Source organism: Dipodomys spectabilis, unplaced genomic scaffold (genome assembly GCF_019054845.1).
Source record: "Dipodomys spectabilis isolate Male_0828 unplaced genomic scaffold, ASM1905484v1 ptg000054l, whole genome shotgun sequence".
Lineage (NCBI taxonomy): Eukaryota > Metazoa > Chordata > Mammalia > Rodentia > Heteromyidae > Dipodomys > Dipodomys spectabilis.
The window spans coordinates 9,331,704-9,403,792 of NW_024870731.1; the positions used below are offsets into that span (position 1 = coordinate 9,331,704).

At 41.0% G+C, this 72,089-nt stretch overlaps 1 long non-coding RNA gene across 4 annotated transcripts; it reads right to left on the reverse strand.

Annotated features, from left to right (window-relative positions):
- Positions 1–10,246: 10,246 nt before the first annotated feature.
- On the reverse strand, positions 10,247–53,796 carry LOC122108155. Of its 4 annotated transcripts, none has more exons than XR_006147486.1 (5): positions 53,670–53,796; positions 47,316–47,607; positions 25,036–25,088; positions 22,912–23,039; positions 10,247–10,737 (listed from the first exon to the last, which is right to left on the reverse strand). It is a non-coding gene; the product is annotated as an uncharacterized LOC122108155 (long non-coding RNA). The 4 variants fall into 4 exon arrangements; XR_006147487.1 differs by lacking the exon at positions 10,247–10,737 and adding an exon at positions 13,724–13,797; XR_006147484.1 differs by lacking the exon at positions 10,247–10,737 and adding an exon at positions 19,230–19,305.
- Positions 53,797–72,089: the final 18,293 nt, after the last annotated feature.

The following is a 72,089-nucleotide window of genomic DNA, read 5'->3' on the forward strand; positions in this document are numbered from 1 at the left end:
TTGGTTCAACAAAACAATTTCTCATGTAATTATGTACATAAAATTTATTGAATGTTCTGTCTTGTATCAAAATTTTCCCTTTCCTTCTGTCTGCCAACATCCCTGTCCCACTTAACTCCAAGATCCTTAATAGAAACACTCGAGTTAGGACACGACTGGAAATGAAATTAAAACATCTCCTTGGCCAATTCAGTGTTCTAGCAGGGGATTCAGAAATGCTGTCTGACAAACATTCATCCCTTTAAATCAAACTCTCATCCCTGACATTGTTTCTCTAATAACCCTGGAGAAACTTGAAAAGCACTGTTTCACCATTGCCGGAAAGCAAAGCATTTTCCACTTGTGAGAATAATTTAACAATGGGGGAAGAAAGTTTGTGTGGTTTTTAGATTCCACACAGAAGGAACAGAACATCAAGTGCTATTTAGACCGACAGACAAGAACCTGAAATCTCTCCTCGGTGAATAAACTTATTTGGAGAATCATTTATTTATTTAAAATGTGCATGTTGCTAAGATACAAATTTGCAACAGGCGCATAACTTCGCTTAAGTTTCTGCTCCCTGCAAAAGAGTCCTGTGTATTGTGATCAAATGATGCCCTACACTGCCCAGACATAGCTCTCACGACCTCTCTGAGGAAGAGTGACAATTGGATCTGGATGCCTCATTATCTGGTGATAAGTAAGGGTCTTATCATATAGTCACTTAAGAACTTCCTAGGTTCAGTATCTTTCTGTTTGATAATTATCATTCTTTTTCATCGTAAATTAACAGCTTTGATCTCTAAGTAGATCTGTATTTATTAAAAATTTTAAAATACTATGTCAGATGCATTCATTTTGATTTTGATTACTTATTATTATTATAAATTATATAATACAGCAAGTTTCTTTATGGCACTTTTATTCCTTAAGATAACCTCTCACACTTTTGTAATATCTGTGTGTGTGTTCACATGATTGCTCATTCGTGTGTACGTGTGCCGGTCCTGGAGCTGTAATTCAAGGCCTAGCCAGTATCCTTGAGCTGTTCTGCTCAAGACTAGTAATCTACCACATGAGAGATCATCATAGTTCATTGGAGATAAGGGTCTCACAGGCTTTCCTGTTCTGGCTGGTTTTGAACTACAATCTTCAGATCTCAACTTCCTAAGTAGCTAGGATTAGAGGTATAAACCACTGGCACTTGATACACCTTTTTTATTTTAAAATCCAATTCCATATATGAGAGAAAACATTCAAGATCTGTTCATTTTTCTGCAGAAAACATAGTTTTGTTCTATTTTAGGGCTGAATAAAACTACATTATATAGACTGTCTTTTCTTTATCCATTCATTTGTTGATAGGCATACGGACTGACTCGATAACTTGGTTATTATAAATAATTAGTTAAACAGAAGAGAGGCATAGAGTGAAGAGTTTTAAAATCTGTTTTTTTTTTTTTTGCTTGGGGTAACATATATTTGCCTTGTATATTTTTCTCACATACTTTAATAAATTTCTTATGGTGCAAACAGGGAAGGAAGACATTGGGGTCGGTACAGAAAAGTATTCATGTAAAGTATTAAACGCAATGGAAATAAAGACAATCCTTATGGTTAGGGAAATGTGTAAACCAATAATAAAAAGTTCAAGGGCTTGAAGTTTCCTAGGCAGTCTGGCATAAAACAGAACCATGTTTTCTAACTATTTCTCTTGTTCACAAACTAGAATCTAGCTCTAAGATCTGCCAGCCCTGGCTTTGGATACACAGTGGCTATATATAAGAAGCTAGCTCAGAAGTACCTTCCTCATTTCCCTAGAAAAATATATGCGCCTCGTATTTCATCTTTGTAAAATTACAACTCCAGTTGCGCAAACCTATTGAAATTACTGAGGAATAGGTTAAGTAACGTACGTAAAATTCTTAGCAGATTGACTAGCATACAATAATAAAATCGATAATAATTTAATTAACACTTGTGGGATGCCATCTATGAGCAGCCTGAGTCCCAAAAGATGAATGTATGTTTTCTCATCTGTTTATCACTACCTTATATTACGAGTGATATTGTATTATAACTCTTTCAATCATCCTATGTATATATCCCTTGTCCATACCTCCAGTAGGAGAACTCTGGTCTTGGGCATAAGGAAATCTAAACTTATATTAACTTGACCCTAATGTTCTTGAACAGTACACCCAACTGGTGTCTCATGAAGTGCAAATTAGGTTCCATTCTTTGCTAGCAAACCAATGAGTTGTGTGATTTGTCCACACCTTCCATAAAGACCAGAAAACTAGCTTGGTATTTATATGGATTAACAGGCTACTGAATTTCTTTAGCACACATCCAAAGAGATCGTATACAATCTATACATGAGGAGAGCCTTCACTTGCAGTGGATGCTCCCCTACTTCCCAGCAGGGAAATCTTCCCAATGTTGAAAGATACTGGTGTCTCCTGCAGTTACCCTGTGAGATCCCCAGCTCCCAAAGCTGTGCCAAGGACAGGTTGGGTGAAAAACAACTCCCAGACTGATCAAACTCCCAGGGATCATGTAAGGTGGTGGGGGGCAAAAAGCCCACAGGAAGTCCACGACACCGTTGAATTCCTCCACCTACACGAAATGCATTTAGTGTGCAAGACTCAAGTCCAAGAGAGAGGGGCATGAAGCTGTGCTGACAGTTGGTGCCCTGGAGCCTGATGTGAGGAGATGATGCCTGTGGACCAGTGCTTGTGCTCACCATAGATAAGAAATGTGGAAGAGGGTCCTGGATGGACTATGGAAATAGACAGTAACTCAGATACTAGGATTGCAAGAAGGTGGATGAATGGAGAGCTTCTCCCATTCATGCTGGGTCCAGGGGCTGCCTGGGCCACTAGCATCTGCGTGACCATCAGAAGAATGTGGGGTTCAAACGGGACTTGGAGCCTGCCGCGCGGCCTCCGCGTGCGGCGCACTTGGTCTGTGGAATGCGCAGGTGATGTCACAGAGGCCAGGCTGGGCAGTGCGTCCTCAGCGACCCGAGGAGAAGGATCGCTGCCGCCCCTTCTCCCTCTCATAGCTGATAATTCGCACATATTTGCCCGTCATGGCAAACGTTCTCAGTAAATTGTATGATGAGCTGCGCGGCCTCACCTTCCCGAGGTGGGGTCGCAGCGCAGGACCCGAGCCTGCACGCTGTCCCATCTGTAGGAAGGTCAGGACGGGTCCCAGGCCGGCGCTGCCACCAGCCGGTCCACCCAGGGCCCCCAAGAGGAGGTGCCCTGAGCCGGAGGCCTCGGACACCACCCCGGGGCAGGGCCCTCCGGCGTCTCCAGAGCGATCGCCAAAAAGACCTGCGCCTCCGCTGCCAGCTGGAGACTCGGGGTTGGAAACCCCCAGCAGCCCAAGCACCCCTTCGGGTCAGCTCGAGTCCACAGCCCGAATTGCAACACCCAGACCGCGCAATCATCTTGTGGTGCCCAGGATGCCGTGGGACGTCCCTCTTCCCGACTCCAACAGCGACGAGTTCGAAGGCCAAGAGGGTGAGTTCAAACTTCAGGGAGACCATCAGGGACAGGCCAGTGGGAGGGGATGACCTAGCAACGGAGCAACGGCACCATGCCGTCCTGTGACCGTCAGGAGAGACTTACTCTCAATGGATGCTGCCTTACTCCCCAGCCCGGGACTCTTCCCAGTGTAGAAAGGAACAAAAAGGTGCTTGTGTCTCCTCTAGGTACCCAATCTCATGGCCGTGACATTCCCAGCTCGCAAAACACCACCGCGGACAATCTGGGTGAAAACCAACCGCCGAACGGCTCACGTTCCCAGGAGTCAGGTAAGGTGGTGGAGGGCAAAAAGCCCACCGCAAGTCCACCACCAGACTCCCAGCAGTCAGCGAAGGGGGTAGACAGTGAAAAGCCCAAAGCTCGTCCACCACCAGACTCCCAGGAGTCAGCGAAGGGGGTAGTGGGTAAAAAGCTCAAAGCTTATCCAACACAAGACTCCCAAGCGTCAGCGAAGATGGTGGACAGTGAAAAGCCCAGAGCTCATCTACCAGACTCTCAGGAGTCAGCCAAGGGGGCAGTGAGTGTAAAGCCCAAAGCTCGTCCACCACAGGACTCCCTGGAGTCAGTGAAGGGGGTGGCAGTTGAAACACCCACAGCTAGACCACCAGCAAGCCCTGCTACCCCAAATCTGGCAGCTCACAGAGCATCCAAAAGGAAAGCAGCATTGCCATCAGCTCTGCCTTTGCCAGAGATTGTGCCAGTGCCCGTACAGTGGGGTCGCAGTGAGCTTCCCCCTCCTCCTAAACTTCCATGCATGGACATGCAGAAAGACGTGGACATTTGTAACACCACTCAGTCTACTCATAGTAAAATCTGTAAGACAAAATGCTCAGGGAGAACAGAAGTGACAGATGGCAGTGACATCAACACTGCCTCTTCTGTTCCTCCACCTGTTGTAGAGACTTATGTCTTTGTGACCCTGCCTGCCTGCACTTTAAACATCCCAGCTCTTCTCAGCACCGCTAATGTGGAAGAGCAGGCTGCTGGGGCCAACATTGTGCCAGCATCCTCATCAAACTCTAACGAGGGTCTGGCACCTAAAATCCTCATTTCCTCTTTGGCTCCTCCTGCAGACTCTCTTCCTTTTGGTACCCCAGCCTCTCAACTGGGGGTTCTAAATGATACAAATGGAAACCATGCCCCTTTAATGAGAGCTGCAACCCCTACCACTTCTCTCCCCTCCAAACTTCCTCTTCCTGATCATTCCATTCTCCCCTGCACAAAGGAATCTAACACTGCTACTTCTCCTGATTCCCGTCCTCTTCCCTTCCCCACCCTCCCTGTAGTCCCACTTCCCATGAACACTACCACCACTGATATGGCTGCAGCCGCCCCCAGCCTATCCTGTCATGTGAGCCTGCAGCCGGCCACAGATGACGATATTGTTCAGATGGATACCACACCACCATCTGCAGCCGTCATTTACTCATCTCCCCAAGTCTCCACCACTGACTCCTGTGCATTGCCGCAGGCTCCCAATAGCCTGCAACAGGGAAACTTTATGAATGGGCCCGTACCCAGCGGCCCACCTATACCTCCCCCACAACCAATACCTCAGGCCCCCTGTGGCCTGCAACCAGGACACTTGCCGAATGGGCCAGTGCCCACCAGCCCACCAGTACCCCAGGCGCTCTGCAGTCCGCCTCAGGGCCATGTCACCGTGGGCCCAGACCCCACTGCCCCTGCAACACCCTATACCTATCCAGTTCCCCAAATACCCTGCAGTCTGTACCAGGGGCAACTTGGGATGGGGCCAGCCCCCACCAACCTACCTCCTACCAGGGGGTCCTGTTCTTCCCAAACCTTGGTCCCTCAAAATGATCACTATTCCACCAATGCCATCTCTGTTGTGCAACCACAGCACACAATGTCACACAGTGACTCTATTTCCAGCAAGCAAGACCCCCACAATCGGTTTATACAGTCTCAGCACATGCAGGGACCCAGCCCAAATACTGGCCATGCATCTAGTGCTAGTGCCCTTCCACACCCCACACTTGGGGTTTTCAGTGGACTACCTGATAATAATTACTCTCTCAGCCAACCAGTCCCCTTACAAACACCAGTTATTGACCTAACCACGCCTACAATGCCACCACCTAATGACTCCGTCAATGTGATCCCCCTTGTGCAGCAGATGCACAATCCTTCTCTTCCGCTATCTTTTGCTCCTCCGGTCCTTCCCAACATGGACCAAGCAGTTGTCCTTACTCACGGAAGTGGCTCTTCCCCACCAATGAAATTATCCATGGACGACGATAACATGATGGATACAACACCTCCTTCAGAGGCATTTATGTTTCCATCTCCTCCGATCTTGACAAACAACCTCTCTGTAGTGAACCAGGCCCATCCTGCTCCTGCCCATGTGCCACACAGTGACATTATTTCTAACCAACAAAACTCCTACAATCAGTTTATAGAATCCCAGCACATGCCGGGGCCAAGGCCACACACTGGCCATGCATCTAGTGCTGGTGCCCTTCCATACCCCACCACTGGGGTCTTCAATGGACAATCTGACAGTTTGTCTCAGAGCCAACTAGTACCATTGCAAACACCAATTATTGACTTATCTGTGCCTACAATGCAACCACCTAATGACACCAACATACAAACAGGACATATGGCCATGTCCATGCCTGTGCCTGCAGTGAATGCTGATAATACACCCCAGCACACCTCTTGTAGTGATTCTTACGGTGTTTGCAACACTGCCAGACAGAAAACTCCTGGCAAGAAAATCTCCAGACGCACAGGCTCTCATGACACTAATTCATCCCTGAACCAGGCCACTCCTGCAACAAATACTGGCTATCCACCTAGTGCTAGTGCCCTTCCAGACCCCACACTTGGAGTTTTCAGTGGGCAATCCGACAATTTCTCTCGGAGCCAACCAGTGCCCTTACAAACACCAGTTATTGACCTAACCGTGCCTACAATGCAACCACCTAATGACTCTGTCAATGTGATCCCTCTTGTGCATCAAGTGCACAATCCTTCTCTTCCAATATCTTCTGCTCCTCTGGTCCATCCCAACATGGACCAAGCAGCTGTCCTTATGCATGGAAATGTCTCTTCCCCACCAATGAAATTATCCATGGACAATCATCATATGAAGGATATAACACATCCTTCAGAGGCTTCGATCTTTCCATCTCCTCCCATCTTGACACACCACCTCTCTGCTGTGAACCAGGCCCATCCCGCTTCTGCCTATGTGCCACACAGTGACGTTATTTCTAGCATGCAGAACTACCACTATCAGTTTATACCGTCTCAGCACATGCCGGGGCCAAGCCCACACACTGGCCATGCATCTAGTGCTGGGGCCCTTCCACACCCCACCGTCGGGGTCTTCAATGGACAACCTGACAGTTTGTCTCTTAGCCAACCAGTACCTTTGCAAGCACCAATTATTGACCTAACTGTGACTAGTGACACCAACCTGCAAGCAGGACATATGGCCACGCCAATGCCTGTGCCCGCAGTGAACGTTGATATCACTCCCCAGCACACCTCTTGTAGTGACTCTTCTGGGGTTTGCAACACTGCCAGACAGAAAACTCCTGGCAAGAAAATCTCCAGACGCACAGGCACTCGTGACACTAATTCATTCCTGAACCAGGCCACTCCTGCAACAAATACTGGCTATCCACCTAGTGCTAGTGCCCTTCCAGACCCCACACTAGGGGTTTTCAGTGGGCAATCCGACAATTTCTCTCTGAGCCAGCCAGTCCCCTTACAAGCACCAGTTGTTGACCTAACTGTGCCTACAATGCAACCACCTAATGACTCTGTCAATGTGATCCCTGTTGTACATCAAATGTACAATCCCTCTATTCCGATATCTTCTGCTCCTCCAGTCCTTCCCAACATGGACCAAGCAGTTGTCATTGTTCACAGAAGTGGCGCTTCCCCACCACTAAAACCATCCATGGACGATGACGATAACATGATGGATATAACGCATCAATCAGAGGCTTCGATCTTTCCATCTCCTCCCATCTTGACAAACAACCTCTCTGTAGTGAACCAGGCCCATCCTGCTCCTGCCCATGTGCTACAGAGTGACACTATTTCTAGCAATCAGGACTCCTACAATCAGTTTATGCAATCCCAGCACATGCAGGGGCCAAGTCCAAATACTGGCCATGCATCTAGTGCTGGTGCCCTTCCACACCCCACTCTTGGGGTTTTCAGTGGGCAACCTGACAATAATTTCTCTCTGAGCCAACCAGTCCCCTTACAAGCACCAGTTGTTGACCTAACTGTGCCTACAATGCAACCACCTAATGACTCTGTCAATGTGATCCCTGTTGTACATCAAATGTACAATCCCTCTATTCCGATATCTTCTGCTCCTCCGGTCCTTCCCAACATGGACCAAGCAGTTGTCATTGTTCACAGAAGTGGCTCTTCCCCACCACTAAAACCGTCCATGGACGATGACGATAACATGATGGATATAACGCATCCGTCAGAGGCTTCGATCTTTCCATCTCCAACCGTCTTGACAAACCTCTCTGTAGTGAACCAGTACCATTCTGCTCCTGCCCATGTGCCACACGGTGGCATTATTTCCAGCATCCAAGACTCCCACAGTCAATTTATACAATCCCAGCACATGCTGGGGCCAGGCCCACACACTGGCTATCCATCTAGTGCTGGTGCCCTTCCAAACCCGACAGTCGGGGTCTTCAATGGACAACCTGACAGTTTGTCTCTGAGCCAACTAGTACCTTTGCAAGCACCAATTATTGACCTAAGTGTGCCTACAATGCAACCACCTAATGACACCAACATGCAAACAGGACATATGGCCATGTCCATGCCTGTGCCTGCAGTGAACCCTGCCATTACTCCCCAGCACACCTCTGGTAACGACTCACACAGTGTTCTTAATACTACCAGACGGAAGAAAATTGGCAAGAAAATCTCCAGACAAACCGGCTCTCGTGACCCTAATTCATCCCTGAACCAAGCCATTCCTGCAACCTCTGCCACAATGGCAAACGGTGACTCATCAAATACAGGACACTTGAGATTTAAAAAATCCACCAAACGCTCACTTTCCAACTCTGAAGCACCTACAGGCTGCCAAAGGCAGAAATTTTAAATGTAGAAGATCAAACTCTGTAACAGGACTCAAGAGACAGGTCCAGCTTTCTAATAAGACTGAAAGTTTATTTTACTTTCTCTTAACACAAGTCTTCTCTACCTACAGCTTGATTGCTTTAGTAGGATGTTCCAGTGGAGACTCATTAGTCACCTTCTCTTGGTTGAAAACTAGCTTGACTCAGCAAAGAGCTGGACCATGTTTCAGAAGTCCTAGATCCTGAAAGATGAAAAGCTGTTTCCTCACAAGTGGTACTTATTGCATTATTCATTGCACTACCACTATCTTTCCTTATTTCAAATAAAGCCCCCATCTTTATTAATAAATACAATTTAAAATGAATTCATCAAAATTAAATGATTTGTCCATCTTTTCTTTTGTTGATGGGTTCCATAGGTTTGGGTGTGAATCAGAAGTATAATAAAGGGTCTATTTAAATAAACAGTTTGCAGAGAATGCAAATAGCCATAGAAAGAGCTTTAGATTAAATGTAAAAGTCAACATTCAACCGAAGTATGAGGATTCCTGACTCCCCTTAAATCCAATTTTTTAGGAGGTGCAAGGGAATTGGTTCCCCAGAGCTATGATATCCATGAATATCACTGGATATGCCCCAAACCTGTTTGGTTGTCTGTCTTGCCTCATTTGGTGGCACTATGATGTCCTCGTGACAACATCATGCAGTCAGGACGTGGCCACAACATCACCTGTGCCTGCAGTGAACCCTGCCATTACTCCCCAGCAGGCCTGCTGTAGTGACTCACATAGTGTTTTCACACTGCCACACTTGTGAAAACTGGCACAAAAACTCCAGCCTAGCAGGCTCTGGTGGTCCTAATTCCTCACTGAACCACGTTATGCTTGCAGTATCACCCACAATGGGAGACGAAGTAACTTGAAGTAAGTACAAAGGTTTGAATTCAGGGGTCTTCATCCTTGCTTGATTGATTGGCCGGTGGTCTACCACTTGAGCCATGTCTCCAGTCCAGCTTTTTGATGTTTAATTGCAGTTAGAATGTCTTAGCTTATCTGTCTGGGTGGGCCTTGAAGTATGATCTTCTGCATCTTCCTTTGTGGAACAGGTAAGATTACCACCAGGAGCCTCCTGTACAGCATTTGTAGGAATTCCTCATAGTGCTCCCCATTCTGTCTTCACATTTTTTATTTAGTTTTATTTAGTTTTGGTTGTTGTGGGGCCTGAACTCTGGGCCTGGCACTGTCCCTTAGCTCTTTAGCTCAAGGCTAGCTCTCTGCTACTTGAGCCAGAGCTCCACTTCTGGCTTTTTCAGCTTATGTGGTGCTGAGGAATAAAACCCAGGGCCTCAGGTGTGCAAGGCAAGCACTCTACCACTGAGCCACCTTCCCAGCCCTGTTTTCACAATTTTAAATGACATTAGTTTCAGAACTTAAAAACATTTGCATTTCCCAATACCAGTACATGCATAAAAAAATTGAATGCAAGTTATACCTTCTCAAATCTGCATTTCTTGAATCAAACCAGAGGATAGACTAATATTTAGAAAGGAAATATTTGTGAATGATAAAGTATTCCATCCTCTCAATTGCTGTGTAGTATGATTTTTACCAGGTATAATAATATAAAACAAAAATGATACAATTTTAAATAATTCCAACAAAATAATGCAGGTTTTACAAGGGAAGTTAGTGAATAAGGAAACATGGATGCAATAGGAGAGAGCTATTGAGGTTTGAACATCAGCTTTGGGCTGGGAGTATAAGTATGTAGATATCTTCGTTTGTAAGTAAACAAACGTTTCTTGTCATTCAAACAAAAAAAAAATGAGTCAACATAAAGATAGAGGTGTTTACCAAACATTTTGGGATTTTGGACCCCCAAGGAGAAAGCTGTTACTGGCTCTGAGTTTTCTGCTTGCTTTTGTGGAGTCAGGGAGTTGAAAAAATCGTGGGATCCTGAGTAGGTCTAGTTCCTTTCCTCCGAGTTCCATAAAGTACTACTTTATGGGTGGAATCCAGTAAGCCTTCCTGATGGCAGGGATTTGTGAGCATCTGAAATACCTCAGGCTCTCAGTCCCTGTGTCTTGAGGCATCAGGCTCAGTTCCCTGTAGAAGACATCATTAAGTGACAATGTAAAGAGCTACACAGAATCCAGGACTCTCCAGTGTCTAGTAACGGGTACTGAATGCTAAATCCATTGAAGACCCTGAGTTCTGTACTTTAAAATTAGTAACTATACAAAATTAAAGGTGCAAGTAGGCTTTAAAATTCAGTCAGGGATCCATAAAGTATAATACTAGCCACTTGGGAAACAGATATTAAGGGACTGTAATTCAAAGCCAGCCTGAGCATAGAAATACATAATACTCCCATCTCAACAATGAATGGGTGAGGTGGTGTAAGCCTGTTATCCCAAACTACGGAGAAAGCACTCGGGCTGGGCACAATGGCACTTGCTTTTCAGCCTAGTGACAAAAGGAAATACAGGAGAATAACAATCCAGGCTGGTCATAAAATCAGACACTCCCAAAATTAATCCAAACCAACAAACTGTTTATCAAAATAACTACCAGGAGGTTCAGTGGTGTTAGGGTGAGAGGTAATTAAGGAATAAAGGGAGAAAGTGAAAATTTACACACACATGCGTGCGTACACTCACACACACACACACACACACCCAAGCCAAGAATGTGCTAGAGGCATTGTTCAAATGGTACTTGCCTAGGAAATGTGAGACTTGAGCTGAATCGCAATACTAGAATGGTGAGGGAGAGAGAGAGAGAGAGAGAGAGAGAGAGAGAGAATTCGTTAACTATAGAAACAAGAAGAAGAAAAGAAAAATGAGAAGAACAAGAAGCAGCAGCAAAAAGGAATAAAAGAAATAAAGAATGGGCTTAGGATAGACTATACTTAAAGATCTTTGGAAGGGAATCATTAAAAAATGCCCTGTTCCATAATAATTTTCTCCCAGATCCTCAATGTGTCCCTTCTGTTCTTCATTTTTTCTCATATTGACACACAGATAATGACAACAGTGAATCTTTAAAATGATTTCAAAGAATACTTTTGGACAATGTTCATGAGGCCTAGTTCAATATCACGATTCCACACCCTGTTCTCTGTATTACCTGTTGGGCTGGAGGTAAAACCACAAAATCTAACTTAATGCACCTGCCTATGTCAGTTACTCAGTCAACACAAACCCAGAGTACTTCTTCCAGGAGCTCCAGGAGAAGGATCAGGGAGACTACACAGAAGGCAGATAGGCAGATAGAGGGAGGGATATCAAGGCAAGTGACTATTTTGCTTTTCTTTCCTACTGGTTTTGTCTAGTAATTGTGAATATTCAAAATTAATTAGCACAGAAAAGGTGACTCTGTGCTGTTCCTCTGCATGATATGATAGCATTCTGGGAGTAGGAGAAGGGAGCAAGAGGAGAAAAAGGGGGAACAGGACAAGAATGTTCAGCCAAAGGGAAAGGAGGAGGAGAAAATGGAGGAATGGAGGAAGGAAGGAAGAAAGGAAGGAAGGAAGAATGGAAGGAAAGAAGGAAGGAAGGAAGGAGACAACGGTTCTTTTTAAGAGCTATAAGATGCCAGGAGCCAGTGGGTCATGCTTTGAATACTAGCAGGATCACTGTTCAAAACGAACCCAGGCAGGAAATTCCCTAAGACTTTTAACTCCAGTTAGCCACACAAATCTGGAAGTGGAGCTGTCACTCAAGTGGTAGATCACTAGCCTTGAGGAGAAAAGCTCAAGGACAGAGCCACACTCAACAAATACAGGGGGAAAAAAAGCTGTAAGTGATTATGTAGCTTCAGACTTCATTGAAGAGAACACCATGAGACAAGTTTAAAACACTTAGACCTGTTATGGTGAACATGGTTTAATATAATAACAACACTAGCCAGTTCTGCTGCAATCACCAAAGTTCTCTTTAAGATTAGCACAATGATTTAGCTCAGCTAGTGTTTTGCATTCCATGGAAAGAAATTTGAAAATGAGCTTATTCTGTTTAAACACAATGGGCATAAACTCAGGCAAGCAAACAATAGTAGATTTCCTTTGACTTTCTGAGAGACCAAAGACATTCCAAAGGCTGAAAATGTTCTCAGAAAGAAGTCATTTTTCCACTGTGTCACAATTGAAGCATTGTAAGTAGTACATTATCCTGTGTGCTACAGACTGTGTTGAATAAGACAAAAGGATTCTCATATAATCTACTTTGATGGTTTAGCTTAAGGGCTAAGAAGTGCTTCTCTGTACTTCATCCTCTGGGAGTTTTTGAGAATCGGAATATTTCACCTAACAGGTTAATTAACAGAGAACTATTTCCACCTTAAGTACACACAGTTGCCAATTTGCTTGAAGAGAAATGAGCTGTTTATTTGCTCTCATGATTTTTTAGTGAGAATATCAGAGCTGCGTTAGGAGATTTTGATGGATAGAATTTTATAGTACCAGTAGTCCATGGGTTTGAACTTGTCAAACCAACTAGTGGTTAAGAAAATCCAGAAAGGAAAAGTCAGAACCTAGGAGAATTGGGGCAAGGGTATTCTGTGCGTTATATGCATATGTCAGGCAAGCTAAAATGTACCTTCATCTTTTTCAAATTAGAAAGCAACAACATGCATCCCACATTGTCTTTAAATTTTACAGAGTTGATAGACGGTTCTCACTTTTTATTAGAAAGAATCAAATAGCATACGGCACTGGTGTGTCTCGTCTTTTGTCAGTTTCTAGTCACCCCATTGATTTGAAATGTGATGGTGAACTTTCTCAAACTCTGCTCTATGTATGGTTCCATGATGTCTGAGGGATAGAAATAGCCATGGAGAAACTGGTACCACAAGCAGATTTTGCATCCATCTTGTGATGCCACGGTTTCAACTAACACTCTCTCAGCTCCTGGCTGGCTCTCTACTACTTGAACCATTCCCCAAGTCTCGCTTTTAGATGGTGAATTGGAAGTAGACACTTGTAGACTTGTCTGTGTAGGCTAGCTTTGAACTGTAATGTTCCTGAGCAGCTAGGATGAAAGGCAAGATCCACTGCCACCTGGCTTGTCCCACACTTTCCTTCCCTCCATAGTCAACCCTGCAGAGCGCTTGTGTCTGATGGAAGAGTTTTCAGGCTTTGATTCTGGTTGTTGGCTGATCTGTGACCTGAGAACAAGTAATTCCTCTAAGTGCTAGCAGAACCACATTTTCCCCCTTTCCCAAAAAGATGAAACATATAAACCATTTTGAGTACATGTCATCCTTAATTTGACCTCCATTTTAAGATATACTTATGTGTCACCAATTTATGTCATTCCTTTTGATACTAATACTTCAGAGTCTTAGACAAATGTATTTGTAGCTTAAGAATAATGCATCAGAAATAATACTTTAGAGTTTTGGGCAAGTTTCTAACTTTATATTGGGTCTCTTTAGTCGATTTTCTGCCTGACATTTCCACAGAATGGTGGGGATAATGGTGGCAGAAAACACCCACTGTCACTCTTCAGAATCCTCTAGAACAATACTAGTGAGAATTCTCGAACCCAGTAGCTACCTATTCTGAGGCTACCTAAATTGGTTACTTAAGCTTGATTGTTTTTAATAGGTAGAAGTCTCAGAATATGGCCTTAATTCCTGAAATCTTATAATATGTGTGTTGAAGGGTTTTTAGGTAAAGCATTATGCTTGAAAATGCCAAAAAAAAATCCAGAGAAAGTAGAAAAGAACTAGATGATGGATTTCCTTTCCAAATTATGCACTGAAGTTATACTCTGAAAGAGATATTTGCCTAAGTGCCTTAATATCCTGCAGCGAGGAAAGTGGAGGTACAGTGTTTTCATTGATCTAACAAGACTTGAATTTTAGCAACGTTAATTTCAACATGAGGCATTCATAGCTAGTATTCTTCATCTTCTCACTTTCTTAATACACCTGTTTGGTGCAGTACTTTGAAGGGAATGGATGATTGTTTTAGAACCAGCATTAAACCTCTAGAGCACAAAACAATTCTTAACTTACATCTTTCTCTTCAAGTCTTCTTACCCATCCTGTTTAGATATCTTCAATTCCAAATGACTAATTCTTTGTGTATTTAAGTAGCCATACTACACTACTATAAAGAAATTAATACTTCAAACTGTTGTAAATTAATCAAACTTCTCTGACTACAATGTCATTAAAAGAGGAAATAAGTGTGCTATGGAGCATGCTTGTAATCAGAAGTGCCTAGAGGCAGAAATGAGAGAATTTTTGTTTGAAGTTAATCTGTGCAAAAACAGCAGAATACTATCTTAATGAACCAGTCTGTCAGGATTATTCTTGTCTCTAATCCTAGCTATCTGGGAGGTGAAGGTGGAAGTATGGTGTTTCAGGGCTGACTCAGGAAGAAAGTATGAGCCTATATCTAAAAAATAATTGAACAGGTCTGAGAGCATAGCTCAAGTGGTTGAGCACCTGCCTAGCAAACACAAAGCTAGTTCCAACCCCAGGACAGAGGGAGAGAGAGAGAGACAGAGAGACAGAGACATAGAGAGAGAGAGAGAGACAGATAGACAGACACAGACACAGAGAGGAGATATGAGCATCTGTAGAAGAAGCAAACATGAACCAAATTCTATTCTTTTATTCTTTTTGTGACATATTTTCACACATCATCTATCATTATAGCTGAAAAAGGTACTTCACTCTTAGAACCCTGCCTCCTCTCAAATTTCCTTTGAATTAAAAGATTTGATAAAGGGGTAGATGCAATGTCCTTATAGCCTCCTCCTCAGAAAAGCAAAATCATTGTGTACAAGGTATGTGCAGTGCAGCTAGGGACAGCCAGCGTGGATTTAAACTTAGGGCAGATTATGGAAGAGCTCAGAGTGACATTTACCTGAGTGAAACCACAGTGCTTCCCTGAAGCAACTTTCTACATTAATGGGACAAAGATCTTCCTCATTTTATTTAGTGGAACTACATAAGGGAATAAGAAGCCAGGTGCTGGAGGCTCACATCCACAGCCCTAGCTATTCCAAAAGCTGAGATCTGAGTATCAAGATTCAAAGCTAGCCCAGCAGAAAAGTTTGTGAGACTCTTCAGTTAGCCAGCAAAAAAAAAACAAAATTAGAACAGCAAAAATCAAGAACTCTAACAACAACAGATGCTGGAGGGGATGTGGACAGAAAGGAACCTTACTTCATTGTTGGTGGGAATGTAAACTTGTTCAACCACTTTGGAAAGCAGTATGGAGGTTCCTCAAAAGACTCCACATAGAGCTCCCCAATGACCCAGCAATCCCACTTTTGGGCATTTACCCAAATGATCACACACAAGGCCACACTAAAGCTACCAGCACAACTATGTTTATTGCAGCATTATTTACCATAGCTAAGACATGGAAACAACCCAGATGCCCCTCAGTAGATGAATGGATCAAGAAGATGTGGTATATATACACAATGGAATTCTATGCCTCCATCAGAAAGAATGACATTTCCCCATTTGTTAGGAAATGGAAAGGCTTGGAAAAAATTATATTAAGTGAAGTAAGCCAGGCCCAAAGAAACATAGGTCCCATGGTTTCCCTTATTTGCAATATCTAGTATAGGTATAAGTCAAGCGGAAAAAGTCAGATAATGTGATGTTAGGAAAACGAAACCTCAAATATGTATTTTAATGTTTTTGTTTCTTTCATGCATGTGTTTCTAACGCATTTATAAGATTATTTCTTGGTTGCTTTGTATGTCCCTCCCCCACAGTGTAACCCCCGCTTTCACTATATTTGATGTCAGTATAACATGTGGAGGAGATGGGGACAAACAAGTCGTTTAAGGATTCAGGTGGACCTGTTGCAACAATGAGAAGTACAAAATGTCATGTCAAAACCAGCTTTACAATGTCGGTGGGGAGGGGTGGTGGGGGGGTATGATTGGGTGGGAGGGAGGGGGGAGGCTGGGAAGGGAGGTGAAGGGTAAACAAAGGAGGAGGTTGCAATGCTTGGTAAGAAATGTATGCATTATCCTGCCCATGTAATTGTAACCCCTCTGTACAGTATGTTCTCAAATAAAATAAAATTAAATTAAAAAAAAAAAAAAAGTAAGCCAACCAACAAACACAAAACATGCTTAAAAGTGTGACACAAGTGGTAGAGCAAGAGCTTTAAGGGGAAAAAAGCCAAGAGAGAGTATTAGAACCTTCGTTCAAGTCCTAGTATTAGCACAAATACAATATAGCTACAGCAAAGTGGGTATATGGCGGACTAGGCAAGATGGAAGAAACAAGCAATAGTAGAGGGTATATATAAGCCAGATGAAGGTCTTTTTGTTTGTTTCCCAAACTGTTGAGCAAACGAATACATTAAAGGTAGATATTAATAATGCATTTTTATATTAGGATGGATCAGAGTGATCCACAGAAGGGTGTAAAGATACGACTTACAGGGTTGTTGCGATTGAGGGGAAAAATAAGACTCTAAACTCTGCTATTAGAAATGAAAGTAAAATCTTGGCTAGCTGAGATCAATCTCTGCAGGAGAAGACCATCCTTTTGTAGTGGTCACAGCAGCCCTCTGTATTCTGGTGAGTGATGGAGAATGAATCAGGGGCAGCTTAAGAGACTGCCATCAGCCTGCAGGCAAGGCTTAAAAATATTGAGGGATTTGTGGCTGTTCCCAGACCCAGATCTCACTGACATCTCTGAGAAGAAAATGGGTGGTAAAGCAATTAATGACAACAATGCTGCAATACTCATACAGGTGTATTTCTCACAGGAAAGAAATAGTTTGCACTGAAAAGCATATAGCTATGAGTTAGGAGTACCTACAAAAATGAAGAACAAATCCCTTCTTGGAAGAATTGTTTGAAAATTTGGGCTTTTGTCCTAGTGATAATTGGAGGTTAGACTTCTGATTAACACATTTTTTCCTGGGCATTTCCTGGACTATAAATGTTTGCCTTGTGATATCTACTCTGGCTAGGTGACGAGAGGCGGTGGTCTTCTTGGAGATAGAGAGGCAGGAATAGAGGTGGAGAACTTGTAAAAATATGAGAAAGAAAGTTCCCTTCAATCTAAGCTCTGAAGAAAACATTCCAACACATTATTCACCAAGTTGGGGAAGAAATGTACTTCAAATTGACTATATTTTATATGCCTTATTAGAAACTAGAACTATCTCTAAAAACTGGCATGTGTGGCCTTGGACGTTTAGCAGAATGCATAAGAATGTAACCAAAAAGCAAGAACATACAAACCAAACACTGGGAGATGAGTTGTAATTGCCTCTCTGTAAATTAAAATTTAGGTTTTACAGGTGGTTAAATATTGGACAGAAAATGTGTTCTGAGGACTCTAGAGAGATAGCTCTGGTTAACTTTTAAACACAAGGTTTAGAGGACTTGTCTATTAAATCTCTCTGTGAAGATGTCTAAGTATTTAATGAGGAAGAAATTTATAGCTTCTTATTTTGGACCAGACTGCTTGGCGGGTAAGAAGGTCACATGACTGCTTCATGAACTTACTTGTATTTCTCTGTCTCATCCCACTGTGAAGCCAGAGAGTAGGCCGTGTAATGTGTGGTAAACATGGGCACTGGTTCATTTTCTCATGCACTGCATTTCTATGACAAATTTTAATATGCTATATACATCTGTTGGGGTTGTCTTACTATTAAAGAGAAATTGTTGTGTGTGTGTGTGTGTGTGTGTGTGTGTGTGTGTGTGTGTGTGTTTCATTTACCAGAAGCTGTAAATAACTATGTGAGTCTTATACAAAGGGATTTTAGAGACTATGATTTGAAAATGAAATATAAATTTATTAAGCTTGGGATGCAGCTTCTAGCAGCTAGTTTAAAAAGTACAAATGTAGACCTACTCTGTTTGGAAAAGGGTTGACTATACTTTTTCTGAAGCTAATATTAATGTTCCAGAGGATAAAACACACTTAATTGGGAGTTTGAGGTACTGTGTGTGTGTGTGTGTGTGTGTGTGTGTGTGTGTGTGTGTGTGTGTGTGTGTGTGATAGAGAGAGAGAGAGAGAGAGAGAGAATGTCCCTGTACCTATGTGTATGCGAAAGTCAGTCAGAAAGAGAAGCAGATAAGATAGGAAAATTCCTTTGTTTGATTTTTAATATAAAAATTCCATGCCTTAGTAGTAATATTTATAGTTTGTTTATAATATAAAAAGTCCATGTATTTGCAGTAAGATTTATTTGTTTCCAGTTAGTGGACCCATTCTCAGATATTGAAAAGGCGGCTTTTTTCCCCCCATTTTGGAATATAAGATTACACAGCTCACCAAAAATGTGCATGTAAGTTTACATTAAGGTTCCAGATAGTGATTATGAATTACTATAAAATCTCTGGCAATTACTTTCACAAATGTCTGCTTTTCTATGGATGGAGCAATGTTTTATCAAATACCCTGAGAATACTGCAATCAGCAAAGTATTTGCTTAGGGGAGAGATTTAAACGAGTTGAAGGCTTACTTTAATCTTAGTTGCCTTTCGTTAAGCCAAATAGTGTGTAGCGTTTACCTCAGCTGAACTTACTTGGATTAACTGCTTTGTTTGATTTGCATGTATATAGCATCCTCTAATATCTATGAAAATATAAGACATCCACTTTTATTCCGTTGTAAAGAAATAGAGGCACAGAGGATATTCTGAGAAGATAGTGCTGGGTGGGGACAATCTGGGAAGGAAAAAAAAAGAAGCTGTCCAAAAAACAATTGACACTACCTCTATATTAAATTCTATTTAGTAACTTTTGTCATTGAAAATAAGAGGCATTAATTCTGCCTGGCTTCTCTTTACTTCCTGAGATTTGGGCTGTAAGGAGGCCATGAATTTGGGCATCTGTTCACATCTTAGGGTGGGTGGGCACCAAGAGAAGGCTCACCAGCTTGAGGGGGCCTGGGTGAGTGGAAGAGCTAACAGTACCTCCACCAGCTGAACTTCCAGGTGAAGTAGAAAGAGGCTCCTTGTATGGCTGGGGTGGGAGCCTAATGCATAAACACTCCTGTCTGCTTCCTCCTCCTCATTCTAAGTAAGTGGGATGTTTGCTAGTCATGTAAACAATGCCTTATAACACGAAAAGAACACACCGACCTCAGATTTCATTCCAGATTCCCTTAAGCAATGCATGGGCTATTTTCATTTTAAGAAAATGTTGGCCCATAATGCATGTAATAGTGTTTTTGTTTATGAATATTTCTACTTTCTGTTTTATTTTTAATTTTAATTATCACTAAGGTGATGTACAGAGGAATTACCATTTCATAAGCCAGGTAATGAGGACATTTCTTCCTGAGCAATGTCAGACCTTCCTTTACTCTTTCCCAGCAACCCTCTTATATAAGTCATGTATGTTTACTAGTTTTACTGACCTTAGCTAATAAAATTATATGTGGTACAATTCATTATCTTTTAACTTCACTTGCATTCTTCAAACTCTCAGGTCTGAATTTTAAATTAACTACTATTTTATAAAATACCCTTTTCTTTCAGAGACCTCTAGATTTTCAGTATGTTTGTTTAGTGCATTGTGTTATAGTCATATGTAATGTGAACTTCATAGCTTCTCGATTGAAATTTCTTTTTAATGTATGACTTACTTCATCATGTATTTGCATTATGATTATATCCTCAGCCTCCTAAGACTTGATTTTACTTCTTGCATTATGCTAAGCATTTTGTAATGTGAATATTACTCATAAAACAGTGCCTAGTGCCTTACCTGCCTACCTATCTAGCTATCTTTTCTTACAAATTTAATTTATTCTATTTGTTTTATTGCAGCCAGATACCAATCTGGCTTCACAAAAGTACGTCCACGGAAACTGAAAACACCAGGGAATTCTGGTATATGTAACAACATAGTTTTATCATAGTTTTTTAGAGTGAGAGTGATCTTGCTCTATAGGTTTTTGAGTAGAGCTTATATTGTCACTGATAAATGCCCATATCTCAGTGGTTAACCTTTTTTTTTTTTCATGATTTCAGCATGTGTATGGAGAGGTGGCTTGCCTCCTCTCTGACAGTACACAGGATTGCCATCTGATTATGATGCTTTTCTCTGAAAATGGCTCAACCAGCAATATGACAGACAAACAGAATAGACGATCATATAGAGACTCTTCAAGCCCAGGTCTGGAGAGTACTTGTATTCAATTGGCTAGCCACTCTGAACACACAGCTTCTACGCCTCAAATCATCTCTCCTTCTGATTTCTTCTCATGTTTCAGGTTTTCCAAGCTTTTCTTTCCATCAAACACATCCCACTCCATGCTTGGCAATGTAGGGACACTGCTTTCCAAAGGCTCACCCTTAAGCATTTTTTTTAATATTCCAAATCACAGATGACATCCTGGAGTACATTTTAGCCCAAACAACAAGACTAAAACGAAACCTGATTAACTGGCCAAGTAACTTGTTTTCCTAATTATGCACTTATTTGCATGAAAAATTTAGAAATAAACATTTAACTATACAATTAAATCATCATTAGTAATCATAATTACTTTCATTTTTCACATCATGCAGAATTGTAGACAGATTTTACAGCTACAATCTCTAAAACGAATAGAAAAAATAGACATTACTTAATGACTTTATATGAAAATAAAAAGCCCTTTAACTTATTTTTCCCTAGTACTTGGGCCTTGAACTCAGGCCCTTAGCCTTTAACTTGTACACTGTTATCATCCAACTCTTTGTCTACTGTGTAGTGACAATTACATGTATCGGCCACCTGTATTGGGCAAAACTCTTAAAATGTGAACAAATTGCTCTATATGAATAAAGTGTCAATACTAAGAGGCTAGAGGGTTCACAGATCTTTCTTATATTTTACTCTAGTAGGATCAAGTTTCAGTCTGGTAGATATCCAATTGTCCTAGCACATTTATTTAGTAGCCTGTCTTTTCTCCAGCCTATGTTTTTGCAACTTTTGTCAGGAATCATGTGTGTCTGCCTGGTTTGCAATGGTTTGTTTCTGTATTTTCTATGATTTTTCACTGGTATATGTGTCTGTTTTTGTTCTTGTACCATGCTGTTTTGCTGGGAGACTATGTAGTATAAAGTCAGGTGTTGCAATATCACTAGTGTTTTTCTTTTAGCTTACATCGGCTTGTACCTCTTTGAATTCTAAGATTATTTTATCTAGTTCTGCGAAAACATCACTAAAATTTTGAGGAGGATTACCTTGAACCTGTAGATTGCTTTCTGTAATATATCCATTTTTCAAAATATTAATTTTGACAACCCACAAATATGGTAGGCAGTTTCATCTTCTAGTAACTTCTTATAATTTTCATTGTAGAAATGTTTCATTTCCCTTTCCCCATTCAGGTTTGTCCCTGGGTATTTCATTTTAATTTTGAGTCTTTTATAAATGCAATTCCTTTATGGCAAGTTTGTTATTAGTATACAGGAAGTTGCTGATTTTTTGTATTAATATTTCTTATGCTGCTATTGTCTAGTAGAGACTTTAATGTCTTTTAAGTAGATGATATCATGGGCAATTAGCAGAACTACAAGTCTTTAATTAGGCCAGCTACCTTGAAATTGCCACACATTTAAATTACTTAGAGAATATATAGAGTTTACACAATAAAAACTGTATTTGGGGGCTGGGAAGTTGGCTTAGTGGTAGAATGCTTGTCTCATGTGCATGAGGCACTGAGTTCGATTCCTCAGCAACACATAAGCAGAAAAGGATGCAAGTGGTGCTGTGGCTCAAGTGGTAGGGTGCTAGCCTTGAGCTGAAGAGCTGATAGCTTTGAGCTGAAGAGCTGTGGGACAGCGCCTAGGCCCAGAGTTCAGGCCCCACGACCACCACCACCAACAACAAAAAACCCTATATTTTCATTGGAAAAACATTCATGTAATAGAATACATACATATACCTATATAATCACATACATATATGCATATGTATGTGTATATATGTGTGTATACACATTTGTGTTGTTCCTGGAGTATGAATTCAGGGTCTGGGCACTCTCTTTGAGCTTTATTGGTCAAAGTTAGCATCCACCCTCTTAGCTATAGTTCTACCTCTGGCTTTTGGTGGTTAATTGAAGATCAGAGTCTGATGGATTTTCCTGTCTGGGCTGGCTTTGAACCAAGATCCTCAGATCTCAGCCTCCTGAAGAGCTAGAATTACTAACCTATAAAATATATTTTATGTTGTACTCAAAATGAATACTAAACTTATTTATAATGAACAAAATCCATAAAAGATCCAGTAATTTAACAAGTACATTATTTCCTTGTCTACCTAACTGCACATACTTACTTGGTGAAGAGATGTGGAATGTTGGTTCACCTTCTTGCACTGCTTGATGTATCCATGATTCTGAGGACAATGAATAACTTCAACAGTCTCAAGGGGTCACTACTCACTCTCCTATTCTTATTTGGGTACTAAAATAAAAAAAAAAGTATGACTATTTGATACACTGGTAGGTTCAAAGCAAGTTCCAAGCCTTTCTTACAGCCCCTTTGTAACAATTGACCAATATAACTGAAAAAGAAATAGAGATAGAGTAAGACACATTTAATTGTTAGTATGTCTAGTCAACTCCCTAACTTTTAATAACAAATGTAGAGAAACCTTTAACAATATTGATAAAATGTAAGAGGAACATAAATTAATAGCATTAAATGAAGCAGTATCATGGTAGACTATATAAAAAGAATATAAAAATATTATGAACCTGACACTCATAAATTTGAAAAAAATGAACAGATTTATCAATAAACAAACTCTATTAAAACTCATACAATATCAACTAGATAATGTACAGCATCCTAGAGCGCTTCAGGAAATTAAATTTGCTATAAGTTTCAGGAGCCTCCAAATTTAAATAGTTTCATTGGAGATTTCTACCTGATGGTAAAACAAAAAAAAAGGTCTCACAGTCTCATCTGGTAAGTTGAAGGAAAGGAATGCTTTCTAATTATTTTGGGGTAGTAATATAATATATAATATATGTATATATTTATATATATGTATATATAGACACAGAGTCTGATTATTCATGCAAAAATATTCAATGGAATGTTAACAAGCAGAATCCAACAATATTTCAAAAAGACCTTAAATCATGATCAAATAAAAATCAGAAAGAAGAAGAAAATAACAACAATAAGACAATAAGAAGATAATGAAGTTATTGGAAATAGAAAAATGTAATATATAAACACAGCCACATGCATTCCAAGCTTATATCACATGACACAACTTAACTATTTTCTGGTGGATTTTTTTGGGGGGTCCAGTTGTGGGGTCTGAACTCTGGGCCTGGGTGCTGTCCCTCAGCTCTTCAGCTCAAGGCTAGCACTCTACCAGTTGAGCCACAGCGCCACTTTCGGTTTTTTTCTTTTTGCTTATGTGGTGCTGAGGAATCGAACCCAGGACCTCATGCATGCAAGGCAAGCGCTCTACCACTGCGCCACCTTCCCAGCCCCAAGGATTTTTTTTGTTTTTAAAGTACTGTCTCTATATTGTGAAAGGTGGCTTCCATCTTGCTCTGTAACCCAGGCTGTTCTCAAACTCATAAATTTCCTACGTTTTCCAAGTGCTGAGATTCCAAGCATTTATCCCATGGTGAGTTTGAAACTCAGTCTTGTGCACTGTCTATGAGAGTCTCATGAAAATTTGATTCAACAAATTTAATATACAAAAAAGGATGTTCCAAGTTATTATAGGAAAATGCAAACAAAAGGAAAGGAATTAGAATATTAGATAGAGCTTGAGGTCAAAGTAGATAAAGACACATACCAAGGAGTTCATATTGAAGACGTTATGGCCAGAAACATTTAATCATCTTACAACCAAATAAACACAAGTGGGCTGGGAAGGTGGCTCAGTGGTAGAGCGCTTACCAAATAAACACAAGTCTTAGAAATATAGCAAAAAATTGAAAGAAATAAGAACCTACAGGCCACAACCTTTATTAATCAGAAGATGAAGAGGACTGTCCTACAAGACTCATGGATATAGATGAAGGCTACTTCATATATCATTGGAGTAAAATCTAAACTGTTGAAATCAAAACAGATGTGTTGGCAAATGTCTAGCAATTGTATTCACCATCTTTTTTCAATGGTTTGACTATGAGTGAGACCACCTCATCCACACCATCTCTTGCTCCATTCCATCACTTCCTTCCCTTACTGCTTGGCTCAGTCCTACTGTGCTACCTTTGCCCTACTGCCTCTCATTTGGGGAAAGGAAGGGGATTGACAAAATGGTGAGACAAAGTACAAAGGGTGAACCCACACAACAGTGATACTTGCAAGACACTATGTTAGAAATGAACCTTACAGCTTGTACGGGGAGGGGAGTTAGGAGGAGGGAAAGTGGGAGTAAACGAGGGAGGGAGTAACACTGTTTAACAAGAAATGTACTCATTACCTTATGTTTGTAACTGTAACCCCTCTGCACATCACCTTGACAATACAATTCAACTGTAAAAAAAAAAGAGAATATCAAATTATCAAAGACATGTTGGTGTCGATCAGAATCACCCAGGTAGTTCACAAGAAGGTCACAGAGGCCTGACATTGCCTAACAATTCTAGTAAATACATTCCATAAGCCTGTATTTGCCTTCTAAGAGCCAAGTAAACTGTATCTAATAGTTGGGACTGGACATAGAATGTTCTGATTGGCACATCAACTCTAGGGCTAGAAAAGGATACTTTTTTCTAGTAATGGGGCTTGAATTCAGTGTCTTACACTCTCTTTGTTTTTTCCCCTCATGGCTGACACAGTACCACTTGAGCCATACCTCCAGTTCTAGCCTCTTGCCTGTTAATAATTGAAGGTAACTGTCTTACAGATTTGCCTGTCTAGGCTGGCTTTGATCTGAGATTCCTGAGTAGCTAAGACTATAGACATGAGCAATTGGTCTCTGGCTAGGGTCATTCTTATCAAACCACATACCAAGGAGACTTCAACAGGAGAGCTAAGATACAACTTTCCAATGAGTAAAAAGAAATTTGGTTAAAAGAACCAACATGTCTACATATAGGATCGGAATAGTATAAAAATTTTGATTAATTGCATAGTTTTAGACACTTAAATGTGCCCAAGTTTAAGCCTCTTCTTAGTCCCATAGGATCATATGATTATAAATACGATATTTGTGGTTCCCATCTTCACAACAATCTATCTTCTACCCTGTGCTGGCTATAACCTAAGTAACTTAAGTTTTCTTCCTTGTAGTTTTCCTTTACTTATATTTTTATTGTAAAAATAGTGTACAGAGGGGTTACAGTTACATGAGGAAGGGAATAAGTACATTTCCTGTTGAGCATTGTTACCTCCTCCTTTGTTTTTCCTCTACTATCCCTTCTATGGAATGGTCTCATGTGTTCTGATGGGTCATTTTAAAGCAACTGTAATGCTTCTGCCTATTTATAGAGAGGACTTCTTTTACCATCAGGTTGGGTGATACCGTAAACTCTGAACCTCACCCCTGATGAGGCTTCTGGTCTACACCAGCATGTCTTTGATAATTTGATCATATTCTCTTTAAAAAACTATATATTCTATTTTATTGTAAAGATGAGGTACAGAGGGTTTAGTTATGTAAGTAAGAAAATGAGTACATTTCTTGTCAGTGTTAACCCCTGCCTCATTTTCTCCCATTTTCCCTCCCTGGCTCCCCTACCCTCCAATAGTAAAGTTCATTTCCAACCTAGTGTCTTATGAGTATGGCTGTTGCATTGGTTCACCTTTGTCCTTGGTCTCACCATTTTGTTATTCCCCCTTCTTTCCCCAAATCAGATAAACATATATATAAGACACAGGGACAAAATAAAAACCAGTGACAACAGGGAATAAACCAAAGGAAAAAATGAAAGAAAAAAAGAAGTAACTTCACAGAGTACAATTTAAAACAAACCTCTTGTTTCCATATTTTGTAGTTCATTTTGATTAGCATCATTTTATCTGTTCATATGCATACCGCTATTGAGCTATGGTGAACCTCTGCTGGAACTATCCTAGACATATACTAATTATTACAAATGGGGGACATTATGGAACCTATGTTTCTTTGGGGTCTGTCTTACTTCACTTAATATGATTTTTTAATGTCCCTCTTTCTGATAGATTCATAGAATTACATCTTGGAGGCTCAGAAGTAGCAAATGATTTCTGATTTGCATCCTGACACATTACTGGCATGTGAAATATACAAATTCTCCTTCATAAGAATTTTCCAAACATGAGTATAGTCCCTTCTTTCTATTCCCTGAAGAAGTGAAAAAGGGTAATCGTTTTGTCTGTTTGGTGTCAAAGATGACGTTCAAGTCCTTGTGAATTTTAAGCGTGTCTTTTGCCACTGAGCTATCCACCAGTTTCCTAAAGTGAAAATTATTTATTGTATATTTTAAAATTGTATTATACAAATGAGTGATTTTAATTTTGGAATATATTTGTAGACATGCATGATGTCTTTGTCTTTAATTATAGAGTGTATCACAGAGAACTTCCTCTGGTAGTGGTAGACATCTTTAGAACCTTCCTTAGTAGGAAATTTGCCCTGGATCACAAGTTGACTTTAGAATCCAAACTAAAACAATAATAAGACTATGAAGCTACTAGAAGGCTACAATCTGAAATGTATGTGTTCATTTCAGTATATAAGTTATTTGCTTATCAGGCCTTTTATATAAATTCATAGTGTAGAGTATTGAGATCTAAAATATCCAACATTTTTAATCTTTTAGACCCAAATTGAATTTCATCTGTTTGAGAAAGTAAGTTTAATATACAGATATAATTTAAACTTTTTGTGAAATCAAAGAAATAAATTAGTTTTAGTAAAGGTGTGTGAACAGAACATTTTTCTTGCCTTAAGTTCTGAAATATTTAATAATAGGTAAATATTTTAACATCTTTCCTAGGACAGACATCAATGAGAGTCATAATATAGGAACATGAAATTCTCTCTTACATTTTAATATATTTGAAAGTATCATTACGTGACTTGAAATGCTTTGAGGAAATCAATAAGTGATACATATTCATTGCAAAATTTTCAATATTGAAGGAAGCAAGTAACATTTCTTTTTAAGCAAGATTATACATAAGTTTACAGAGCATGTGACAGGTAAGATCTTTTCATTTCCTTTGGTCAGTAGCAATTCATAGACTTGAGCATGCTAAAATTTACAGTTAGCCTCTTGATGGAATATAAAATTGATAAGCAGTCTAGATAGCATTTGGAAAATATATGAACGAAATGTGTTTTGCATTTAATGAGTTTCACTGATAATCTTCATAAAAATCAAGAAAATGATTTCAAAGACTATTTTTCAAATCAAAGTATTTAAGAGCTAAGGATATCTGTTTTGTTTAGGTTTAGTGTTTTAACCATTGTTTAACTTCATTGTTTTATAAATTGAGTGAGCATAGTCTTTGGTAAAATCTCTCAGAATCTATATATCTATCAATAAACACTATATGGAAACCAACAAATATATTTCTAAAATTCTTCTTTAGTTTTCACCATCAAGACATATTATCCATAACATCTAGTTCCAGAAATGTATCTTGACTTCATTGTATGCAGGAATTAGGAGAATAATACAATAATGTGTGCTCAATTATGAGGAATGCCCAAGGTGCAGAAGTTACCATATTTTTTTATATCAAAGTTCACTATTTGATAAAAAAAAAATTCTTCGGCCAGGTGCCTTTGACAAAGGCTTGTCATCCTAGCAACTTAGGAGGTTGAGTTTTGAGGAAAATAGCCAGAAGTCAATCTTTGGCTTACATGGTAGAGTACTAGCCTTGAGAAAAACTGCTCAGAGACAGTGTCCAAGCCCTTAGTTCAAGCCCCAGGTTAGCACAAATGAAAATCTTAACTGATTCAAAATTGCTCTTAATAGTTACCAGAAGATTTTAAGATTCATTCTTTGTATTTACTTACTATTTATTTACTTACTATCTTTAAGGAGTTTCAATTCGACATGTCAATCATGAGGACAACACGTCTCACTCAATGGATTCAGTTTGCATGTGTGTTTTTAATCCCTGTTCATTGTCAAGAACATTCCTGTATTATGTATACTATGATCAGTTTTGTCATTTACCTCTCTGGTCTAGTTGTATGTATACTTTTGCCATACTCATATCATATTTATTTAATCTCACTTTTGAAAATGTCTTGGTCATGCTAGCAGTAGTTTTCTAATCAATTTCATTAAAAATATCTAAGTGATTTAGAAATATGACATAATATTTACCAAATTACATATTAAATTTGCACTACATTAATGCAACATACAGAAATTAGTCCATAGGTGAAATAAAGACAGGTTGATTAAACTCATATTTACAAAACACTTGTTTCCTTATTGCATGTTATCATTGTTTAGACCTCAAAGTCAAAAAGACTCCAAGATCTGCATTCTATTGCTGCTGCTTTATGCTTCCATGAATAAATTATTCAGTTAGGTGAGTTCATAATTCCTATAAACTCTTTGGGCAAAATTTTTTCCAAATCTTCTTGTAAAATCCAAACAGCTTGTACCTTTTAATGTGATTCTTTCAACTTCTATCATTTCTATGAGTGTTTTCAATTTTTAGTCAGCATTGAGACCCCATATTTTTCTTTAGATTCTACCATCCATAGTTTGCTAGCTGGAAATTCTATAGGTATTAAACCATCAGATAATGTAGCTGTAACTAAACTGATCACACATTCATTTAAAATCAATAGAAGCAGCTGGACACATGTGGCTCACACCTATAATCCTATCTACTCAAGAGGCTGACATCTAGGGATCTCTGTTCAAAGCCAGCCAGGACAGGAAAGTCTGTGAGACTCTTATCTCCAATTAACCACCAGAAAACCAGACATAATATTATGGTAGGACACTTGCCTTGAGCTGAAGAGCTTAAGGACAGCACCCAGGCCCAGAGTTCAGGCCTCACGACCAACAAAAAAAGAAAGAAAGAAAGAAAGAAAGAAAGAAGGGGAGGGGGAACGGGGAGGATTGGGTGGTGGGGCAGGGGGAGGATGGGAAGGGATGGGAAGGGGAAACAAAGGAGGAGGCTACAATGCTTGATAAGAAATGTACTCATTATCTTGCCCATGTAATTGTAACCCCTCTGTACAGTATTTTCACAATAAAAAAAGAATGTATAGCATTGATTAACAATAACCAGTTGGGAAAAATCAAGTAAATATGAAGCAGCATGATAAGATCCAATTAAACAAAGTAATCTAGACTCACACATTGGTTACTAGAAAGAAAGAACATTGGAATCATCCTTATAATATATGTGTTTAAAGCTGGAGGGAATATGCTTTAGAGAGCCACCTGATGGAGGCTTGGCCCAATGTGTGTACATACAACTAGATTTTCTTTTTTTTTGTTTTGTTTTTGGGTCCGGTTGTAGGGCCTGAACTCTGGGCCTGGGTGCTGTCCCTCAGCTCTTCAGCTCAAGGCTAGAGCTCTACCACTTGAGCCACAGCGCCACTTCCGGCTTTTTTCTTTTTGCTTATGTGGTGCTGAGGAATTGAACCCAGGGTCTCAGGCATGCAAGACAAGCGCTCTACCACTGAGCCATCTTCCCAGCCCCTACAACTAGATTTTCAACAGGTATGTTATTCTTTTTTTTTAAAACAAAGACAAAAACCTCTTGTTTACATTTCCTGGAGTTCACTTCAATAAATATTATTTTATATATAAAAAAAGAAAGAAAGAAAGAAAGAAAGACCACTAGAAGCAAAACAAAACAGGCCATAGGATATAACAGTATTAATGAAATACAGCAATTTGTGGGACAATTTAGTCTGAATCAACCAGATGTTAGAAAGGAGAAGAGAGACATTATGGTTAGGTTCAGATTCAATAATTAAAATGTACAGGATCTCAGACAACTCTCTCAGAGTTTGTTTGAACAGGAACAAGTTTATAATTTCCCCCCATGGAATAGTAATGAGAATTTCAAAAGCTCCCCGTGGCTAAATGGATTTTGCATAAATACATAATGCAAGAGCTGAAGTCTAAGACAAGTATACACTAACAATACTCAAAAGACAAAGTAGGTGGCATTTGAAAATCTAGAGTAGAAAGGGTTAAGGGTATATAGAATAAGCAGTAGTGTGCTTGCCAGGCTCTGAGTTCAAATCCTATATGATCAAAAGGAAAGAGAGATGGGGAGAAATACATAAAGTATAGTCATTCAAAAGAGGTAAAAACAAGGGACAAAGGCATAGAAGAGGGAAAAAAGCAATTATCACAATGCTGATAAGCCAACCAAGACAAATTTAAACTAAAGAAAGTCGGGAGGGGTTGCAGGTACATGCTTAGACCAGTTATCAGGAGGTGAATACCATGGCTTGTGGCAAGCCTCCCTGCCCCGAAAAAAGTTTTCATTTCCATAGATGGGTTTGGATTTCCCTACTTGTCAGATGGTATGCCATGCTTCTTGCCTGGACCAACTTCAAACTACATCCTCCTACCTATAGCTCTCACATAGCTGATATTACAGGTATGTGCTATTAGAATGCCCAGCCTGTTCTATTTTTAAAAAATTATCATAAAGATGATGGAAAAGGGGTTATAGTTATATAAGTCAGGTGCTGAGTACCTATCTTTTTGAACAGTGTCATCTTGTCTTTCATTTTCCTCAGTTTTTTTTCCCTCCCAATTTGCTACCCACAAGTTGTATAGTTCATTTTCAAGGTAGTGTCTAGGGAGTGTCACTGTAAAATTAATTCATCCTTTGGGCCACCATTTCTGTGTTTCCTGTTATATTCCTCAAATCAAATAAAATTACATACAAGACAGAAAGCACAGAAGTCAAAAGAAGTGACAAAAGGGGAAAAACAGAAAAAGAAAAACAAAACACAAAAGTAAAATAAACAATCTCATTTTCATTTCTTGAAGTTAGTTCCTATACACATCATTTTATACGATCATATGCTCATAGCTATTGAGTCTTTCTGATTCTCTTTTAAGTGTTTCCTCCTTTAACCTCTCTATGTGAATGTTTTTGAGACCTGTTTTTTTGTTTCTTGTCAGTTGTAGGGCTTGAATTCTGGGCCTGGCCACTATTCCTAAGCTCTTCAGCTCAAGGCCAGCATTCACTTGAGCCACAGCACCACTTTCGGTTGGTTTTCTGGTTGTTTATCGGAGATAAGAGTCTCCTGGACTTTCCTGTTTGGGCTGGCTTTGAAATGCAATCCCCAGATCTCAGGCCCTTGAATGTTTAGGATTACAGGCATGAGCCACCAGTGCCTGGCTAGTCCTGTTTAATCTGTCATGTCCAAGTGTACTTTAAGAAAAAAGCTTTGCTATTTATTTATTTATTTTTGGCCTGGGCTGGACTGAAACCATGATTCTCTTGATTCTCTTATTTCTGCTTTCCAAGTAGCTGGGATGACAGAAGTGACCCTCTTATGAATACATAGAAGCAGATGTTTCTTTATAAGCCAATTTAAAAATGTCTGTCTTTCAACTGCAAATAATATATTCTATCAACACGTATGACTGATACATGTTTGGTCTGAGCTGTGTATTATTTCATAACGTCTATTTGTATTACATCATACTTAGTGTTTCTGTATTGTTATGTCTTCTTTGCTTGGAATACTTCGGTTATTGATGAAAATTTGATGTTTGCTATAGATTGATTTTATGTTTATATCTGCTCATGTGATTTTAATAACCTATTCTCTTCTTCCTTACTGACTTATATGTGATTGGCCATTTTTAACTGTTTCAATCGTTTATGGTTTATTTTGCTTTCCTTAGCTCATTTATAGTTGCATTCTTTTTATTTCAGAACAATGTATAATGTATACACATTGTTCTTCTATCTTTTGATTTAATTTTATATTGAAACCATATCTGAATGGTAACTTTAATAAGTGTTCCCCAAAGACTGATTTGTTCAAGGTGTGGTCTCCAGCCTGTGGCATTGTTTGGAGGCCAGGAAACCTTTAAGAGCTTCAGCCTAGTGGAAAGTTCTTAGGTTCCTGGAGATACAGATTTGGGATCATTGCTTCTTCACTTTGTATCCTAGCCACCATAAGGTCAGTAGCTTCTTCCACAATGCACTCTCAATATGCTATGTCTTGACTAGCCACAGGCTCCAAAGCAAAAGGGTTAATTAACCTGATTGAAAACACAAGCCCAAATAAACATTTCCTTTTTAAACTTTATTTTATTGTAAAGATGCTGTACAGAGGGGTTACAGTTACGTGAGTAAGGCAATGAGTGCATTTCTTGTCCAGCATTGTTACCCCTTCCCTTATTGTTTTCCACTATCCCTTCCCTCACCTCCCTCACTACCCCTCCCCCACCACTGCATGAAGTTGTAAAGTTCATTTCCAATATACTGTCTTGTGGGTATCCTTGTTGCAATGGGTCATCCTGAGACCTTGTTTCAGTATTTTGTTATTCCTCTTCTACTCCCCAAATTAGACAAATGTATATACAAGATATAGAGTACCAAAAATCAAGTACAATGACAAGGGATATACCATAGGGGGAAGAACATACAAAGGAAACAAAAAAAATCACATAGAACATTTCCTCTTATTACTCTGCCTTATCTCAGGTATTTCCTTACAGCAACAAGGGCTGACTAATGCAATCTGTTTGTCAAAGCTTCCCTCGCTATCGCTTGGTTAAAGCTTACCCTCTAGTAGATTGCTCCAGGAAGATAAATGTGGATGGTGTTCTTTGAGTGCCTGCCTACTCCTTCAAAATTGTCTTGTTTTCAGTAGCTTTGTGTGTGTGTGTGTGTGTGTGTGTGTGTGTGTGTGTGTGTGTGTGTGTGTGTGTTTGTGTTAGTACCAAGAACTCAGGGCCTCACATTTTTTTGAGTGTGTGTGTCATTCTTGAGACTTGAACTCAGGGACTGGACACTGTCCCTGAATTTCTTCTACTCAAGACTAGCACTCTACCACTTGAGTCACAACTCCTCTTCCAGTTTTTTTGAGTAGTTTAGTGAATATAAGAGTTTCAAGTATTTTTCTGCCTGGGCTGGCTTTGAACTGCAATAATCTGATCTCTGTTTCCTGAGTAGCTAGGATTATAGGTGTGACCACCATGGACCTCTACCACTTGAGTCTTACTTCCAGCTCTGCTTTCTATTATTATTTTAATATATATTTTATTGTAAAAATACTGTACAGAGGGGTTACAGTTACATGAGTAAGGTAATGTGTACATTTCCTATCGAGCATTGTTACCCCCTCCTTTGTTTTTCCCCTACCATCCTTTCCCTCTCCACCTCCCCAACTCCTCCCTCCCTCACCAAGTTGTAAAGTTGTTTTCAACATTGTATCTTGTACATCTCTTTATTACAGTGGGTCAACCTGTCTCCTTATTTCAGCATTTTGTTATTTCCCTTCCCCTCCCCAAATTAGAAGAACGTAAGGCACTGGAATCACATACAATGAAAACAGTGGTTATACCAACAACATACAAAATAAACAAAAAAAAATCACATAATACACTATAAGTACATTAAAAACAAGTAGAAATGGTCAAAAGCTATGTACATATGATCATATAAGATGATGCTAAGCGAAATTAACCCCAAGATATGGACACAAGTGGTTTTATCTCTCTTGCTGTTGATTATTTTTGAGACAGTGTCTCAAGGGCTGCTTTCCTGGGCTTGATTCAAGCCATAATCCTCCAGATCTCAGCTTCCTGAGTAGCTGGGATTACAGGCGTGGGATGCCTGCACCTGATTTTGTTTCATTCTTCATTTCACTTGGTTATGAGGGTTCTTATGTCAATTTCTTTAATATTTATTCTTTGTGTGCTCTAAAATTTTCTTTATTTCAGGTATGGTTTTTAGCTTTTCTTCTTCTATATCTTCCTTTACTCATTGTCTTTGATGTCTCCATGGTTTTGTCCATTCAGTGTTTATATTTTTGAACAAGTGATTTATATTCCTATAACATGCTATAGACACAGGCACAAAATATGATAAGTAGTGTAGAGAGTGATCTAAATAGACTGAAGAGTGAGCTTTAATTCCCTAATCCCCAGAATTGGAAAATGTTAAGACTTCTGGTTGGAACCAAATTCTAATCACAGGTAATCTTGTAACATAGGAGAGGAAGATTTTTATTTATTTTTGGGGGGGTTGATTTTGGGGCTTGAACTCTGGGCCTGGGCTCTGTCCCTCAGCTCTTCAGCTCAAGGTAACTTCAATCTACCACTTGAGCCACAGAGCCTCTTGTGGTTTTCTGAGTGGTTTATTGGAGATAAGAATCTCACAGGCTTTCCTGTCCTTCCTAGCTTTGAGCCATGATCCTCAGATCTCAGCCTCCTGAGGATTACAGGCTAAGGTTACAAGCGTGAGCCACTACAAAAGAGACAGAGGAGTTTGAGTATAGAACTAAGAGAGGATACACTGACAAGAGGAAATTGTTAAACACCAAGAAATTTATATAGCCTCCATTAACTATCAAAGATACAAAAACAGATTTTCTTCTAGTGCCTTATGAAGGATGTGATATGTATATCAATATGTACATAATGTATTTGAAATGATGTGGAAAATTTTAAATTTGGCTCTTTAAAAACTGGAAACTTGGAGGGGGGAGGCTGGGAAGGGAGGTGAAGGGTAAACAAAGGAGGAGGCTGCAATGCTTGGTAAGAAATGTATGCATTATCCTGCCCATGTAATTGTAACCCCTCTGTACAGTATGTTCTCATATAAAATAAAATAAAATTAAAAAACAAAACAAAACTGGAAACTTACCAAAGAAAAACAGTCTCCTTAGAGAGTAAGATCCACACACTATAGCTCATTGCATTTACACTGTCATACCATTAACATTCATTCTACTGATATACTGTCCCTCTGTCTCTCTTTCTCTGTGTCTCTTTCTTTCTCTTTCCTGTGTGTGCTTATTATGTTTGTGTGTGTTACAGGAAGGGACTGAACCTGAGGATTTACAATCTTATGCATGCTGGTTAAGACTCTTGCATCTAAACAAACCTTCAGGCCTTTTGTTTGTATTTTGTTTAGCAAATGGACCATAATTTCCACATAAGGGTTCCACATTCAAAAATCTCCACATACTTGAATCTCTCATTTTTCAATCAGTTCTACAGTCCACAGACTGTATTTTTTTTACCTTCAGGAGAAGATGAAGGCCATCTAATTTTATATTTCTTTAACCCATATCTGTTTTAAGGAAGACACTATGTAGCACAGGTTCTGTGTATGATCTACAAACTCCCCATAGGTATAACAGGAGAATACCCCAATCTCTAGCCTGGCCACATGCTCAGTACCCAATCCCACGCTCATTAACTAATGCAATAAATAAAATCATTATTGTGTCAAAGGTAATTACGTTAGTGTTTGTGTTGCTAAGCCACTAAACGTATAGTAGTTTGTTACAAATGCTAGTGAAAATTAGTTAATACAGTGATACTATGGATATATCTTTTAATTTTTAAGTATTTATTTTTAATTTTCAAAATTAACTTTAGGTTTACAAAGCAGTTTATGAATACAATCCCATCTTGATCATGGTCACTCCATTCATCATGTTATTTCTCCTTTTCTTTTCCTCCTCCTCCTGCTCCTCGCTCTCCTCCTCCTCCTCCTCCTGCTCCTTCTCCTTCTCTGTGTGTGTGTGTTTATGTGTATGTCATAAATGTAGACTGGTTATGGGGTTTGGACTTAAGAGTCTGGTCTCTGTGCCTTATTTTTGCTCAAGGCTAGCTAGTCCAGACGCTTTTGGGTGATTAATTAGACATAAGAGTCTCAAGGTCTTTCTTTCCAAGGCAGGCTTTGAATCAAGATCCTCAGCTCTCAGCCTCCTGATACCTGGGATTAGAGAGATGAGTCATAGGAGCTTGGCTTTATCATGATTTTAATTCTAAAAGTGTGGAGAGCTGCGGGAGCCACGACCAAAGACGGCGCAGCCGTAAAAATGGCGCGGCCGTAAAAATGGCGCGGCTGCAAAAATGGCGCGGTCGCAAAAATGGCGCGGTCGCAAAAATGGCGTGGTCGCAAAAATGGCGCGGCCGCAAAAATGGCGCGGCCACATGGCGCGGCCGCGACCAAAGATGGCGCTGGCTCCCGCCTTCCGTCTTCCCGGTGACTAGTGCTCTCTGTAAAAAACAACTGCTTATATGGCTATGACTTGGCTCCTAGTTTGCTTCCCTGTTTGCAGCCCTATCGGTATATGCCACGTGGCGCTTCGGGATTGGCCATCCAGGAGGCTTATAACTGGAGCTCGGGGGCAGAGGGAAGGAGAAGCGGGAAGAAGCGGGCAGAAGAAGCGAGAGAGAAGATGTTGTAAAAGGTCCTGAATAAACCGCCTGAAAGAAGAACCTGTTGTCGCATCATCCTTGCGGGTCGAGGCGGTCGCCACTCCAATACAAATGAGGAAGCTCTGATCTTCGACCAAAGGCACTATACATTCTAAAAACTAAATGTTAAACTATCATGATCTTTTTGAATACAGGTAAGATTTTCAAAAGAAGTCAGTCATTGCATTGCATCAGAAAGGTCCATTCAGCTGTGAGATAAAAATCTCACGAGAAGAATCTCATTGGAACGATTGAGAAGACTTAAGAAGTAAAACCCTGTACCCTTCACTTACAACTCTTCTCCCACTAATAAGCCTTCCCTAACCTGCCCATCCCCCACAACACTTATTAGTCCTCCCCTTGTGATTCTAATGATGCACCTGCTTTACAGCCCTTGTTCTAATGTCATGTTGTGTAGTAATTACATGTCTCCGCCTTCCTCAATACAATGCACACTCAGAGGCCAGGGACTTGATTTTTGCATCTCTTCCCAGTGCCTGCCATCGTAGGACGTAGGCTCTACAATCAAACAGATGTTAAGACTGAGCATACAGAGAAGAGAATTTACTTTCAGCCACAGCTTCAAATGATGCACAGACATTATCTTGTGTGGCAATCCCTCTCTTCTAAAGCCTTGGCCTGTTAGGGGCTAAAATCCCATTCTCTCCTACTTTTCCCCCAGCTCTAACTTCGTGTATGCCCTTGTTACTTCTTTCCCACCTGCCCTTTCAGAGACAACAGTGCTAACGCAGGAACATTTGTTTCCTTCTCTATTTTCACTAAAAAAATAAGTATACTATGCTGTCTTCAATGACATCTTGAAAATTTAAGTATATGATGTTCTATATTTTATTTATTTATTTTTATTTTTTTCTTTTTTATTGTGAAAATACTGTACAGAGGGGTTACAATTACACGGGGAAGATAGTAAGTTTCTTATCAAGCATTGTAGCCTCCTCCTTTGTTTACCCTTCCCATCCCTTCCCATCCTACCTCCCCCCCACAAGTTGTAAAGCTCGTTTTTGACATGATAACTTGTACTTCTCATTGTTGCAACAGGTCCACCTGTATCCTTATTTAAATGACTTGTTTTTCCCCTTCCCCTACACAAATTATACTGACATCAAATACAGTGAAAGCATGGGTTATACTGTGGGGGAGGGACAAACAAAGCAACAATGAAATAATCTTATAATTGCGTTAGAAACAAATGCACGAAAGAAAAAAACATTTAAAATACATATCTTAGGGTGGTTCATTTTCCTAACATCACCTTATCTGGCCTTTTCTGCTTGACTCATACATATACTAGATATTGCAAATAAGGGAAATCATGGGACCTATGTTTCTTTGGGCTTGGCTTACTTCACTTAATATAATTTTTTCCAAGTCTTTCCATTTCCTAACAAATGGGGTGATGTTCTATATTTTAAACTCATTACCTGAGCCTTATTTCTGAGTCCTTACCTCTTTCTTACCTCACGAAACCAGCTGATACCACATACAAGTTAGTATACCATCCCTATACCTGATATGAACTTATTCTTTTCTTGTCCCATGGCTATAAGACATTTCTCTCTTCTCTTTATTCATGAACTGATCAACATTATTGTTCCACATACAGCCACCTAGCTGAGAAGACACTCTTCACCTGTTGCACTTCAGATAAGAATGACTCAAAACCTGTCTCCTGAAACCTCTACATGTCTCTTGTCATTTATCAACTTCTACTGGTTGGATTGTGGGGCTGTGGCTCAAGTGCTAGAGTGCTGTCTCCTAGCAAGCACAAGGTCATGAATTCAAACCTTAGTACCACCCTAATCCACCCTTCCTACCCCAAATCCAATGGGAAAATCTCTAAAGGCTATGGCTAGCTCTCTGTTACCTGATCCATGCCTTCAGTCCATTTTCATGGATTATTCTTGATATAGGGTCTAACGTTATACCCTGGACAGCCTGCACATGATACTATTATTTGTTTCCCCACACAGCTGGGATGACAGGTGTGTACCTATCCACCCAGCAACTGGTTGCAATGGAGTCTTATGACCTTTTGTCTCATGATCTCTGTCTTCCAAATAGGATTATAGCTGTGTTTGGCGTCATTTTTTTTTTTTTTGGTCGGTCATGGGGCTTGAACTCTGGGCTTGGGCACTGTCCCTATGCTCTTTAGCTCAAGGTGAGCTCTCTACCGCTTGATCCACAGTGCCATTTCCAATTTTCTAGTGCTTTATTGAAGATAAGAGTCTCACAGACTTTCCTGCCTGGGCTGGTTTTGAACCATGATCCTCAGATTTCAGCCTCCTAAGTAGCTAGGATTACAGGCGTGAGCCATTGGCGCCCAGCTTGTTTTTGTTTTTTCGATGATGTCAGTTACCTTTTTTTTCCCCAGGCATATCTTGAGCTCTAAATCCTCCTGCCTCTTTGCCTGCCCAAGTAGTTGATCTCACAGATGTGTACCACCATGTCAATGCTGGCTGAAGCCATTCTCTTAAAAAGGAGACACATTCAGCCTCTTACTTAAAACCTTTCTAAAATGCTTGACCTTCCCAGGTGATCTTCAATTCATTGTTTTCAGTTCTTTATCTTATTAGGCAATATGTCCATGATGAACACAGGATGTTTTTAATGGTTCTATATATCATCCTGATATCAGCACTGGAGATACATCATGAAAATACTGTAATTGGGGGGAGGGTGCTTGTTTTTGCACTTGTATAGATCTCAATGGTGGTCTCTGAAAGTGCAATGCATCCTGTACATGCCTGGCTTTGTTCCAAGCATATTACTCTGAACTGATTTCATCCTTCTAGTACTGTGCAGAGTGATTTCTTTTTCCAATTAATGTATATTAATGGTTTCATTGTGTTATTTCCATACATGGACATAATGGTGTTTCATTAAATTCACCCCATCTATTGCTCTTTCTTAACCCTCCCTACTCTTGACTGAATTATGCAATTTTAACAGATGTCACTATTCTATTTTCACTATTCATATAAAGTGTTCTGATCACGTGCTTTCCACTGTGTCGTGTTCTTCCATCCCCTCTTCCCACAGTTTTTCACTCTCAAATTATCTCCATTGTCTACTCATGTAATTCATTTTATTTAGATCTAGATGCTGCCTATGAGAAAGAAGATGCAAATATTTATCTTTCACTGTGAATTATTTTACTTCATGTGATGTTCTCTAATTCCAGTAATTTTCTTCAAGACATCATTGCAGTTTTCTTTATGACTGAGTAATAGTCCATTGACCTTATTGTTATTATTTTGACATTATTATAATTAATCACTACAGTACCTCATGAATTTTTTTGTCACTTGTGGGCCTTGAACTCTGGGCCGGGGCGCTGTCCCTGAGCTCTTTAGCTCAAAGCGAGTGTTCTATCCTTTGAGCCACGGCATGACTTCCTACCTCATGATTTTTGTCCATCCATCAAGTTGTTGTGTGCCTAGGCTAATCCCATACCTCCAGTGTAATTTGTCCTCCCTTTTCCATATTTAGCCGACCCACGTCATATCTGTCTTAACTTTGCATTAACTTTATTCTTTCTGACTTAAACTATTGCAAGCTGTGGTCTACAGAATATGGTCTATTCCAATTGAATGTCTGAGATCTGCTTAACTGACACTTGATCCATTATATTTCTGTCTCAAGTTACCATCCTCACCCCACGAATGGCAGGCAGCCAGATCTCTTTGGCAGGTAATTAGAAGTCTTCAGCACCAGCACATTTTCTTTAGGGTGTTTGTCTTTTTTATGTGTGCAGCTTTTAAAGCTAAGAATCCTTTACAAAATAATACCATTATCTAGCAAGATCTAGAGAGCTAGTTTGGAAAGTTGACTTAAAGTGCAAAGTCAGTTCTGCAACAGAAGAAGGAGGAAAACATAATTTTAACTGTCTGGTTTTATGGTGGGAGGAATCACATATTCCAGGCAAAGGAAAAGAATTCTCATCAACAATTCCCAGAAGATTCCAGCGGAAGCACCATGCTCCTAAATAAATCATGCTCTTCATGTTGAAATACAATTTAGAAGGCCCATTATTTCAATGGAATAGTTAGTCTGGTCCAATGTAGACAACAATAATTACCTACAAACCTTAATTTATGGAGATCACATTCAAGGTATTTTGGACTAGTGTACATCCTTTGGAGCCAATGTTAGTTTTTTGTTAGATTTATTATTTCAAACACACAAGAATAAATCATGCTTCACTTCAGAATAACATAAAGATTATCTGTGTATAAAGACTTTGCTCCCAAGATTTTCACTGAAATAAATTTAAGGAATGACCATAGCTGGAAAAGGCTAGAGGTGTTTGCGTTGATAACAGATGAAAGTTTTCAATATTCTGGAAGGCAGAAGGAGGATGTGAGGATCCAAAAAGGAAATACAGAGAAAAGCATGGGGCCAGCTGGAGGAAGAAGTCTGCAGTCAGGAACTACATGGGGCATGAGAGGTGAGAGCAAAGAACCTGAGACACGTAGGGCAGAAAGTATGGAGACTGATTTAAAAGAAAAAAAAATGTTTTATATTAAGATGAAGATACATTATAGGCAAATTAGTGGAAAAGGAAGCAATAGAAAAACAGTGGCTTGCATAATCATGAGTCAAAAAATAAGACAATTTAGTATCACTGGATAACAAGAAAATATAAGCAGTTTACTCAGAACTGAATAAAACAAAATCTTTTGGCCAGGGCCATTGGCATATGCTTATAATCTTAGCTACTTAGGAGGCTGAGATCTAGAGGGTTGTATTTAGAAGCCAAAGGTATGATTGAAGTTGGTGGAGTGCTACCTAAGCAAGAAACTGAAAAAGCTTGAGGCCATTTGGTGCAAGAAAAGAAGACATTTTCTTTATGGTATTAAGAACATAGAAATCTGTCAAATTCTCCAGTCACTCACAAACAATATCTAGAAAGATGAGTGCAGTTAGAGGCTATTTTATTTAGAAAATTGTGAACATTTCAAAGTGTGAGTGTAGTTTAGCTTATTTGTAAGTAATTGAAGGATAAAATAAAGTAAAAAATGTACATCTTTAAGTAGGGAATTTGAGATGTTGGCTTAAGTGAATAAAATCCAGACTAAAACTGAAACATGTGTATGAGTATTTTATGCAAATTAATGAAATTTTGAATGTTTATGTAGAAGACAGTGTGACAACAGATGATATTTACCTGTTAAATTCTTCTTTTTCCTTTTTTATTTTTTAAACTAGAACTGGGATTTGGACTCAGGGCTTCTCATTTTGGTTGGGCTTGCTTGGGTGGTTATTGTTCTAGTACTTGAGCCATGCCTCCAGCCTCGTTTTTGCCTGGTTAATTATCCTCATGGACTTTTTTGTTTGGGCTGGCTTTGAACTGAGATGTTACAAATCTCAGTCTCCTTAGTAGCTAAGGTTACAGGTTTAGGCTACCAATGCCCTTTTTTTTTCATTCCTCTTTCTTTCCTGCTTGCCTACCTATCTGACTTCCTGCCTGCCTTCGTTCTCTTTTTTCTTTCTTTTATTCTTGTGGTAGTATAGTTTAATCTTAGGAGTAGACTCACAATATCTATTACCATGCTTGTCAGGCTGGTTAAGAGAAACAGGTAGAACAGGAAGAAAATAGAAGTGAAAGAGGCTGGCTATTCTTTGGGTGCAAGAAGTAGCAGATGGTATAATGAAAGCCAGTTAGTTGCTGGAGAGGCTTTTCTTCTACTCTGTGTAGCTGAGTTTTGTCTGCTTGTATTTCCCTTATTGTTATTCGCCTTCTGTTCTATTGGACACACACACACACACACACACACATCTCCTGTGGTTTGTTAACCCGAGAGGCAACCAAATTCAGACCCAGTTGTGGAGTGAGGTCAGAAGTTCAGTTACCTATGACGTGGGTCTCAGGGGCAATGGGAGGTGCTGGAAGAAACACTGATTTTAATCAACCTGAATTTAAATCTGGGAGTTTCCTGGTGTCATAGATGTCAGGAGAAAATCCATTATCCTGCTTGGGCCTCAATGTCTTTCTGAACAATGAGCAAAGCCCTGCCTCATTTGGTGGATTATTGGCTGTATTGTGCATACATGGAAAACATTTTAGCTTCTGTGGAACATCAGTGAAAACATGTCAACCAGATGAATGGATTCTCTTACAGGGGGTTTCCTAGGGCTCTTTCTCTCCCCCAGAAGCCACGTAAGCACTGCAGTGATTTTGCCTTGTTTGGGGACCTGGCCCTGTACTTTCAGAACACTCCCAGGTCACTCTTGTGTACAGTCAGGGTTGAAAATAATTGAGTTAATGCATATTAAGTGCTTTTAAGGTTCCATTAGTAGCATAATTCTTTTTTTTCCAGTTTGTGTAGTAATAGAGTTTCAAAACTGGGCCTTAGACTTGCTAGGCAAGTGCTCTACCTCATGAACCATCCTTTTAGCCCCTAATTTTACTTCTGGAACAGTGTATTTATGGCATATGGCCATTAAGGCTCCCAACAAATGCGTTGATTCTTCTTTTTTTTGTTGTTGTTGTTGGTCATGGGGCTTGAACTCTGGGCTTAGGTGCTGTGCTTGCGCTCTTCAGCTCAAGGCAAGTTCTCTACCACTTGAGCCATAGCACTACTTCTGGTTTTCTAGTGCTTTATTGGAGATAAGAGTCTCATGGACTTTCCTGCCCTGACTGGCTCTGAACCATGATCCTCAGATCTCAGCCTCCTGAGTAGCTAGGATTACAGGCATGAGCCACCAGCACCTGGCTTTTAATGCGTTGATTCTTTACAAAGTTATACAACATGGCTTCAACCAAGAACCATTTTCTAGACCAGCTTCTTCTCCTTATAATGATTGACAAACAGCTAGAGTGGTTACTTTTATGCCTCTAAGTTCTCTCTTCAATGGTAAACCTTATGGAGCATTTTTGGTGGGCAGGTGCTTATTCAAAAAAAAAAAAAAAAGAAAGTACAACTCACTACCCTTTTGCAATTTGAGGAAGGGAGAAATATTATCAGACTGTTTGAAAATCAAATTATTATTTCAGTGGTAGATGCTATGGTGCTAGAATCCACAGGGCACTGGAAGGGCTTGAAAGAAAAGTGTTTACCCTAACTCAGACTAGAGAGGTCCCTTTGGAAAAAAAATTCCATTAGAAGGGATGGGTAAGCACTTTATACGTAATATGCAAGTAAAGATGAGAGAAAGAAAGGAGCTTTAATAAAATGTAGAGAAGAGTAACCACTCTGGGTTATACCAGGCATTCCATATCAAGTCTGTGTTACTGGAACCAAGTGCCTAGGGAAGATAGTAGTGGAAAAAATGTAATCCAGAGATGGAGGGCTGATTTCACTCAGGAAAGCAGTGTTTGTCCTAATAACATTCCTTTTTTGTTGTTGTTGGTTGTGGGCTTGAACTCAGCTTGGGCACTGTCCCTGTACGCTTCAGCTCAAGGCGAGTGCTCTAGCACTTGAGCCACAGCACCACTTCCTGTTTTCTATTGGTTCATTAAAGATAAGAGTCTCACAGACTTTTCTTGCATGGGCTGGCTTTGAACCATGATCCTCAGATCTCGTAGCTAAGATTACAGGTGTGAGCCACTGACACCTGGCTCCTAATAACATTCCTTTGTGGTCTGAGCCCATGTCACTGCTTACGATGAAGAGTAGATGGATTTCCTCTGGGAGAAGGAGAGATAGAAATTTGTGAATTGAAGACTTCATAAAAGGAGAAACCCAATATTGTAAGTAACAGGAATTAAATGATGCCAGATAATAAGATCTGAAATACGTTCTGTAAGGCGGTGCAGGAAAAATACTTGTCTATATATCAATACATAAATAATGTGCATATGTCTATATACACATGTGTGTGCAAATGAATATATATATCCATGCAGATGAATTTACATATTGGTTAAAAACATAAAACTGAACAAGGGTTTGATTGTGAATGTCTTAAATGTATGTTATTTGGAATTTCTATGTTAGAAGAGATCCCACAGATTATCCACACAGGATTAATTTGAATAAAAGTGCCATTTTACACATCATTATACTTTCTTAGAACATTAAGTAGTGATCTAAATAAAGAAACAAATATACAAAGAAGCTGGAAATTTACACAGATCAAAACATTTAGCTTAAAATTGATTTCTTTTGTGGTTTAAGCAAACAACAAAATCCAGATTAAGTGTTTATATAGCTCACAACTGTATGCCATTGTTTAATTTTTCTATAAACTTTACAATGTCCATCTTGTGACATTTCAAAAGATCTATGCTTCTCTTCAGACTAGTTAATAAAAGTCTGTCCTTAAGTGGTACATGATTCGTTTTCATGTATTCTCCTTATCTCGAACAATATCAATTATTTGAGCCTCTTCCTTCTCCCCAAACCTGTAGAGATCACAAAATTCTTTGAGACTAAAATTGACCATATTGGCAAGAGAGGCAAGGAAGAAATGGTCAAAATGGTTCATGGATCTTTCTTTTTTTTTTTTGCCATTTAGACAAGGAATTTTGTATTTTTCTTCTTTGAACAAGTCACCTGAAAATTGGTGTGTGAATAAAATTTCACAATGGTTCCCAGATTTTGCAACCCATTCCTTTTTTTTTTTTTTGAGTTCAATTGTGCCTCTCAAAAGGAAACTTGAAATTCCTAACCCCTAGAACATCATAGTGAACTCTCAATACTAAGTATTAGTCTTACAGAATTGATCTAGTAGCAACGAGGTCATTAGTTTGAGTTCTAACCCAATAAGACTGGTATGCTTATAAAAAGGAGAAATTAGGACAGAGACAAGTCCTGTGTGGTGGCTCATGCCTGTAATCCAGTTACTTAGGAGGCTGAGATCTGAGGTCCACAATTCAAAGCCAGCCCAGGCAGGAAAGTCCATGTGACTCTTGTCTCTAACAAACTACTCAGAAAAAGCCAGAAGTAGTGTTGTGGCTCAAGTGCTAGTCTTGAGCACAAATTGGTCTCATGGACCGAACCCAGAACCAGAGTTCAAGCCCCTAGAACAGGCAGTGAAGATGGTGGAGTGATCCTAGCTACTCAGGAGGCTGAGATCTGAAGTTAATGATTCAAAGCCAGCCCTGGCAGGAAAGTCTGTGAGACTCTTATAATTAACTACCAGAAAACCAGAAATGGGGCTGTGGCCCAAAGTGGTAGTGAGGTAGCCATGAGTGAAAAAGCCCAGGGACAGTGACCAGGCCCTGAGTATAAGCCCCACAACTTACAACAACAACAAAAAAGATGATAGAGTGGAATGATACCAACCAGAGACCAAGGGCAGGCAAAGATGGCTGACAATATGTCAGAACGCTGAAACAGGCAAGGAAGTGTCACCAAATTCAGGCCACCAGTTCTGGAGGGCCACACAGCTCTTCTTCATGAAAGACTTCAAAGGTGGCACAAAGCTACTGAATCAGGAGCAGGTTTATTATAGCACCTTCTAGGAGAGTAGGCTCAAGAAGAAGTGTTGTACTGGAGGTCCTGAGATCCTCAAACTCTTATCTGTGGCCATGGTGGTCAGTTCAGGAAAACTGGGTTCATGCCTATTAACTTGGGTTATGCCTTGCCAAGTCTCTGTACACATGGGACAAGGGAATGCTGACCTTGGAAGGTCACACCTGGGCTCTTTGCACAGCTGTGGAGCATATGGGTTGTTATGTCTCAGTTATTCTATTAACATGCCATCCCTCTCAGCAATCAGGTTTCAAAACTCCCTGACTAACCCTTGCCAGGATTCTCCACTACAGGTTTCAAAGGGAACATACATTGATCTTTAACTTTCAAGACTTGAGTATTATGAGGTATTTAATATCTACTTTTTGGACTTTCATTCGCTTCTTTTTCTCTTGGCAGTACCAGGATTTGAACTCAGGACCACCTGCTGTCTAGGCAAGCACTCTTATCCTTTGAGCCACACCTCAAGTCTTTTATACTTTAGTTTGTATGTTAGATCAGGTCTCATGCTTTTATCTTAGACCAGCCTTGAATTTCAATCTTTCTAGTTCCACCACTTAAATTATGTAGGACTATGTGGCTCAATTAGCATGCCCAGCATGTTTGTTGAGACTGGTTTTGAACTGTCGTCTTCCTATCTTCTCCTCACAAGTTGACTAGAATTACAGAATCACAGACATGAGCTAGCTCAATGGCAAATCAATCAATCCATAACAATAATATTAAATACCAATTAACAAAAGACATTTAAAAGTTATTTTTTTCATGCCAGCACCTAAACAAATCATTAGATAAATAAATAAATAACGAATCTCATTTTGTACAAGAAAGCATCTCATTTGGTAAATGAAAGAAACTGAATGATAAGAACGTAGAAAGGACACGTTAGAAAATAAGAGAAACTCCTTGAAATTCCCCTCCCTCTAACTTACACATAAAAGCATACTGTCTTTTCCGTCAGAACGAAGCAGATTTGAGTTGCTGGCCCACATGTTGGTGATGCACCCGGAAGCCAGATGTTTTATGGGTCTGTGATTCCGAAGATAATGGAATGCATTCCTGCGATCTGTTCTGTCACTCAGTCTGTCATGCCTCCGGTCTACACTGGGGCAGGGCATGGAAACAGAGTCTTCACTTTAGAGTCACGGCGTTTGTTTCTCTTGCATCTTTCTCAGAGAACCTCTGACTTCTCTCCTGCAGAGAGGCCCTGGAGGATTTCAAGGTCTGAGAAAAGAGGTTTGACTGTGGGTCCAAAAGAACAGGATTGTGATGAAAAACCACTGAGTTAGCCTAACGAGACTTGTCTACGTTGATGACGAAGTTTCTCAAGTGGGCCAATTTAACACTGGTGTCTTCTTCCTCCTTCGTGGTATTAGACAGCATGCATTCCTTAAGACCCAAGAGAACAACACCTTCTTGTGTAGAAAATATCATTAACAAAATAAAGGAGCTCGAGGAAGTCATGAAAAATTCTTTCATTTTTCCTCTCAGATTTATTTCTTTAACAGAATGTGAACTTTTCCATGTTTAAGGAAGGGGGATGATGAGTAAAGTTGAGTATACAGAGTGCCCCCTGGATTCCAGGAAAGGGATGAGAACTGGGACTGTGTGCACGGTGATTCATTGTCTCACCCACTGGGGTGCCTCAGACAGATGATTTCTAAAGTGGCATTTAAGGTTGAAAAGCCAAAGTAAGTTGGTGACAATTCCACATTTCCAGTGAAAAGTCTTGGAGTATGGGCGTCTGTAGGCATTCCCTGACAGGGTCACAGGGTTCTGGTTAAAAGCAATTAACAGGATCACATAAATAATTCTAAGAGTATCATCTAAGATGCCCTTGTACTCATTCTTTCTTTGCTTTGAACCTGCTGTGCTCTATGTCACTAATCTATCACAGAATACTAGAAAACAAAGCCATGGCAGAAAGATACTGGCAGTCAAATATCCCTTACATGTGGGCATGTCTTGAGTACTTGGACAGATGCCCTCACTCACTCAAGTTCCAGCATTGGCTTTCTGAGCAAAATCAGTTACTTCTTAGTTAGGGAACCCTTAGGGTATTAATCTGCATTCAAGACATCTTTTAGGGACATGGATATGGTGCTTATACCAGCAATCCCAACTACTTTAGAGGCAGAGACAAGATCATCACAGTTTGAGACTACCTGGGAAAAATGTTTGACTTCATTTGAAAAACAGACGATGATAAAAAGGTCTACTAGTCCATCGGTCAATTGGTAGAACACTTGCCTGGCAGGAAGAGACACTAAGTTCAATATAGCCATTACTCTATTGCTAGAAGGCAATCTATTACATGTTGACTCTGCTTGGTAGTATAAAGTTGGTGTTGAATTCCATGTTTTGTCCTGGAACTCTAATAATCATAAACACTCCCTACTTATGAATCCAGGTTTCCTGCTGCTATTGTAAATACCATGCTGTGCCGATACATGCTGTTTTGATATCAGCTGTAAGTATCTTTCAGTTTATTTAGCAACTCAAGAGACAAGTACTTGAAGCCTTGGATTGGTGCGATCCACTTTGCTAATGGCTGGATACAAGAACGTTGAGAGGCAAGCATCAGTGGCTCATCCCTGTAATCCTAGTTACTAAGGAGGCTGAAATCTGAGGATTGCAGTTTGATGCTAACTTTGGAAGGAAAGTCTGTGAGACTCTTATTTCCAATTAACTACCAAAAAGTTGGAAGTGGAACTGTGACTTAAGTGCTAGAGCTCCAGCTTTGAGTATAAAAGGTAAAGGACAGTGTCTAGAAGCCCTAGTACTAGCACAAAAAAAACAAGAAACAAACAACAACATCAAAAACCTCAGTGAAGCTACTCAGGAGGCTGAGATCTGAGGATCATGGTTCAAAGTCAGGTCAGGCAGAAATCTCCCTGTGAGACTGTTATCTCCAATTAACCACTCCAAAACTGAAAGTGGCACTGTGGCGTAAGGAGTAGAGCACAAAGAGGCTCAGAGACAGAGGATAAATCAAAGGAAAAAAAAGTGAATAAAGAACTTCACACAATACATTAAAAAACAAACAGAAAACAACAAAATAAAAACTCTTGTTTCCATATCTTGGAGTTCACTTGAAATGAAAAAGTTCCTTTGAAATGTATTCCAAGAAATGACAAAGACTTTTAAAAACACTTTAGAACTGAACTTAGTGGTAGAGCACTTATATAGCACATATGAAGCTCCAGCACTGCAAAAAGAAAGCAAATAAAAAACCTACAGAGAGCTGGGAAGGTGGCTCAGTAGTAGAGTGCTTGCCTTGCATGCATGAGGCCCTGGGTTCAATTCCTCTGCACCAGAAAAGCAAAAAAGGGTGGAAGTGGTGCTGTGGCCCAAGTGGTAGAGCACTAGCCTTGAGCTGAAGAGCTGAGGGACAGCGCCCAGGCCCAGAGTTCAGGCCCCACAACTGACACAACACACACACACACACACACACACACACCACAACAAAGACCCCTATATAACAATGCTGTATTTACTGCAATCAGAATTAAAATATGATTTCCTGTTATAACAATCCAATTTTACTTTCCTCTGTTTATTAACAAGTACTGTACAGTTTGCTAAATTCAGGATCTATTTAAGGCCCAATATTTGAAATTGGTTGGTATATCATTTAAGCATCTTTGAAATTACGTGCCTTCTCTCAGTTATTTTCTAGCTCTTTCTCTGGGAATCATGCCATCCCTTCTGTACTTTCCCATAGTCTGGGATTTGATGTCCCTCGGTTTCGTTCAAACACATAACCACATCCAGGTTTCATGTTCTTGGCAAGATGATTTTGTATTGTGTCAAACTGTCTTCAGGAGATGCCTGCTGTCCTGCTTTTCTGTCTGTTACTTGCTGGTGTCTGAGTGGTGGAGGAGCACTATCCTCAGCACCTACTTTACTTCTCACTATGCTGGTGTGACAGTTTCACAGTCTACTGTCCAACCATAGTTATTCTGCATTTTGTTTTGATCTCTTTGTATCTCAACATAGTTAATGAGTTCCTTACAACTTCCACATATTGAAAGCTATAGCTTCCTAATCACTTACTATTTCTCCTATTGCACGTGGGAATGTGTGGGCCAACAAAAACACAGATAACAAGATGCTTTCTTGGTGTATACTACCTTGAGTACCTCTACAAGTTCAATGCTTAGATCACATGGGAGATTCACTTGCAATATTGGTAGGTATTACCCAACTTTTCTACATGTTTCTCGAGGGCTTATCCTTACCAGATGTGTTGTTACACTTATTTTTGACAATCATCCATCTAAAGACCATGTCCTTTTTATTGTAAATTTCATTTCTAGAATAATCAGTATTTGTATGACCAGTATTGGTCATTTCTACATTCTCTCCTACATTTGTAATGCTCTTTTAAGAGCATTTTTTAATGCACTTATTTTGTACTTATACACACACATATGTATATATTTTTTAGCACTTGAACTCAGGGCCTGGGTACTATTTCTCTGCTTTTTTTTGCTTGAGATTAGTACTCTACCACTTGAGACAGCTCCACTTCTAGCTTTTTGCTGGTTAATTGAAGATAAGAGTCTTATAGAGTTTCTTGTTCTGACTAGCTTCAGGTTGCAATCCTAAAATCATAGTCTCCTGAGTAGGATTTCAGGCATGAGCCACTGGCTTCTGGCTGCATTCTTTTTAAAATAAAACTTGGCCATTGAGTGATTGGTACTTGTCTTTTTCAAAAATGATAAATTCAAAATGCTGCTTTGTAAATATGGTACAATAATCTTTGATGTATTAGTATGTCATAGAATCACCAGAAGAAAATACTAAATGCCTTTAGACACCACAGATTACCACTCTCAACCGAGAGCTTTCTTCCATCATGCCAAAGAAAAATAAGTCTGCACAAACTGCTCTGAAACACAGTGATAGAAAATTTGACTACTGTCTCTACCTATTCTGTAAATGGAGACCATCAGTCTCCACAGCTATGACATCTTTTATGAGCACTAAAGTCACTTAATAGAATACTGACATTTATATCAGTATGCTTCATGTCTGGCTTTAAAAGTCCAAATATATTTCAATTTTTTAATGAAAAACATTCCACTTTTAAATGTGGTACCTTGTTTCTTTAAATTACAAATTCTTTAAAGTAAAACCTCCTACATTAAAATTTTTTATCATTTTCTGAATTAGTATTTTAAAATTGATTCCCAAAAAGCTTGTCTGATCCAATTATGAAATCTAGAAGGAAGACAAACTCCAGGATTATAATTACTCTCCTATGGCAGTTTCAAAGATAAGGTAAATAGATCGATAAAATTTTTAACTCATACTCACTGAAACATTAAGCAGTAGATTTTCATAATGTATGTTATATTTTAAAGAGTTTACATATTGTAAACTTACATCTTCAACTCATAAATTGCCTAAGCTTGATTACTTCTCTGTTGAAACTACAGTCCTTAGAAATTAGCTACATATATGAATGAAAGGCACACCTTCCATACAGACGAAGTGGTCTGGCTACAAATACTGTCAACAACACAAAAACAACGATATTCCCTCCATAAGCCCACACTATATAAAAGTAAGCTTTATAATCATGTCTTGCAGCTTAGAAACCACAAAAACAACCGTTTATATGCACTTTTACTGAAAGAAAACATTTAATTCTGTCACCTATGTCTTGCAAGTCTTCCTATTCCCATTTCCAAACTTTTCTAAAATGTAAAATAAAATGATTTATATTATATGCACAACACCTAGTAATACCCAGCAGTTAACTTAAGGATATTTATACAGGAAACCTTTAACACAACACCTGATTTTGGGGAAAATATACTGCATCCTAGGGAGACAGAACAAGGTTGTTATATATGAAAACACTCCATCTTCCTCATCTGTGGACACATGAAACCCCAAAGCACAAGGAGCATCCAAATTGTTCTGAATAAGGACAAATACTTAAGATTCCCAGTATCCAGACCCATGATCACGTCTTCAGACCTGTACTGTTCAAATACTCAGGGATTAAAAACTCAGAAGCGCTTAAAATCTGGGGGAACACTGAGATGGTGAGAGGGTGAGCCCTTGGATTTCTTTCTGCACTTTTAAAAATATCTGAGGAGACGCTCAAGAACACACAATTAAAAAAAAAAAAGCGATGGATCTTTAAAAAAAAACATTGCAAAGGTGTCTAACAGCTAGAAAGCACAGGATGATGTCTTCCTAAAGGGGCCTTAATTTCCTTTAGGGAAGATGGGTGGGGCATTTCTGGTTAGTGGGGGGGGGGGTGGTAGTGGGGAGCCCCACAAGAGACCATGCTTTATCTTCATTAAAAGTAATCAAGGGCAAGAGAATGCAAACATGACGAGTGGGAGAAGAGGGGGGGCGGGGAAGAAAGGAGAAGGGGAGATGGAGGGGGGGGAATCTAGTTTCAAATCAGGCCAGTGGGGGCTGCAGAGAAAAAACCAGAGGAAAAAAAAAAACGGGCTCGGGATCCCAACTGTGACCAGCACCGGGCATCCTCACAAAAGACCAAGAAGACAACACACGTCCCCCTCGAGGGCTCCGAGAAAGACACCCCCCGCCCAGGTCTCCTCCCGACGGGGCTCCGGAGGGCCGGCGGGGCGGGACGGGCCGGGGCCGGGCGGGAGGGACCCGGGGTGCGGCGGCGGTGCACGCCGGGGACAGCCGGGCTCGAGCCAGCACTTTCCACCCATACACGCAGCCGGTACTTTTTCCTTTTTTTTTTGCAAAGGCTTAGTTCCAGGATGCGGCTGGAGGAGGGAAGGGGCCGGGAGGGTGGCGGAGGATGGGGAACCGAGAACCGCCGGGTGTGGGGGGGGGGGGGTAAGAAGGGCCGGGAGGGACGCGGCTGGGGAGGGGGGTGAGGATGGGGAGGAGGGGGAGGGGTGGAAAGGGCGAGAATCGGGGCAGGCGGCTCTCCGGAGGGGGCGCGGGGCAGCGCGGGCGAGAAGTAGGGCGCGAGCCGGGCGAGCAGAGCCCCGCGGCGTGGGGGGAGGGGGCGGGGCGGGGGGAGGGGAGCCCGCCCGCCCGCGGAGCGGCGGGGACACCGGCGCGGCCCGCGCCCGTACCTGAGGGAGAGGTGTAGGCGCAGGTCGCGGGCGCCCGCCGCAGCCCGAGGACGCGGGGGAGGGGGCGGGGAGGGGCCCCCCCCCCGGGGACCGGGTGTCCCCCGCAACACCGTCGAGTCACCGGGAGCCGGACCCACTCACCACGCACCCGACCGCCCGGCCACGCCTGTTCCCCCGCCGCGCTCGCGCCCGCCCCGGACTCACCGCCGCCCCCGGCCTTTCCAGCTCCGGCTCTCGAGGCTGCTGCCCGCGGCTGCGGCTCTGGCCGCCCCTCAGTCCTGGAAAGTGAAGCCACCACCGCCGGGAGCCAACTCCGCCCGGCCGCCCGTGCGCGCGCCCGCCCGTGCGCGCGCGCGCCCGCGTACCCGCCCGCCAGGGAGAGACCGCGAGAGCGCGAGCCCCACGTCGGCCGTGCGGCGCCGCGCGCTCCCCCCTCCCGCCCCTTCGCCCCTCCTCCCCCGGCGCGCGGCCGCGAGGGGGCGGGGGCGGGCGCGCGCAAGAGCGGCTGCCCCGCGGGGCCTGCGGGGGGTGGGGGGAAGGGGGAGGGGAAGCGGTGGGGAGGGGGGAGGGGGAGGGGACGGACGGAAAAGTAAAGTGACAGCTGAGTCCCGCTCTCTGGCTGGGCCGCAGAGCGTGGGGGGTGAGGGGCGTCAAGCCGGGAAGGAGCGACAGGGAAGGTGAGCGGTGGGGGGGTTGGGGGGGAGTCCAGGCTGAAGGGGCCGCTGGAGGGGAGGGGACGCGGGGACCTTGATGGGCGCGCGCATTAAAGGGACACACGAAGGCTAGGGGGTGGGAGATGGCCCAAGAATGGTGAAGGGATTGGGGGGGGTGGGGGAGGCCTTGTGCCCCCAATCCACCGCACCCCTCCCCCCTGGACTTCAACTCGCCTCAGAAGTCCCAGCCCACACCTCAAACCCGACTCCCAGCCGCGTGGTGCCCAAGGCCCCCAAAGGAGGGAAACTTCACCTGGGCCTGGGCAAGAGTTGGCGCAGGTTAAGCCTGACCCCACCCCGACTCTGCAGCCACCCAGGTGGCCCTGCTTTTTGGATGTGCTCTGAACCAGAATGCCAGGCCTCCGAGCCTTGCGATCTTGGGGTGTCCAGAGGGATGGGGAGTCAGGGGTACCGGGCCCAGTTGAAGGGGTTGGGAACCCTAGCTGGACTGCGGATGGCCTGAAGGAGCCTTAAGTTCTCCTGTACCTTCCCCTAAATAGCCAGTATTTAAAAAAAAAAAAAAAAAAAGTATGCTTTCTCAATTCCATGAAATTTCCCTCACTTGCACCTGTTTGCCCACTTGAGTGTGATCACTGTTCCTAAACTTCTGCTCTGCAGAGCTCTGTGAGAAGATTGTCCTGACCAGACATGACTGAAGATCGACACCACCACCACCCCCAACACCCATCCCAAGGAGAGGGACAGACCTAGAATAATCTAAGTCACTTGGACATAATCTAGTTGGATACATAATCAGGTGAGGAAAACCAGCCTGCCAGGGGTCCCAAGCCCACCATGTCCTGCAGGAACTCAAGAAATTCAGTGTAGCAAGACTCCCACCCAGAAGACTGGAGCAAGAACCATACGGATTTTTAGAACTGAACATCTGTTCTAATTTTCTACCAGAAAATTGCCAAAAGCAAGTATTGGTGTTTAGCCTCTATAAATCATCACTGAGGGAAAATGGAACAGTATTGTGGGTCACTTCTAGGTATAACTCGTGTCAACAGGTCCTCTTTACCCTTAAAGTCTATATATTGGAGCATTAGAAGTAGTTGTATTCTAGGTTGATCAGGTATATTGCCACCTATGTCTATCACCTGGTGTAGTGTTATTAGTAGATACGGTAGTAGAAAAATAAGGCATAGAATGTGTCATACTTCTAAATATTGAGGATATGACCAAATAGAGCATTTCATAAACTGCCTTAAATGTGTGCATAATTAGTCTTTCCTCACTCATTCTCTGCATATCACTATTCTCATTTTACTGATGGTGTTTCAAGAATACAAAAATGTTGGAACCTTCCATGTGTTTTGCAACCTTTCTAGATTGAATTCAGGGCTAAGTAAGCAAACATATTCATTCTTCCACTAAACTACGACTCCAGCCTCTCATTTCTTAGGCTTTTCTCCAAAGTATTATTGTATATATTCTCCCATATACTGTTGGTTTGTGTTTGTTCACAATAAATGTTTTATAACAAAGTACTCCTCCGTTACAGGCAGTCTCCGGTTGATTTTTTAGTCAGTTGGGAACAAGGATGCAGTAATATCAGCTTCTATCAGGAGAAATTTTACTGCTTTGCTCGAACTGTGGTTGCAACAGTACTTCATTTGTCTGTAAATATTTTAACCACTATTTACTAAGTTCACTAAAAGAATAATACAAATCAGAGATACCCTTTACATTTATTCAAGGAATCTGTTCATTACCAGACACTTATTTATTTACTGAGTTTTGGGATATACTATTGAATAAAGGAGAAAAAAATCATTCTTACAGAACTTCCCTTTCCCTGATCCTTCTCAGCAGTACACTCACCATCCAATTCATCAACCAATTCTGTTCACTGTGCTGTCAAAAACTATCTCCTGAAAGTGTCTAGTTCTTCCCAGTCCCCTTCTTCCCCACTGCTTAAATTCCAGTACAAGCGATCATGGTGTCTTAATAATAGCATCCTACCTGATCTTTCTACTTCCCCCTACTACCACCATACACATACAGTGGTCTGAATGAATTTTTAAAACAGAGGTTGTGTCTTTCCCTATCTCAAAATGTCTAGTGGCTTTGCATCCTAGATCAACAGCCAAACTTATTTCCAGGACCCAACCAGACACCTCAACCTGGTCCCCTCTGGCTTCACAATATACAATTTTACCTCATCCTTCTCTCCCTCCAGCCATATTGACTTCACTGTAATGGAACACATTAAGCATTCCTCAGCCTCAAGACTTTGATTTCTTGTCTCGGAATGTTCTTCCCTCATACCACTCCCCCCAGAACTTCCTATTCCCCTCCTTTGCTTTATTTGCCTCAAGAATATCACCTAATACAACTTTTATGTGTTTAGTTCAGTATCATTTCCCTTTTCCTTCTTTCTCCATTCTCCCCATCCCCGCAACACACAACATGTAAGCACCTTGAGAAAAAGGATCTTGTTGGCTGATAGATATACAATAAATACTAGATAAGTGAATAAAATCAACTTATTTTAGTTGATGACAAAATGAAGTGTAATTCTAATTTCTTTTTGTTGTTGTTATTGTTGTTGTTGGTGGTGGTTGGGAGCTTGAGCTCAGGGCCTGGGTGCTGTCCTTGAATTCTTTTTGTTCAAGGCAGATGCTATACCACTTTGAGCCACAGCACCACTTCTGGTTTTCCGGTGGACTTTGTTGTCTGGGCTGGTTTTGAAGTGCAGTCCTCAAATCTCAGCTTCCTGAGTAGCTAGAATTACAGGTATGAGCCACCAGCACCTGGCCATAATTCTAATTTCTTCAATAATGATTAGTACTTGCTTAATGTGTTCTGGGTGGGAGGTGTTGAGAGTGGGGGGAGAAACTGAGAGAGAGTGAGTCCTGGGGCTTGAACTCAGGGCTTGGGCTTTGTCCCTGAGCTTTTTTGCTCAAGGCTAATGCCCTGCCACATGAGCCACAGCTCTACTTCCAGTTTTTTGGTGCTTAATTGGAGATAAGAGTCTTACAGACTTTCCTGCCAGGGCTGGCCTTGAACCACAATCCTCAGATCTCATCCTCCTGAGTAGCTAAAGTTACAGGGGTGTGCCACTAGTGTCCTGCTAATTTGTTCTCAATTGTGCGAGGTTAAGTTCTAGGGCACTTTGCAAGATCATAAGCATTGTGTAGATGTATTCTATTAAATCAATCCTCATTGTACAGATGAGAGCATTGAGGTGCAGAGGGACTGAATTGCTTGCCCACTATCACACAGATGCTAAGTAGCAGAGCTGATATTCAATATTGACTGTGCAGACCTGTGAACTTCTAAACAGCTTACCATAATTCCATGCTACAGACACAGATTTTTATTTGATGGTTTCAGCTCCTTTTCCCTATGACTCAAACTTAGTCTCCAAGACAAATAGCTCACCTTTCTTATATTTCCTGTTCTCGTCCATCAATCTGTCATCATAAATATACTCCTTTCCTACATTTCTTATTTCTGGCTTTTAATTCAGAGGCTACATGTTTTTCTCCCTAGAATTGGCAAATGAGAATGGTTTTTGAAGGTTTCTTCTAACTTTGTTACTTCCAGCTATATGAGAAGGTAGAATCACAACTGTTTTTTTTTCCAGTTTGAGAAAGACATTTGGGGGGGAGGGGCTAGGTTTCAACAGAATATATCATGCTGATAGAGCCCTGCTATTTGTTTATGCAGCTTCTGTTCTCATTGGGCACCTTTTAAACAGGCATTATGAAATAATTGAATTATACTCCCTGCAAGAAATATCCTGTTAGTTCAGGTTTACCATACAGTAGAACCCTGAGAGAAGGGGAAGACAGACAGTTATCTTTTTCATAAAGCCTGTTTTCAGATAGGCTGTTGGCACCCTGTGGTCACCCAGAATGTTTGGAATGCTGAAGAAGAGCAGCACTGTGAAAGACCCCAGACTCACTGGGATGCTTTCTTCAACGGGAGGGCACCCCAAGAACCAAGACTCCAAACCAGCAGATGCAACAAGCAAGAGGATTTTATTAGGCGTTTGCGCAAACCGGCTCCCTGTCCAAGGCCGACTGGAAGCCCGGAGCAGCGGTTACAGGCATTTTTTAAAGACAAAAAACCACAGGATTAGCATAAGACCCCAGGCTCCCCAGGATTGGCTCAGCTCTGTGCGGGAAGTTTTGTAACACTTGTTGAAAACTAGTTGACTCTCTAGGGGGAGGCTTCCCTGGGGGGAGTCCACATAGTTACAGGCTCATGATTGGTGGACATTTCACCCTAGTTTGCTGGGCTCGCCAGATGGTCTTTATTTTGAGCCCCTTTGCTGAGAGTTTCTAAACAGGAATTTAGAAGAACATACTCGAGAGTTCCGGGAAGATGGCAGAGGAGAAGCTGGAATCTGAACAAGCTCTCGCATAGAAAGCAGTTTCAGAGTTCCAGTGAACAGTCCTAAGCCAGAGAATCATACCAAGTGTGCCATCACAGGACAGAGAGGTAGTCAAGAGAGGGGAAGCCAAGGCAAGGAGACACATCTGAGCGCTTGCCAGCAACCGCCGCGGCGGCGGCAGGGTCACGGTGGCGACTGCCGCTGCGGTCATACCTGAGACACAGAGAGTCCGGGAGGAAGGAGCCAGACGCAGAAGATGAGCGGATTCTACTCAACACTAGCAAGAACCGACAAGGAACGGACATCTTCATCCTGCAGTTTGCAGACCAGAGACAACCCAGGATCCAAGACTCGGCGTGAGTAGAAGCCCGACTTCCTCACTCCTTCTCAGGGAGCAGAGGAGGGAAGGCCACCCCTCCCCCACAGCACCCGGTGATCTCCATCTTGGATACCGACAAAGCTCGGAGGAGCTGCTAGCTCCAGCTCAGGCCTTGGAATAAAACGAGTCATTTAGCAGGTCACAAGAACTTAACGGCGAAGTGACCTCACAGACTCAGTTCCATCCAGGGAAAAGTCACCCAGCTCAGGCGCCAGCCATTGGAGTGGCTCTCCTCACCGGGTAACCAGAGCCAGAGGCTGCCCCTCCCTCTAGCAGCCACCACAATCAATTGAAAAACAGAAACCCTGAGAATGGCTCCAGGCTGGGCTCTGTGAGTTTTTTCACAAAATTGCCCCGGGGAAAAGCTACTGTTTGTTGAAAGGCCTCAACTCTACCCAGAACCTAGCCTCCTCACTGCATCCCCCTCTTTTGTGATTCTCAAAACAGATCACCCTCCCATTAAACTAACCTGGGAGGGGGATCTCAAAATCTTGGGTAAAGCAGAGCATTTTTCTGCCTGTTCCAACAAACTGACTTAAGAAACCAATCAAGCCACAGGACCTCAAGCTGACCAGAGACTCCAACAAGAGGCTGGTTACAGACAAAAGGGAGATACAGGATTCTTCCCATCCCTCCCAAAAAAAAAAAAAAAAAAATCAAAGAACTTTTTTTTTTTTCCTTCTTCTTTTTTTTCTTTTTTTTTTTTTGGTACCTTATATATATAAAAAATATTTTTTTCCTTTTCTAAAACTTTTATTAATCTTTAATTTTTGCCTCTTTTGAAAAAATAATTGTTTTCCAGTAACTTTTTTTTTTCCTCTTATAATTTTTATTTTAGGAATATGTGAATGTGCGTTTTCCTTTCTTTTCTTGTCTTCTTTCTCTTTTTCTTTCTTTCTTAATTATCTTTTTGTTTTTTGTCTAGCTCTACTGAACTTCTGATCTTTTCTTCTCACGTTCCTATCCTTTCCACCTTTTCCTCTCTTTTGTTCTTCTTTATGTGACTTAACTCTTGTCCTGCACATCCTCAGATAAACCCATAGTTAACTAGTAGACCCTATCCCCCATTGTGTACACACTTAATCCACAAATTTATTACTCAATTCAAAACCTCTGAGACTTAAATTCCTTAATAGCAGTACTACCTCTTTATACCTATATAATATTTTAAGCATTTTTTTAAGTTTTTCACATCTCCTCTATGTCCCTCCCTTTCTCTCAATATATTCACATTCCTCTCTAAATAGATGGTCTTTTATTCTCTATAATAACATTAATTTTTACGTTTCTATTTTTTTTTCTGGTCTCTTTTCATTCCCCTTTCCCTTTCTTCTTTTCCTCTATCTCTCTACTTGCATCCTACCCAACCTATTTCCTGCATTGTGATTAGGACATAGTTAATTCTCCCTGTGCCTCCCCACACCAATCTATCCCTATTTTTTACCCACATCTCTCCCTAACCCTAATAATTTCTGGTTTTCCAAATTCTTCTCTGCAGTTCGAAGTCCATTAACATATAGTTGTTTGATGTTGAATAGATGTATCTGTTGAACTAGATTGTAGCTGTAGACTATTGACTGTACAAATGCAAACGTAGGTTGATGGTTGCCTTAAGATGGTGTTCTAGCACAAAACGGGTGCTATCTTCATCTCAAATGGGCAGAGTAAGCCGGAAAAACACAAGAAAAATGGCAAATTCGGGTATCTCAATTCCCAATCTTGATAATCAGGGGTCAGAGCAGATAATGAATAATCCAGAGGAGAGTTCCCAAATAGCTCTACAAACATTACTGGCAAACATGATAAATGAGAAGTTTGACAACTTACAAAGGACTCTGTATGAGCGTGATGGGAGAGAGAGGAGGCATCCCAGAAGTTTATATAGGAATATCATAAGCGTGAGGAAGCTACTCAAAAACTGATACAGGATTTGCGTGAACAACTTGAGATTACTCAAAGAGAAAGGGAGGAATGGCGTGAGCAGGCAGAACTGCAGGAATCCCACGAACGGGAGGAAAGAAAACTGCAGGAATCCCATGAACGGGAGGAAGCTAATCAAAGAGTAATACAGGAATTGAGAGACCAGGTAGAGAACACACAAAGATCACTAAAGGCATTCATGTAATCCATTAACAAAGAGCTGAAGGAAGTCAGGGAGACCACAAAGGGAATGCTGAATGGAACCCAACAGAAGGAATGGGAGTCCAAAGAAACCATAACCAATCAACTAAGTGATTTGAGAACAAACACTGAACACCAAATTAAGGAAGTAAAGAAAGTCATACAAGACCTAAAACAGAGCTTCAACAAAGAACTTGAAGCCATCAAAGCTAACCAATTAGAAGGAAAAGAGATAAAAAACAAAGTAGAGAGTCTTGACAGCAGGTTAGACCATGCAGAAGATCGAATCTCAGGGATTGAAGACAGCCTAGATATTATAGAGAAAGAACATACAACCATCCAAGACAAGTCCAAGAAATATGATAGATCGATCCAACACCTGGAAGACACCATCAGAAGGCCTAATCTAAGGATAATGGGTGTAGAGGAGCACCTAGAAACAGAAGTTAATGGTCTAGGAAATTTGTTTAACAGGATCCTAGCAGAGAACTTCCCAAACATGCAAAAAGATAGGCCTGTTCAGATACAAGAAGCCTTTAGAACCCCAAATAGACCAGACCAGAATAGGACATCCCATCGTCACATTATAATCCACACAGGATCAACTCAGAACAAGGAAAAGATCCTTAAAGCTGTCAAGGAGAAAAGGGTAATCACCTATAAAGGGAAACCAATTAGAATCACCTCAGATTTCTCAGCAGAGACAATCAAAGCAAGAAGAGCCTGGAATGATGTATGCCATGCCCTAAAAACAAACAACTATCAACCAAGAATACTGTATCCAGCTAAACTCTCCTTCATAACTGAAGGCCAAATAAAAACCTTCCATAGCAAAGAAAAATTGAAACAATACATCTCCACCAAACCAGCCCTACAAAAGATTCTTAAAGATGTACTACACATAGAAAACCAACAAGACCGCAATAAAGGCCAAGAAACTGCACCCAAACTGAGAATCCAAGAACCATAGGAACAACCCAGTTCTCGCAGCCCCCAAGAAGATGGATAACATGGCAGGAACTCCCAAATAGCTCTCAGTCCTATCTCTTAACGTTAACGGACCGAACTCTCCAATTAAGCGACATAGACTGTCTAGTTGGATTAAAAAACAAGACCCTTCTATCTGCTGCCTGCAGGAGTCACATCTTGCCCGTAAAAACAAACACATTTTCAATGTTAAAGGCTGGAACAAAATCTACCAAGCAAACGGCCCCCATAAACAGGCGGGAGTTGCAATCCTAATATCAGATAAAATAGACTTCAAATTAAAATTCGTGAGAAGAGATAAAGAAGGTCACTACATACTAATTAAAGGATCTCTCCTTCAGGAGGATATTACAATTCTAAATATCTATTCGCCAAACAATGGAGCACCCAAATTTATCCAAGGAACACTACTTTCCCTCAAATCCCATATAGATGCAAAGACATTAATTGTTGGGGATTTTAACACACCACTCTCCCCACTAGATAGATCAACTCGGCCAAAACTCAACAGAGAAACCGCAGATCTAAACAGCTGCATCGATCAACGAGACTTAACAGACATCTACCGAACATTTCACCCAGCAGCATCAGAATACACGTTTTTCTCAGCAGCACATGCAACCTTTTCTAAAATAGACCAAATTTTAGGCCACAAAGCAAACTTGTCTAAATTCAGAAACATTGAAGTTATACCTTGCATTCTCTCTGACCACAAGGGAATAAAATTAGAACTTAACACCAAAAGCCACCAAAGAAAGTCCGGTATCACATGGAGGCTGAACAACACACTCCTGAATCATGAGTGGGTCATGGAAGAGATTAGAAAGGAAATTCAAATGTTCATGCTATTCAACAAAAATGAACACACAAATTACCAGCTCCTCTGGGACACAGCAAAGGCAGTACTCAGAGGCAAGTTTATAGCTCTGAGCTCCTACATCAACAAATTGGAGAGATCTGAATCTAACAATTTAATGACACATCTAAACGTCCTTGAAAAAGAGCAGCAAGATAAACCCCAATCCAGTAGACGGAAAGAAATAATCAAAATTAAATCAGAATTAAATGAATTAGAATCCAAAAAAACTATAGAAAGAATCAACAAAACAAAGAGTTGGTTCTTCGAAAAACTTAACAAAATTGACAGACCCTTAGCAAATCTTATCAGAAAAAGAAGAGAACACACCCAAATTAATAAACTCAGAGATGAGAATGGAAACATCACCACGGAAATAACCAAGATTCAGAACATTATAAGGGAATACTTCTCAAAACTTTATGCTAACAAGTTTGAGAACTTGACAGAAATGGACCTCTTCCTAGCAAATATTGACATGCCAAAACTAAACCAAGATGAGTTAAACTATCTTAACAGGCCCATATTAAGCATTGAAATAGAAACAGCAATAAGAGACCTCCCAGCTAAGAAAAGTCCAGGAGCAGATGGTTTTACAGTGGAATTTTACAAGGCCTTCAAAGCACAGATCACACCAATTCTCCTCCAACTCTTCAATGAAATTGAAAGAGAAAGCTCACTACCGAACACATTCTATGAAGCCATCATAACCCTCATCCCAAAACCAGGCAGGGACTCATCAAAGAAAGAGAACTATCGACCCATTTCTTTGATGAACATTGATGCAAAACTTCTCAACAAAATTTTGGCCAATCGACTTCAACAATTCATCCAAAAAATCATACACCACGATCAAACAGGATTCATTTCAGGGATGCAAAGCTGGTTCAATATACGCAAATCAATTAATATTATTCATCACATCAACAGGAGCAAGAATAAGAACCACATGGTTATCTCAATAGACGCAGAAAAAGCATTCGACAAGATCCAACACCCCTTTATGATGAAGGTTTTGGAAAAATTAGGAATCCATGGAACATTCCTCAATACAATAAAGGCTGTATATGACAAACCTACAGCCAGCATTATACTCAATGGTGAAAAACTAAAGCCATTTGCTCTTAACTCAGGAACAAGACAAGGATGCCCACTCTCTCCACTTCTCTTCAATCTAGTATTAGAATGCCTAGCTACAGCAATAAGACAAGATGCAGACATAAAGGGGATCCAAATAGGGAAAGAAGAAATAAAACTCTCCCTCTTTGCAGATGACATGATCTTGTATTTAAAGAATCCCATAGACTCCACTCCCAAATTACTCAAGCTGATTCAAAACTTTGGCAAAGTAGCAGGTTATAAAATTAACCCCCCAAAAATCAATGACTTTTCTGTATGCCAACAATGAGAAAAGTGTGGCTGAAATTAGGAAAACAACTCCATTTGTAATAGCCCAACAAAAAATAAAATACCTAGGAATTAACTAAAGAAGCGAAGGACCTCTATGATGAAAACTTTAAAATCTTGAAAAAGGAAATCAACACAGAACTTTAAAAATGGCAAAACCTCCCATGCTCCTGGATTGGAAAGATTAACATCGTGAAAATGGCAATACTTCCCAAGGCTATCTACAAATTCAACGCAATACCTATCAAAATTCCACCCTCATTCTTCAAGGAAATAGAAGAGGCAATCCAATAATTCATATGGAACAATAAAAGACCCCGAATAGCAAAACCGCTTCTCAACGAAAAGAACACTGCTGGAGGAATATCAATACCAAATTTCAAACTCTACTATAAAGCTATAGTAATCAAAACAGCTTGGTATTGGCATAAGAACAGACCTCAGGACCAATGGAATAGAATTGAAAACCCAGAAATGAACCTACAGACCTATAGCCATCTAATCTTCGATAAGGGAGCTAAAACAATAGAATGGAAGAAAGACAGCCTCTTCAGTAAATGGTGCTGGCAAAATTGGTTAACTACATGTAGAAAACTAAAGCTAGATCCTTATATATCACCCTGCACCAGAATCAACTCCAAATGGATCAAAGACCTTGAACTCAAAGCAGACACTCTGAAAACATTACAGGATGGAATAGGAGAAACCCTAGGTCTCCTTGGCTCAGGCTGAAATTTTCTGAATAGAGACCCGGAAACACAACAAATCAAAGAAAGGTTGGACAAATGGGATTGCATAAGGTTGCAGAGCTTCTGCAGGGAAAATGACATAGCTAGCAAGATCAATAGAAAGCCCACGGATTGGGAGAAGATCTTTACTAGCCATACAACGGACAAGGGTCTCATATCTAAAATATACTTGGAACTCAAAAAATTAAACCCCCCAACAACAAATCCTCAAAGAAACAACTGCCCAATAAGTAAGTGGGCGAAAGACTTAAAGTGAAACTTCTCTGAAGAAGAAAGAAGGATGGCCAATAGACACATGAAGAAATGTTCAACATCCCTAGCCATAAAAGAAATGCAAATCAAAACAAAATTGAGATATCACCTCACTCCAGTTAGAACAGCAAAAATCAAGAACTCTAACAACAACAGATGCTGGAGGGGATGTGGAGAGAAAGGAACCTTACTTCATTGTTGGTGGGAATGTAAACTTGTTCAACCACTTTGGAAAGCAGTATGGAGGTTCCTCAAAAGACTTCACATAGAACTCCCCGATGACCCAGCAATCCCACTTTTGGGCATTTACCCTAATGTTTACAAAAAAGACCACACTAAAGCTACCAGCACAACTATGTTTATTGCAGCATTATTTACCATAGCTAAGATATGGAACCAACCCAGATGCCCCTCAGTAGATGAATGGATCAAGAAAATGTGGTATATATACACAATGGAATTCTATGCCTCCATCAGAAAGAATGACATTGCCCCATTTGTTAGGAAATGGAAAGGCTTGGAAAAAATTATATTAAGTGAAGTAAGCCAGGCCCAAAGAAACATAGGTCCCATGGTTTCCCTTATTTGCAACATCTAGTATAGGTATGAGTCAAGCGGAAAAGGTCAGATAATGTGATGTTAGGAAAACGAACCCTTAAATATGTATTTTAATGTTTTTGTTTCTTTCATGCATGTGTTTCTAATGCATTTTTAAGATTATTTCTTTGTTGCTTTGTATGTCCTTCCCCCACAGTGTAACCCCCGCTTTCACTATATTTGATGTCAGTATAACATGTGGAGGAGATGGGGACAAACAAGTCGTTTAAGGATTCAGGTGGACCTGTTGCAACAATGTGAAGTACAAAATGTCATGTCAAAACCAGCTTTACAATGTCAGGGTGGGGGGGGGGGAGGGGGGTATGATTGGGTGGGGGGGAGGGGGGAGGCTGGGGAGGGAGGTGAAGGGTAAACAAAGGAGGAGGCTGCAATGCTTGGTAAGAAATGTATGCATTATCCTGCCCATGTAATTGTAACCCCTCTGTACAGTATGTTCTCAAATAAAATAAAATTAAATTAAAAAAAAAAAGAACAAAATGGTGACCTTGTCCAAATAGAAATGTTCTCTGTACCTGATTTATGTTACTGTAACCCCTCTGTATATAACCTTTATCATAACAATAACAGTATGCTAAGTTCATATAAAAAAAAAAAGAATCTAATTTTAGTTTTCTGTAAATATTTAACCAAAATTTCCAGAGCTGAAAAGCTCAAAAGCCATATAAGTTGTTGCTAAGTGAAATGAACCCCAAGATATGGACACAAGAGATCTGTCTTTATTGAAATTATTTTAAATGTACAATGTGATTTTAGTTTTTGTCATTAATTCTTTTGTATGTTCTTTCCCCTATGGCATATCCCCTGTTGTCACTGTACTTGATTTTGCTCCCCTGTATCTTGTATATACATATGTCTAATCTGCGGAGGGGAAGGGAAATAACAAAATGCTGAGACAAGGACACAGGATAACCCATTGCAATAAGGATACCCACAGGACAGTGTATGGGAAACAAACTTTACAACTTTGGGTGGGGGGTGGGGAATGGGGTAGGGTTGGAGGAGTGTGGGAGGTGGGGATGGGAAAGGAAGGGAGGGGTAGCAATGATCCACAACTAATGTACTCATTGTCTTACTCATGTAACTGTAACCCCTCTATACAGCATCTTTACAATAAAATAAAAAATAAAAAAATCAGTAAGTTATTTTTACTTGTACCTTTTCTAACGGATAATCTGGCATGTTCCAAATATTTGAGGGAAGTATAAATCCCCTCAAAATGGAAACACATTGAACAAGTTTACGTTTAGAACCATTATTTCTGAAATTGTCTTCATATTTGACTTAAAGAGTAAAGAAGGTGAACTTGTAACTATGAAATATGCTTGATATTTTCCCCTAAATCTAAGTTTTGATACAAGCAGAAGTTAAGACCTCCTGTCTGGAAGCCCCAACCACGAAATAGTAGGGTTCCTTTCTAGAATAGATTCCCCCTTACCCAAGAGAATGTTTGCTGGATGTCACTCTATGAAATACTCACCCACATACACACATCACCAGCACCAGAAAATGGAGAGAAAGACAGAGAGAGAAAAAGAAAGAAGGAAAAAAAGGAAGGAAAGGAGCAAGGGTAGGAGGGAGAGAGGGAAAGGGAGAGAGAAAGAAAGAGCAAGAGGGACAAAGAAAGAGAAAAAAGAACAAACAAAAGAAAGGATTTCTCTCTGCTGTATTCTGATATTATCTTCCCATATCTTGCCTAATTATTTTCCTAGTGTACATCATTAGAGGTAGAAGCTGGTGACCCAGTCACCGGCAAATGTACAAAATGCTGAAGTGTTTTAACCATCCTCCCCCCAAAACCCCCAAAAGACCTTCCCAGGACTATATACCTGTGTCTCCCACACACAGGAGCCTGGGAATCTGAATTAGAATTTTTCTAGTTAGTGTATTAAAAGCTTATTTCATGATGTGTTGTTTTTTTTATTATGATAGCCATACCATTAAGTATTTTTTCCTACTTTTCTTATAATTGTGGACAGCTGTCCACAGCACCAAGTTGAACTTGAATGGCTCAATCACACGTACTAAATTTTGCTTGCCTTTTCTGTGCTTATAATTAATATGCCAGTCATAGCAACATTACAGTGCTTAGCTTTGCTCATGTATTTGTGTCTTTCAGGCACATTCTCCTAGATCTAACTCTAGCCTTACTCTGTCTACTTGGGTGACTTAGGTCTGAAAACATACTGATTTTGAGCCACACCAGACTTTCCTGGATCCAACCAGCCTTGTGTTTTCCATCTTGGTAGCAAGAAGTGAGGCACAAGCATCTCTCTGGAGTGTTCTGGGCCAACTGTGCATCACTATGACCACAGCCATTACCTTCTGTACTTCCCGATGGGAAGGGATGACGATTCAGATAACATGATGCCCTCAGTTGGGGAGAACGTGCAGATACAGAGACTTCATCCAACAGGGGTGCACTCAGCAAATTACTTGCCCTCCAACACATGCCTCTTCACCCAAATGGAACTTAGCTGGCTCTCTGCTGTGTTGACAACCACCCACAGCTCGTCTTCCTGCATGGAGGTAGAAGCCTCCTAGATGCCTTACTCTTACTTTGGATAAATTATTTAATGACTATTCATCCTTGGCATCTGTGATTTTTAACATTATAAAGTGTTTATAGAGGCAAGGAAGGGCACAGCACGAGAATGGGTTATTTTCTCCTTGCTTGGACAGGAGATTCCATGCAAGCTGCTGACTGGGAACATCTGCCTCTCCTTTCTCACCCATGAATCTCATATTTAACTCCAAGTCATGAAGGCAAGATCGATGGAAGAAGTAACAAAAGTATCAGTGGTGACTGAACAGTAAACTCTTAAATCACTGAACTTGAAGTGCCAAGGAACAATTATTGAAAACACTGCATTAAAATCAGAAGAGATAAGAGGAGGCTTAAGTCATTTTAAAGGGTCCACTAGTCTTGTAAGTCTGAGATGGTACACTCAAAACATGACCTGGTCTTAAGAAGTGGAAATATCACGTATTCTCTCAACTCATGCAAGCGCATGCCTCTGTGTGTGTGTGTATACACACATCGGACTCCAATGGAGCTAGGACAGGGCTAAGGGTCTAGTCTCAAAGGAGGATAGTTGTTTAGACAGACTGCTTAGGAAAGTACTCTTCTTGTGTAAGGGGAACACAGGGGAAATTAAGTTAGAAAGGAAGTAAATGTTCTGCTTTTGTATCAATGTCTCCCCGCCACACTAGAGCATCACCGTGCTCTTCATCTCTCCCTGCTGGGGACATGTCCATCCCCTTCCCACACATTACCAGAAAAGCCCAAGAATGCAGCAACCCTTTCCTCCTGCTCCCGTTCTCCCTGACTTCATAAACCATTTGCAGTTGAAAAATGAAGGGAGCAATGGCTAACTTGATTTGCAAAGTAAAAGCATTGCTTTGAAAAATTAGCCAAACTAGATTAAAGAAAAAAACTAGATACACACAGAAATACACACCACACGTACACACGCAACGCACATGTCTGAATGCACACACATCTGCATGCGTGGTCTTAGAGCTTGGCAAACATTAGGTGCTATTTAATTTGAACATGCCAAGGGTGTTCTGCTCAATTCTTTCTGCCCTAGCTCTTTGCACCACACATTTTGTTAGAGACAGTTGGAATGTCTAACGGCTTGAGTGAGGGGCTGTATATCCTGGAAGAAACAGCATTCCTGAATGTACATCATTTCCAATATACATCATTTCCTCCAATAATAGAAAGAAAAAAAAAAACATTTCCAGGGTGAGAATTATAGGGAGACTGACCCACGGACATGACACTGAAGGTGACTTCCGCATTGCCTTTCAAAGAGTAAAGTTTCAACGGAAATAAGTAGGACATCACATTTCAATTTGGACTATTAAAAACTTGCATTACACAATGAAAGCAATTACCCTGTGAATCGCCCTGCTTCACCAGATAGCTTGTCTAGCCTCTAGTTAATAAGAGGAGTGAACTCAAGGAACATTTTCCAATTGTCACAAAAATAATCCACCATAACAAGAATGCCCTTTGACCAGGACTTGCAGATTCTATTCCTTCTCTGAGAAGATCTACTTCTTTACTGTAATCTCATAAGGAATTTTTGCAAAAGTCTGAGAACTTAAACTAGAATTATAATCTCCTCCTCTCAATACCATTTCAGACTTTGGAATTTATTTTAATCCCCAGACAGGATCCTCACCTACTTCCTCATTTATCAAAAAAAATGCATGCATGATAAACAACATTCTATTAGTTGCTAATAAACAAGCTTACCACCTCCATCACTAATTCCCAGGAAAGAATGCTGCTCAACTCTGCATTCAGCTTCAATTTGGCTATGAAATGAAGATTGTCTGGCATCAACTTGGGTTATTTTAAGACTTCTTTTCTAATATGACATCAATTATAGGGATATCAAAGCTGCTGTCAAGACAACCCGAGGCATTTACCTCCTGCGAATTAGGTACCTTCCTAGTTTCTCAAATGTTTCAAAGGCTCAGGAAAAAAAAAGAAAAGAAAGAAAGAAAAAGCACAACACACAAGGAAATAAACGCCTCTACTAATGGTATCCGATCCAAGTGTATCCGATTATTTATTTGATCTGCCAGAATACTCGAGACTGAATCTACAAAGCAACCCCCAAATTCACTTGGAGCATTTGCATCTTAGTTTTAAAAAAATCATTGCCTAACCCCCTTTTTCCTTCTTCCATTGCTCCCACAAACCTTCCGACCGCAGATAGATGCTCTTAAAGAATGTCCGGATGGCACTTACAGAAAGAAAGCATCACTACAGAGAGGAGGAGAGAAGATCTGGGGTCTTAGTCCTGGGGTTTTCTTCCTCCTTGGTGAAGGGTTTTTGCCTTCCTGCTTAGCAGTAAGTTGCAGAGTTACTGTACATAGATGTACAGCTCTCAGCCCGCTAGGGTGCTCAACTCAGAGTTCAGACCCGAGCCTCCACACGCTTTCAGGAAACGCAGGCATCTCAGTTGGAAAAAAAAACAAAAACAACCTAAGGTCTGTCTCCACCGCCGCACGAAAACTCAACCGCACACATATTGAACAGCCCGGAGGACCTCTAAAGGTTTAACAGAATATGCATTTCTGTGCTAGGCTGCTTCCAGCCAGAGAAGACACAGTCTGAAGGAGTATTTCCAGCGACTTGCCCATTAGCTCGGTGGATAGCGTTTGCCCTTTCTGCCTCCGAATTGGGGGGGGGGGCGCAAAGTCCTAGTGCTTAGGCCAGCAACAGTGCGGGAACTTTTGTCTCCCGGTTAAGTTAGCCCCTCACTTCACAGGGCACCCCGCGTCTTCTTCCTCTAGCTTGCAAACAAATCATCATAATTACAAAAAAGCCAACTTCATGCCTAGAAATCAAGGCAAAGTTGATCCAGCCCCTCACCCCCCCCCCCCCCCCAGTCTCTTGCTCTCTTCCAACTTCCAACACGTCCACGGGGAATTTCACAGCTCCCCTGCTCGCTGGCAGAGCTGCCGCCGCCCGTGCGTGGAGGTGGCTTGCCTGCGATCGATTTCTAGCCGCTTCAAGATGAAATAACAATCACCACCACCAACCACCACCATCACCAAAGAATTGGTGAAGGGCTTGGCTGCTTGCGGGAGGTGCTGCGGGGGCCCCCGACCGCACCCCCGCGCCCAGTGCCACCCCCCGAGTGACCACTCACCAAAATACATCATGTGTCTCATGGATCGGACAGCTGGACCCCCACCGCGGCGTGTGCAGCATCGGCTGGCACCCCAGGCTGACGCGCGGAGCAGAGCAGAGCCATTTCATGCTCCGCTCGGTGGCCACGTCCCGGTCCCCCTGGCCGTCTCGGTCCCCGGCGGGCGTGGAGAGCCGAGCAGCGCCGCCGCGGTGGCCGAGCGTGCCTCCTTCTCCGCGGGATGCGCGCCTGCCGCCGGCCCGCCACTGCGCGCTACGATCCCCGGCGGCTGCAGCGCGCGCCCCGGCCGCCGCCAGCCGCCCTGCCCATCCTTACTGTAATCCGACTCCTCCTGGCGATGTCCTTGCCGCGCCAGTGACATCAGGACCAGGAGTACTACGAACCGACACCCCCACCCACCCTGGCTCTGCCCCCTCCCTCCCCCCTTCCACCAACCCCCCCTGGCTGGCAACCTCTCCACGAGGTGCTCTGATTGCCGGCTTGGACCAACCATGGCTCTCGGGAAGCTTTGACGGAGCCCAGAGA